A 58,631-nucleotide genomic window follows, 5' to 3' on the forward strand; every position below is an offset into this window, starting at 1 on the left:
AATTTAGGACGCAGAACACAATGCGCGTTCATACTGTACAGTACGCTGTAAAAAAAAAAGCATGCAAAATTACACTGAAAAAAATCCACGAAATAGCGAGTCCGAGAAAAGTGAACCGCGATATAGCGAGGGACGACTGTATTGTGATAATACATCTATGGAAGTAAGCACGGATTGGTTGCACTAAAATATTTTACTTTTCAAACCACCTAACAGAATGAAATTAAATAAATACATGTATTTGCTTTCTTTGTATATTTACGTTCTATGCGTGGATTTACTTCATCCATCGAGAACACCAACCAAGTAAATTTAAGTGTGCACAAGAAAAACGTACCATAGATGTGAGGCTGCAAGCTACAGGTTCCTCACAGATCTGCTTCAGAATTAAGGCTTCCTCAGTTTAGAAAAATCTCCCTCCCATCTGCAGCCAGGCACTTAAAATCTTAAGAACCTGAGTTGCATCCAGGACTTCAAAGAGAGCAGGTCTACAAGAGACACTATCTTACTGATACATGTGTTTGCGTGCATCAACTGAGACGGAAAGGGCTTCTTACAGCAGTGGAGAAAGAGTCTCAGGGTCAGGCTGCTTTATTGCTCTGCAAAAGCTCCCGACACTCCTTTGAGAAGATGAGCTACCTCAGTTGAAGATCAAGGACCATCACAGGGCTGGATAATGCCGCCACCCACAGAAGACAAGATAGACCAAACAAAGAAACTGACAGATGTTTCCGATCTCCACTGCAATTTAAGTTGAGCGACTGCACTTTATACAAGATGAGCTGCAGTGGTGTAATCCCAAAATTCAATTCTTGATGCTAGTGACTGTTCAGTGCAAAGCAAGTCTAGTGCATACACTAATAGGCTGTGCCAGGAAGGATAATGTTGCTGCATGGAACCAGTTGACACAAACATTGAGTTTTACTACGGCAGCAACTAAGATTTTTTTTCCTAATTGAATAATCTGTTGATCATTTTCTAAATTTACTGATTAGTTGTATGGTCCATAAATTGTAAGAAAAAGGTGAAAAATGTCGATCACGGTTTCCCAAAGCCCAACGTTGTGTGGCATCCTCAAATGTCTTGATTTGGCCACAGCCCAAAGATATTCAGGTTACTATCTTAGAGGACTAAAGAAATACACATCTGAGAAGCTGAAAACATATGGACATTAAAAAAAAAAAAAGAAACGCTAGACAACTAATCAATTAACGATTTTACTACTAGTTTTTAAGCATAGTGAAAGAAGCGGAACAATGTCTTAAGTCTTTTAAACTGGAGGGGGAAAAAAAAAATCATTAATACTATTATGAGAAAACTATTCGACAACTACTTCCACTAAACTGACTTAACGAAAGTGACACTATTCTCTGGTGTCAGTTTCTCTTAGGTCTATGTATTTTCATTTTCTTTTGTTCCAGGTTCTCTCAGTGTTATCTCTGGGTTTTGGACAAAACATCTGAAGACATCACTCAGGACATGGGGAAAACATAACGTACGTTATTTCTATTTTACAAATGAAACAATGAGTTAAAAAATAATAATGAATCAGCAGCATAATCAGCGATGAAAGTAATCATCAGTTGCAGCCCTATTCTTAAGACACAGTCCTGTCATTTTATCTTGCCTGTTAACATTACATTTAGATGGCTAGTGCTGAGACACATCCACTGAACAGCCCTCCTTTCTACGCTTCCTCTACGAGATACATCGAATGCTCTTGCTCATGTAAAACTTGTGTGATTGCAGACACCACTTTTCAAACCGCATCAGCAGTTTTCAAAGTTTGAGTCAACCCTCCAAGGAGTTCATACATGACAGGCTAGATCCCGGTTCTGCTCTGAGGAATGAACCGGTTAATAAATAAAGCTAAACTCATCACATCAAATAATCCCCCCAAATGCCCACATTTCAGTAGCAACTGCTACACAAATCAGAGCACGAGCAGGGTAGGAAATTATGCTGATAAAATATGAAAGTGGTTGGTAGATTTAAGACACAAAATAACAATTTATCCCTGAATGGTTTGATAATTTGAACATTTATCTGTCAGTGGCTGGAACAGGTTGACGTTTTTTTTAAAGTTAATTTCTTACCCTGGGTGTGTGCTGAAAACCTTAAATATGAGATGGTGGCATGCCATCAGCTGCTAATTTAAGAAAGAAAATAATGTGCTGGCCACAAAATATGTAAACTATTTATTTAAATAAAAGAAAAAAAGGGGGGGGTCACTTTATTTTAAAAAGTAAACAAACACTCTTGAGCAAAGTTGCTCTGCAGGTCTGACTGGAGAAGGTGCAGACCCTAGGGCTTGTTCATAATATTCAGTCTTATCATGGCAGAGGGATTATCTTGCTATCAGACAACACAGGTTCAAGTGCTGTCACAAAACTGCACTGTAAAGAGGGGGACGCAATAATTATTTTAATAAATGTACAGGTGACACTGTACTACTCATGACAGCAGACCCAGAAAGGTGCCACAAAAAGACTCCTGCAGATGTAACATTTCATCACCTGTATCTCAGAGATGTTAGGATGCCTCAGCCCTGTTATGCCATTCAACTTTTAACCCTTTAATGCTGAAAAGTTGGAAGCATACTCTTCATGATGAGCAATTCTCATGTGATGAAGAGGCAGTGAGTTTGCACTTTTTTTTTTACACTGATTTCAGACTTAATCTAACAATCCTACAGGAGCTTTCCTGTGATATTTGTACCACTGAAGATGGGTTTGCTTTCACCATAAGCTCTTTTGCTTAAAAAAAGGTGCAGTATGCAGGTTTAATAGACATATCTTACTGTTTATCCTCTTTGTCAGTAAGTTGCATGTGTAAAAAAACAAAAAAAACCATGTCCTGTTCTTACCTGGGCCATCTGATCCTGAGAGAGGTGAATTCAGCTTAGGTCGCTTTGCAGTAGGGGGTCCGGCATCCAGCAGATTGTCAGCCATCCTGCTCGGCAGATTTTATGAATGGATGATGATGCAGAAAAATAACAGTAGGATCAGTCCAAGTTGTCGGCCTCTGTCTCGTGATAACTGGTAACTTTTCCTATCGTTACGCGTAAAAGGAGCAATTTAACAGTTTTTTTTTTTTTTTTTTTTTTTTCTGGACTGGCAGACTGGCGAAATGCTGCCTGGAGAAAAAGGGCTTCAAAAGAAAGGCAACAGCGCCACGCTTCGCCACCAAAGATCACCCCATGATAATCCAACACCCAACACCCACATAATTATCCTCAATAATTACGTCCAAAAATTATTTCAGTTCGAGAAAAATAAATAAAAATCAATCATAAAATATTACAAAAGCCGTAGGCAAATCTCTTTCTCCGCAGATCGCCGGTTTCACGTCTGTACACAATCATTTTTTTCGCACTCGAAACGAGCAGCCATAAAATCTATCTCGGGCTTAAATAAAAAGAGCAAAATTCAAAAAATATTTTCTATGAAGTGGATTATTTTTCTCGTCGCTGTCTCCCGGTAAATACAGCGTCTCGGGACGGAGATACGGCGAGAAGCGGCGCTCTCTAAAAGGGAAATCAAATATACAGTGGGCTTTCGAGACGATAAAAACCCATTTAACCCTCACATGTTTGCATTAATTCTCATCGGAAGAACTAACACTTCGATTTTATGCACGAAAAAAGCCGTTTGAGCCCGGTCTAAGCAGCTCCGGTCGGTTTTTAAAATTAATGCTCCCCCCGAAATCCCGATTCTGAGCCGCGTCAAGATGGCGGCTGTTGATTCCTCCGATACAAAAAAAAAAAAAGTTTTTTTTTTTTCTTCCCAGCGAGACTGAGGGAGGGGGAGGCGGCGCTGTGACGCCCTGACGTAAACCTGTGTCCCACCGTGCGTCATATGGACGTACGTGAAGTTGCCTCTTTAAAAAGAAAAAAAAAGAAAGAAAGAAATTTACAGAAATGTGCTTCAGACTTTAAAAATACATGGCAGTTACCGTTATAATTATCAGAAATAATGCATGGTCGAGGTTAATATACAAACAGCAAAAAGTTCCGATATATTCACATACTACCACTGGGCCTATGATTTTATATTTGTAATTCATTATCACCATTTTATGCAACTTTATTAACACTTCATTCTGGATAATAACTATAAGCATCCCTTTATTGTAGTATTCACTTTAAGGGAAGAAATAATGCATGGTTGAGGTTAATATACAAACAGCAAAAAGTTCTGATATATTCACATACTATTTTATATTTTTAATTCATTATCACCATTTTATGCTACTTTAATAACTCTGTTAAGCACTTAATTTTGGATAATAACAACAATAACCATAAGCATTCCTTTATTGTATTATAACAGCACTGGGCAAGGGGTGTGTGCAACCAATGTAACTTAATAGGCCTATAATTTTATATTTGTAATTCATAAGTACCATTTTATGCAACTTTATTAACTCTGTTAAGCACTTAATTTGGGATAATAACTATAAGCATCCCTTTATTGTAGTATTCACTTTAAGGGAAGAAATAATGCATGGCCGAAGTTAATATACAAACAGCAAAAGTTCTGATATATTCACATACTATTTTATATTTGTAATTTATAAGTACCATTTTATGCAACTTTATTAACCCTGTTAAGCACTTAATTCTGGATAATAACTATAAGCATCCCTTTATTGTAGTATTCACTTTAAGGAAAGAAATAATGCATGGCCAAAGTTAATATACAAACAGCAAACGTTCTGATATATTCACATACTACCACTGGACCTATGATTTTATATTTGTAATTCATTATCACCATTTTATGCAACTTTATTAACTCTGTTAAGCACTTAATTTTGGATAATAACTATAAGCATCCCTTTATTGTAGTATTCACTTTAAGGGAAGAAATAATGCATGGCCGAAGTTAATATACAAACAACAAAAGTTCTGATATATTCACATACTATTTTATATTTTTACTTCATTATCACCATTTTATGCAACTTTATTAACCCTGTTAAGCACTTAATTTTGGATAATAACAACAATAACTATAAGCATCCCTTTATTGTAGTATAACAGCACTGGGCAAGGGTTGTGTGCAACCAATGTAACTTAATAGGCCTATAATTTTATATTTGTAATTCATTTTTACCATTTTATGCAACTTTATTAACTCTGTTAAGCACTTCATTCTGGATAATAACTATAAGCATCCCTTAATTGTAGTATTCACTTTAAGGGAAGACATAATGCATGGCCGAAGTTAATATACAAACAGCAAAAGTTCTGATATATTCACATACTACCACTGGACTTATGATTTTATATTTGTAATTCATTATCACCATTTTATGCAACTTTATTAACTCTGTTAAGCACTTCATTCTGAATAATAACTATAAGTATCCCTTTATTGTAGTATTCACTTTAAGGGAAGAAATAATGCATGGTTGAGGTTAATATACAAACAGAAAAAAGTTCTGATATATTCACATACTACCACTGGACCTATGATTTTATATTGTTAATTCATTATCACCATTTTATGCAACTTTATTAACCCTGTTAAGCACTTAATTTTGGATAATAACAACAATAACTATAAGCATCCCTTTATTGTAGTATAACAGCACTGGGCAAGGGTTGAGTGCAACCAATGTAACTTAATAGGCCTATATTTTCATATTTGTAATTCATAAGTACCATTTTATGAAACTTTATTAACTCTGTTAAGCACTTCATTCAGGATAATAACTATAAGCATCCCTTAATTGTAGTATTTACTTTAAGGGAAGAAATAATGCATGGCCGAAGTTAATATACAAACAGCAAAAAGTTCAGATATATTCACATACTATTTTATATTTTTAATTCATTATCACCATTTTATGCAACTTTATTAACTCTGTTAAGCACTTAATTCTAAGTAATAACAACAATAACTATAAGCATCCCTTTATTGTAGTATAACAGCACTGGGCAAGGGTTGTGTGCAACCAATTTAACTTAATAGGCCTATAATTTTAGATTTGTAATTGATTATCACTATTTTATGCAACTTTATTAACTCTGTTAAGCACTTAATTTTGGATAATAACTATAAGCATCCCTTTATTGTAGTATAAAAAAACACAAATTCAGCACTGGACAAGGGTTGTGTGCTACCAATGTAATTTTATATTTAAAATTGATTATCACCATTATGCAACTTTATGCGTATAAACCTACACATACTTTTTTGTCTGACCGCAATAGTTATTTTACAAATTACAAAAATGTGCATACAAACCACATGCTCAGCATGTGAAATGTGAGTCATTGCTATCTATTAAACTACCTATTAATTACCACAATAAAATGCTGCTTACAAGTTAATCAATAACAATAATGAAAATATATAAATAATAATATGATGTAAGATGTTTACAATTTGTTAATAGTACTGTTGTACTTTTACTCAAGAATAATTCTGAATGCAGGTCTTTCTATACTGTGGTACTGCTACTTTTACGGTTTACTAAAGCATTTCAGTACCTCTTTGTTAACTTCATATTATAGTGTCCAATGAAAGTCCCCAAACTAATACATTATATGAGGACAACTTTCTATTAAGTTAAGTATCCACTAAACTACCATAGCCACATATTTTGCACGAGTATTTAAGTATGAACAAATGTGTCTTTAAACAGCTTTACTGGTTCTATACAAATATAACTATGGCCACATTGTTAACTTTTCATGAAAAAGTTATTTTTCATTTTTCAACCACACTTAAATGATCCCAAGTAGTCAAATTATTTAAACAAATCAACCACAAAGATACCCTAGTGGGTACCAATACATACCAGTGGTAGAAGAAGTACTCACAGGAGTAAACATGTAAAAAATATCCCATTAGATGTAAGAATTCTGCATTCAAAAAAATACTAAACTAATATGAGCAAAATGTAGGCTTAAACTTAAATAACTGAAAGTAAAAGTACTCATTATGCAGAATAAATCTTTGTGTTATGTCGGGTAGTTTAATCGACAACAATGTTTCTTATGTTTCACATATAAACTGATCTAATGTTTTGTCTGTAAAGGGGTTAGGGTAAACCTTGCAAAAGTAACATTGTATGGTAATGGAGTAATATAGTAGTACTAATACATACAGTATAAAACAGCATAAAACAGAAATACTCTTACAATTAAAGTACAAATACCTCAGAGTTGTTGGCTATTAAAACAGAACACTTTAGAACCTGTTACAATTCACCACTGATAAATACAGAACCAGATGTAGTGTTCAGGCTATAAATTCAACTGGACAACATTTCCCAGCAACTGACTTTATTCAATGTTAACCTTCATTTGCATACCTATTAGCGTGCTATATACAAAACATTTCCAAAGAAAGTAACAATTCATGAAAACGTGGCTGTAGCAGAAATACTGCCAACCCACAGACATCTACAAATGTCTCGCCCTTTTTATTTGGCTAGTTTAACTTAAAGAAAGAAAAAATAAATCTAAATTAAATGAAGCCTTACTGTGCCAGCATGTCGATTTTTTTTTTTTTTTTTTTTTTTTTTTTTTTTTTTTGAGATGATAAATTTGACAAAAGTCCTGGTCACATTCCTGCTAAGATTAGAGCATCCCTTCAAACACAACCAAACAGTTTTACAAACACTCATACATTTTTTACAAACATGCAGGCGAACAGAACACATGAGTATTATTCCAAATTACCCAGTCTAATACTCTAGTACATGCGCTTATATAAATAATAGAAAATGCTCAGATACTTTACAATATAAAGGCATACTGTACATCAGAAGTGAGTGCCTTGTGCAATTGTGTTTTAACAGTGAATATATAAATGAACTGTTGAACATGCACAACACAAGCTGCAAAGGAGGAGATAGAAGATATAACACACACAGATGGCAATGACACTCTTTGGCATCAAAAAATTCTCAGTGTGCCATTCTGCTGATTCAGAATGTCACTTATATCTCGACAAATCAAACCAAATCAGCATTTGAGCTCATGTTTGCAGTGAAACAAATGTAAGTTGACACTCTCTCTATCTCAGTGCTCCTGTTTGTCCCACAATACTAATGAAGAAAAAATGTTCATAAAAAACACATTATTCAAAAGAGCTTATCAGAATTACCAAAGGGGAGGGGGGAAATGTAGCTTATATGCTATACCTGACACTCAAGTATCATGGCCTCTATTAAGCACTTAATTTTGGATAATAATAACAACAACAATAACTATTCTAAGCATCCCTTTATTGTAGTATAACAAACACAAATTCAGCTCTGGGCAAGGGTTGTGTGCTCATAAGCGTAAAGCAGGTAATTACAATTTCAAACCAATTTGGATCTTATTATTGCATTTGCAAATACAGAACACAATGAAAAGGCAAACAAAAAATGATTCCAAAAACTGCAATAAGGCCAATTAATGCTAATTGGTATGTTTACATTTAACTGTATCTACTAAGAAAAGGCACTGTTCAAATTTCATAACTTACTAACTAGAAAATGTCACCAAAATGAAATGTGATTTATGCACAAGAGTAAACATCCTCTCATCAGCTTTTGAAAAATATTCCATGTCTTAAGAAATTAAAGCAAGTTAAAGCAGACAGTAAAAAAAAAAAAAAAAAAAAGAGGAAAATCAAGTTCAGAGATAAAAGGCACAAGCTACCCTAGTTTTACACACAGAAAAAGCAAACATATTAAATATTAGGGTAATGTTTGATGTGGCAGTTGAAATAAATTGTTTGATGATTTAAGAAGGCAAACTGGTTCTTTGCTTTTCTGCAATATTTGTCTTGTTTGGTTTGGTTTACTTGAAAGTACTAACTATGTATTGGTAATTAAAAAAAATATGAGGTTAATGTGTAGGATATTTAAAATAAACACTGAAGTGGATATCATGGTAAAATGTTTTTGCCTTTGAGCACACAATCCTCTTGACTAAGAAACACATAGAGAAAAAGTAACAGCAAGAAAGATTTACAGTTTAATTAATTTGATTTCCTTAATAATCTGACATAATAATATGAACTCAATGAAGTAAAAAAAGAAAAGAAAAAACACCTATTGGGAGGGCACGTTTAGCTGAGTTGGTAGAGCGACCGCCCAAGGCTCAGTCTTCCCAGGGTTCAAATCCGACCTGTGGCTCTTTCCCGCATGTTATTCCCCGTCTCTCTTTCCCCACATTCCTGTCACTCTTCAAGCTGTTTCTGTCAAATAAAGCTGAAAAAGGCCAAAAAATATATTGGAAAAAAACAAACATATATCCTATAGGGATTAATATGAAATACATTTGGTTCACTGCCTTTGCATTTACAGTGCTTTTACATTAAGTTTCATGCCGTTGAAAGTATGAAGCAGCTAATGTGTCCAGCTGTTTCCATCCAGTAATGTCTTTCAAATCACAGAGATTAGAGAAGGGAGCTTCACATGAACATTTCAAGTTTTGTTTATCAATAAATACAATAAAAACACATTTAGTTTTGATTTGTGACATTCCACTTTGATTATCCACATCTTAAAAGCACTATCAGCTAACACACAGTGTAATCCACAGCAAACCTAAGCAGCTGTTTTCTCTAATCGATCTACAGTCACGGCTAAAAACACTCTACAGGTACAGCAGTGCCTTGTAGGATCCAATGAAATACTCATCAACACTAATCACAGCTGGAGTTCCCATACGAGCCTGGTTTTTGGGAGAGGACACAAAGACTACTTATAGTTATCGTCATCTACGTTGCTGTTGTTGCAAGCATGCATGATTAAGTGTAGCTGGGACCATCATGCCTCAGTACTGAGGCAATACAAATATCTTAACCAAGGCCAGAGAAAAATCTGCCACATCAGCAACCAAGACTTTTATTTTTTTCAGCTGCGTTCCTAAACTGTTTGTCATCCTGCAGTTTAATCAAGTCACTCGAGTAACTCATTGGCACCTCCCCTTATTAAACCCTGCATGTTCTTATTATTACACACACACACACACACGCACGCACACACCACGGTACGCATGCAAATACAGTCATACAACATGCAGCTCGGCCTTGTCTGCCCTTCACCTGTACTGATTAGTTTTCTGTTGCGCCTTCCATGAGGAGTTTCATGAAGAACATTGAAACAGGCTCTGCTGCATTGTAGTGCAGATTTTACTATCCCTTTATCCTATTTTATTATCTTGGAGTAACATATTTCCCTTCACTTGACACATGATTCTCCTGATGTTGTAGCACTTTCTGTATATAAGGTCAGCTCGCTGAGCTCTTCTTTGATAAAAGGCAAAATATCATAGCAAAACATAGTTCAGAAATTAAAATTGTAACAAAAGCAAAGCATTTTCCAAAAAAGTTTGCTTATGTACAGTTTTCCCTTTGTTATTCTTCCCTTACTCAAAAAAGCTTAGTCTACACATTATTCTATTCTAAAGGCACTTAAAAGACATATGAAAGAAATAATTAACATTAAAGGTGTACAGATATCAAGTAAGTTAATGGGAGATGATGGGATCTATAGCAGGCAAGAAAAGTTCAGAGTCAACCATCACATCTTCCCATTTTCTCTGTGTCCCTGCCTTTGTCTCTGTGTGTCCCACTTTGTGGTCCTGTCAGGACCCTCCACTGATAATATCAGCCAAAAATAAACCAAAAGACAACCTGCCGCTTGGCTGATGCAAAAAAGAGGCCTGTGGGTCTTTCTCCCTGATTCTATCTGGGGTAAGATCAAACATACAGCGATTCTACAAATCGGCAGGAACAAGAGCTTAAAGGGTAGAGGTTTATGATATCAGTGCCACTGTAACAAATTCTTAAAGTCTGGTTAACTCTCCAACATTACTGTCATAATCATCCTCACATTTGGCCTTCTTGAGGTCTTTCTGGGAACTTGTGGAATTCTGGTGAGTATTTTGCTGGACTGAGGATGAGATGACGAGCTGTTTGTTATTTGCAGATGGAGTAGGTCCTTCTCGGTTGGTGACAGGTATAGATGTCATGCCACTGTGAGGCGTGGATTGCCTAGCATGAGAGGTCTCTGTAGATGCATGTTTTTCATGGCTGTCCCCCTCTCTCTCATGGCCAAGCCCTGTGGTAGTAGAAGAACCAACGCTGGCACTGGGTACCGTAGAAGTGGTACTGCTTGCATTTATGCTGGTTGTGGGCACCATGCTTGCAATTTCATCAGTGGGCGAGCGCCCAATGCTACCATCCACCTGTGCCCGGATCTCTGGTGAGACCGAGAGTTGGTACTGAGGAACAGGGCCACTGTCACTGCTCTTAGGGTAAAGGAAGGTCTTCATCTGACCTTTGCCTTTGACATTAACTGTGCCACGATAATCAAACTCGTAATCCATACTACTGAGCACACAATAGCTCTCTTCGCTGACCTGGACACGACACTCCACACCTGTAGTATCCATGCGACTGGCGATGTTGACTGTGTCACCCCAGATATCGTAGAGAAGCTTAGTGGTGCCAATCACCCCCGCTGTTAGAGGCCCATGATTGAATCCAATGCGTAGCTTAAAGCCAAAGCCCAGCATGTTCTTGTTGAAGTCGTCTACCACGTGCATCATTTCCAGGGCAAATTCAAAAAGAGCGCGGAGGTGTGCATGAGGATGTGCTGCATCTGCACACTGCTGCGCATTGAGTCCTGCTGCTGCCATGTATGTCGCACCAATGGTCTTGATTTTTTCAATGTTTGAGAAGGCAGGCTTTCGTAATAGCTCATCGAAGTCTCCAATTAGCTCGTTGAGGACCCGATAGCACTCCTTACCTCCCTCGTAGCTTTCCTCATAAAACTCACTGAAGTTAACAATACTGGCAAATATTACACCCACATTGTCGTGGTTCTTGGAGTAGCTCTGGGTGACCTTCAGCTGCTCTGCCACATGGATGGGAATGATGTTGCGGAGCAGCCAGTCGGCCTGGTCTCTCATGTTCTGGATCTTGATGCGGTGTTGGTCAGCCTCCACGTTTCCATGGTAATGCAGACGATGACTGACCTCAAATTCACGGTTAAGAAACCAGACCAGGAGGAGGAGCAGGAAAAAGGCCACACAAGCCTCAGGGCCCAGCAGATCCTGTGGGTGGGGCTGTGGGTCTGCTGGGCTGTCAGACATGACGATGGAGCTGTTGCTGCTACTGTTATTGTTCTGGCTATCCGACCTTCAGGAGAGAGACAGAAAGGAATAAAAGTATAACAGGAGGGTAGAATAAATATTTTGATTCTCAAAATGAATTTGGAGCTTCTATAGCTTTAAGTACCTACCACAACTACAGAAGCTTTTAGTATAATTTGTTTGCACCTGACCAAAATTTCAACTTTGCATCATGCAGACAACACACAAGAGTGATCACTAGCAACTGTTTACCAAAAACAAGTAAACTGATTGGTTGATGAACAGATACAAACTATGACACTAATGCTAACAATAATCTTTGCACTTACCAAAAAAACAGACTCTTAGCAACACTGGAAGAGATGAAACACAATTGACAGCAATTAATGCATCAAGTGCATCTAGACGTCCAGGACATATCACATTACCTCTACACATCTATATATTATTGAACACACCATTGAATCATATCACATTTATCAAATCTTTGATTTCCTTTCATTATGTCATACCTGCAGGGGGAGCTGAAAAGCAAGGCAAGCAGTGCTAGTCCCACCAAAGTCGCTAGAGTAGAACGCATCCAGTAGCTGAGTTGGCAGAAGTTACAGTACTGAATGATAGCTATGATGACAGCACAGCAGATGAACATGGTGAACTGGGGAAAAAATGGGTCACAGAGTCATTAGTCAAAAGAGCCCGTAAAATTCAAATAAGTTACACTGACTGTAAGATAAATGAACATACTGCACAAGTAAAAGACAAATGCTGAATATAATGAAGTCAGAGATTGAAATTCTACAAGCATGGCAGCCCTACAGATGACAGCAATCAAATAACGATACTAGTTTTCAGCATCCATGTGATCTATTTCTAAGCACAGAATAAATATGAAACATCCACCTGGATGGAGAGATGCATATCACAGGTCATATGGGAGAAGACGGCTACAGTTGGCAGGGACACCAGGATTGCTCCTATAAAGTGACGTGCTATCCAGCCTGAAAACGCTCTCATCAGCACCCGAGTGCAATTCAGCACACTGTCCAGGTAGAAAGCCATACTGGAGGGGAAAGACAGTAAGCTCTGTTACATATATATATATAGTCAACTCAATTTTGAGTGACACATATTTGTCACTTAAAATAATCAGCATCTTTTTGCTTCAAGTACCGTTTATCTAATAATCCCTGCTTGAATTTCTCAAATAAGTATCTGTGCCAACATTGTCTCTCCTGTGTCTCCTCTTGTCCATCCTTGTCCTGCTTTCCAACTGTCTGAATATCTTTTAAATATACTTAGAGCTAATCACACCGAACACCAAGAAATCACATGCCATTGTGACTGTCATGTAAATTAATAGTCTTATCAAAGAAATGTAATTTCTTCACACATAAACACAAAAACTATTTTCCAATTGCTTCTGTCTTTGGCATGTAGGTTTATTGTTAATTGGTGACCCCATATAGCCCATAGGTGTGAATTGTTGGATGGTTATTGTAGCGTGAATGGTTGTTTGTTTTTCTAAATAATAAATTGTAGTTGTCTGATCATTTTTAGGTAGAGATAATCTAGTTAGCACACATGCATCCTTTCAGTTTCTAAAACCTGAATTGGAGGACACTGGACAGTTTGTTCTCACTAAGGGGGCTGTTTGAAGGTTGGAGAGAAACACTGCCAGTAAACTTTAACTATATACACTGCAAAGCTGAGCAATCTCACATACTGAATTGCGCTCCATGTCCACCTTGAGAACAACTCAGTATGCAAGAGAGTTGTGTGCCTTGAGCTTGTCTTCCTGGAGACACCTCATCCTTCCAGATGAGACAGGACATTCAACTTGCCAAAAGAACATAATAATTAATTGTCCACCTCTGTTGTTCAGACGATTCTACTCTAAACATCCATTCTCTTCTTGATTAAAGACAGACATTTTGGTGTGCCATAGTAAATCACAGTGCAGTTTGTCATAGCTAAAGTGTTAATACTGACAAGTTGTATGTTGGTAGTGAAAAACACAAGAATGTGAATAACTCTAACTAGAACCAGTATTTAGTGTCTTTATCCTGGGCTACTGTAGAAACATAGTGTTTCAACATGTTGGACAAAAACATGATGATTCTTTTTCAGATGATTATACACTAATGAAAACATAGTTATGCGTATTATACTCTCATTTCTGACATATTCTGTAACTAAGCACACTGGACCTGTAAATACAATGATCATTCTAAATTAAAAATACTAAAATAGGATGTAAGAATAAAATATAAACATGTGGGGGGGTTCAACTCTGTATTCAGTATCTCACCGTATAGCAAACAGCAGAGCCAGAGCCTCCAACAGGGTGGCTACAGCTGTCAGAATGAGCGCTGGTGTGGACAGACTCTGCTGAGTGACAAGCGGTCGAAGGAAACAGGCCAGTGAGAGAGCCAAAAACACCAAACAGCACAGCAGCATGTCCAGAAAAGAACTGAATTTTGGACTGGCAAAAGTCTGCACCACTGCTTGGGTTTCCACCTGAGAGGAAACGAGAGAGAAGGAGGGAGGGAAAAAATTGACAAAAGCATAGGAGGTATAAATAAACAATAAAAAATATATACATACACAGAGATATATATTAATAAACGTACAAGTAATCCTAAGTTAGTTACTTAAGAGTAAGGCGTTAAAAAAATCTACTCATAAAAATGTCTTTTAAATTAACCAATAAGTCACTGCACAAATACATAATCAAAAAGAGTCTATAACCAATCAGGATGAGTAAAATAAATTAATTATTAAGCAAACAACATCAATAATCAATAATTGAATGAAAATTATTCCAATTATCACGTCTATAACTACTTAACTCAACAAGGTAGTACTTAACAGTTGCAGCCATGAGAGTGAAAATGCACTTCTGAGGTTACACCAGCAGAGGGCATCACAACCTAATACAAAACTACTTCTAAGGTCCTGCAGTGATTTCTCTTTGCCGCAGTCTTGACCAGTCTGGTCATAACACAGTGCAAACATGCTTCCCAGATAAGACAGAGACAAACAACACACAAATACAAGTTGGTAGAATGACATGCACAAACACAGGTAGATTTTTATGCTCACAGGTGGAGACAGCAGGGATGAGATGTGATGAGATGTAGTTTTTTTTCTGGCAGTTGTAAAACTCTTAAATGTTAGATCAAAGACAGACCTGAGACAACTATGTTAAGCTCATAGCATTCGCAGATAAAGTTGGAAATAAACACACATATGCATGTACACTCAGCGCACACACACCTCCTCCTGGTAGCTTATCCGGTAAGCAGACTCCAGGCTTTTCTCTAGAAAGGTGAGGCTCAGCTTGTTTATGGGAGGTCTGTAGAAGTAGTCCTTCATAAGACTGTCAGAGGCACAGAAGAAAGCCAGGAGAAATTAGGTTCAATTGGGATTTTATATGTTACAATGAACTAACTTCAAATGCACTGCATTTTAAATGCACATTATGTTTAAATAGGTGTTATAAATGTGTTTGTCTTTATCCATTCTAACCTGTCTTCTTTGATAACATCCACAAAGTGAGCATCACTTCTTTCTCTGAAGTTCTTGGAGCGAAGAGGGATGAGCGCTGAGTGATCCATGCCCATGGTTCCTCCACTCCACGTCTTCTTCTCCTTCTCCTGCAGCATCTCACACAGAGATGTCTGGCTGTTGTTCAAAGCTTCCAGCTGAGGACTGAGCAGGCCGTTCAGAGCCTTGGGGCTGCGCCCTGCAGAAACCGCTGGGGAACATTTCAGATTTGACAAGTCCTAAGGTGGAGAGATGGGAGACAAGACCTGAATTTAAAAATAATGGATATTCGCTTTGGAAAAAGGTATAAATATAAAGCACCAATTTAAATGCATGCGTCTGTGGCACACTTTATCTGGGACTCATGGAGTTCTATTTCATTGAACTACTTTTGAGACCTTCTTTTTACTGCTGGTCCTAAGAAAATGTGAGCAGAGTTGATTCACAATGCCCCAATACTAAATGGAAAAATAGCTACATAAAATACACTGGACAGCAATAGTCACGCTCTCGTTCGAACTTAAAAAGTCAAAGGTTTAGATAAACAATTTAGGTCACATTTCTTTGGTTCAGGTAACAAAAACAGACTAACCTTGCTGCTGTTAGTCTTGTGGTCGTCATGGCAGCCACTGGGCACAGCTCCTTCTTCCAGAACCTGATCCTCCCCTGGCATCAGGACCACACTGCAGGATAGACAGGGAGACTGCAGGGAGGTAGAGGTTGGAGGGAGATGCAGCATATGGAGGCAGGAAAGAAGAAAGAGAATTAATAAATTGAGCGACAGAGACTAAGAAAAGCACACGAGGAGAGAAAAACAAACATGAAAAGAAAGCAGTGATCGAGATCAAGAGCCTTGGGGGACGACAAATTGAGGGTCAAGGGTCAATGTAAAACACCTGCAACGGTGTGGCAGCAAAAACACAAAACTTGTCACTTAAGCACAAACTAAGAATCCTGAGAGTCTTGCAAGTATCTTACACATTTTACTGGATTAATATTATTTATCTAAATGAGGACAATGTTAACAAGAGTGGCAGCAGTCACTCAGAATGAAGTGGAAAGGGAGATGCAGAGGAGGTCTACACACACCCTATAGCTACAGTAATGAAAACACACACTGTGTACCTATATGCTACATTAAACATGCAAACATTTATTACCACACCACACTATAAATCCTATCACACATTCAAATATCATTAAGTCTTTTGGCTTGTGTGACCCATATCTGTATTTGTATGAGAGCGTCGCAGAAGATAGAAAACTCTAAATACAGAGACCTGAGGAGGGCTTCTCGCCTTCATAGTTACTATACCAAAGACCCCCACTGATTCTCCTGCCTCCCATCATCTTCTCCTCTTTCCAAGTACTCTTCCCCTCTCTGACGAGCCTGGTGGAGAGCTGAAAGATCTGCGTTGGGATCATGGGGTGCACGTGTACAGAGAATGGAGGATTAATTGGGGTGAATAAAGAACACAGTGGTGCAGGGCTTTAAGGGGAAATTCTAAGGAAATAATGTGCTTGGTGAATCCATGATATGGTGCTACAGTTTGGAAGCAAATGAAAAAATTCCCCTGAAGGCAGAGCTAAGGAGGACAGAGTAGATGGACATGCTTTCTGGGTTACTGAGCAGAACATGATGATGGGTTGGTCATTATGTAGACTGTGAACAGCGATTCTCATTGCCTAATTAATATGATCTCACTGTTTTGGGTCTCAGATTCTTATTAAAATAAATTATTTAATGAGGACTGGGGTGCTAAACAAGTGGATGCAGGTATGGGAGGCACACCCAGTGAAGAGGGAAATCAACAGTTGCTTCAACTACGCAGGGTGCCCAAGGTTAAAATCATGTTTTTACATGAAGCAGATGGAAAAATTGAGACACTTTTTTTCTTCTCCACTTCTTCCACTTAAGACAAAAGGAAGCTCTTTAAATTTAAAAAAGACAAATCTGTATTAAAGGATCTAATACACCCACATAGTACTTGGAGAGGAAAAAGATGACCATCAAAGAGGCTGTAGCAGAGCATGCAGCTCAGTGTTCTTCCTCAGGCAAAATAGATGTGCAATGAAAAATGATCCCAAAATATACTCCCTCCGCAGCACGGCTCATGTTTCATATGATTTTCTTTGTGATAGATACATAGTTTGCGCTCACCTTAACGCTATCAGAAGGAATGGTGCAGGCTGACGGTGCACCATCAGGTGTGTGCACCCTGGAAGTAGTGCACCGAGGATCTGAATTCTCATGCCCAGCCAACCCCAACTGAGAGCAGCTACAGTGAGAGTGAGGTTCCACCTTCCTGCCAGAGATCAAGTAGGTCTTCAGGCCTGGAGAGACAGAAACAGACAGAGGGAAATATCACTAGCAAATGAAACTAGAATAGGCCTGAGTCGGATTTAGTCATCCCTGTGTGGATAAAGGTACTGCTGGTTGTTTTAGGATCCAGCTGAGGCTCAGTACCTGGCAGGATGGATTCCCTTAGTGAATTATATTAGTAGTTTCTGGCATGAAACTTGATTCAAAAGGAGAGAGAAACAGTGAATATCAATATCTACCACTTAAATAAGCCAAGGTCATGCATGAGTCATTCTTGTTTTCAACATATACTATACATAAATGTGATGTGTGATGCGTTTGTGTAGGATTTTTTTTTTCTCTTATATATATGATCAGACAGATGAGCCAGAGAGCAAGTGCTAAACACAATAAGGTAAATGGTCAACACTTCTCTCATGGTCCTCAGATCCATTTTGACCACTGTCATTTTTTTTTTGCACACTCTTCATCACGTCTATTTATCTGCATTTCCTCCATAGCCCAAGGAAGCATTTATTTCTATATAAAAGCTCTGAAATTAATCTATTTTCTCTGAAATAAGATATATATATTAATCCTACAGGTGCACGTGCATGGATTTCATGCATGTGAAGTCCTCCGTCACCATGAGACAGTAACAGTTTTACAGGCCAGGGCCAAATATTTGAACACCTGCGTCCTCCCACTTCTATCAACATGTTATCATTTCCATCACTCCTACAAGGTACACAAGTGTGCGTGTTTGTGCAATCTTCAGCCTTCTGAATGGACCAGTTTGTCCAAAACAATCACAAGACATAGCAGTGTGGGTAGTAAGGTAAGTGCTTTTAATTGTTTAAACACAGGATGTTTTACTCGCTTCACAACACACCTGCAACATGCATATTTTACACTCTCAGCAAGATTTCTCCCTTCTTTTCTACAACCATAGACCAAAATTTAATCATCAATGTTTGGGTGTTTGTTGCCAACTTTGTCACTTAGATAGACAACAAGATAGACAGTCAACACACACTTAGGAGCTTGGCACCCTAAAATATTGTTACCCCACTAAGACCAAGGAGATCAAATGTTTGTGACTGAACTCCTGTTCACTCCTGTGCACTATTTTGTGTAAAGCTACAACCACAGTAACAAGTGTGTGTGTGTATGTCAACAGCATAGGTAAGTACCTGTGACCGTGTGCTTAGCCACATAATTCAACTGTCACTGAAGCTGCAACCTTGGGCTCTGAGCATTGTCTGCCCTAAGTACTTCAGACAGGCCTGCTACTGCCTCGCCTGTGCTGAGCCACCCTGGGGCTCCACTCTCTGACACGCACACTCACGCAAAGCCCACACATACAGCACAAGGGTACACAGTCTCATCTGCAGTGATACACATGCACACATATAACATTTGGGGCAAATACTGAACTAAGTAGCTCAAGAGGTACACAAAACATAAGAAAACATGCGCACAAAGAGATCTATGCAAACACAAGTGCAATTACACAAAAAAAACTACCCCCTCCAACCACCTACACACCCAGTCAAATACATATACACGCAGCGAGTGGAGGTGTAGATGGACTGCTTCACTGTAGCTGGGTCGAGAGCCAGGTGGATGAGGAGTCAGGGATGGGAAATGAGGGCGGTAAACAGCAGTAACAAAGAACTAATTCCCCGCACCAGTGATGCAGAATGGCACAGCAGCCAGAAGAGGCAGCAGGAAAGTGACTGCCTCTCAAAATGTGACTGTGTCAAAGACAGGCCTGGAGACACAGACACACACAACGCACACAAACTGCATTGACTGATTTCATTAGTTTGCTAATCAAATTCTTCTCCCACCATGACATATAGTGACTTCTGCTTCTGCTCATGGGTCAACAGGGTTACTTTTTCCCCCTCTCTCTCTTTGTCTCTATTTCTGTCTTCCCCTCAATACACCAGTGTTTTACCAACCTGTGTCAGTACCACAGGTAAGGATATGTGGAAATAATGTATGTAGGGCAGAAAAGAAATGTCAAATGATGTCTCATTCTCCTCATGACTGTGGGTAGAGATTTTAATAGGTGTGACTTGTTCTTGTCTGTTCACTGAGATTTCTAGAAGCCAGATTGTAGCATTTGAGTCAAAGAGACAGTCACATCCGTTTTAGGCTGAAACACAAAACTACTGAAGCATCTGAGTCACACTGTATGACTTAATAATATATTTAGAGTCATGGTTAATGCAAATTCTGTATCTGCTATAAAAGTAATGCTGAATGCTGAGTAATAATAAAACTGTATGAAACTGGGACCAAGCCAAATCCACCTAAACAGAAATCACTGGACCATTCAGCCTCTATTCCCCAACACTCTAACAGCTTATTAAAGATAATGAAGTGGTTCAAGCTAGATAATATGTGCACCAACACATAACTATAGAGAAAGGGAGAATGGCAGAGAGAGCAGAAAAGATTTCATAGTGGATGAAATAATTAAAAACACACATAAAAGACAATTAAAAACAAGATGTCAGACATGAATAACAGAAACAACAGACAGAAAGAAAGTGGGTCAAAAATAAGACTCAAAACTGACGGAAACAAAGGAGATCAGCTGTGGTCTGTCCTCTCCACCACTTCACGTTAGGCTTGAAACTATATCAAAATAAATGTGTTGCTGGCTTGATTTCAGACACTTCATTGCTCCCCTTTTGTCAGACTGAAGAAGAGAAACAAGGGTCATGCTTAAAGACAAAAATCCATGGCCATCCCTTTCACAGGTTTATGAGGATCTATGTTAGATTGATTGCATCTTGTGGTCAGACAGATTGTTACAGGGAATCACTTCACATGGCCTGATAGCCAGAGAAGAGCAAGATAAATCAATTGCAGGGGCTTGCAAAGGCGCACAGTATGTTATCAGCGTGTGTTTATATGAAGGGTCACACAAGTTCAAGTGTCTGCAGATGTTTGTGTGCCTGGTCCTGGCCATTCTAGGATGATCACTCGTCTTTCACAAGCCAACCTTTTGGCAGCAGAGACTGCAGTGTTGTTGGCAGTAAATTGTAGCTCTGATAAACTGGCCAGACCAGCAGCTGGCTCCACTGTACACTTCAGTGGATGCAACATCAACAGAGTACAGCTGTGCTCTAAAGTCCTCGCTGCAGGGGAAAAGGTCAGGAAACTTCATGCTGTGTATTCCAATAGATATCTTGTTGTTCCTTTCCATTCAGGTCTCTGACTATGCATTTGTCAGTCTGTGCACATCTGCTTGAATGATCTGTGATACAGGTACGTGTGTGTTGGCCTCTCTCCATCTCTGGTGACCATGGGCTAATTGAAGAGCATCATTAGTGGAAGCTTCTGGGACTTGCAATGTCCTGTCCTGTGCTATCAGCAGGGAGGGAACAGTAGATAAACTTTCCCCATGAGAGCTCAGTCACATTATCTCCCTCTTCAAGCCCCCTTTGTAGAGTGTCATGAGAAAAGCACTTTGCAAACAAATAACATCATCACATCTACTCCTCCCTTACTCTCCCCTCCTTATAGCCCGATGAGCTCTTCTGGGACAATGGCTGCCCCTGAAATCCTCTTTGCATGATGCTAAGAGGTTCAGAGTTTGGGTGTATCAAAAAAACATACACAACAAAAGAGAATGCAACACATGTTTTGTTTCAGACACTGCCAATACAACTCTCCATTGGCCCTGAGCAAAGAGAATTAATTAGCTGGAATGCACAGTTACAAAAAGCCCGGCTGGTGCACAACCTTAAACTACCCTATATACACAAAGCACCCAAAAAGAGAGAATAAAGGATGGAAGGCCAAATTGTTATTGTAAAAAAATAAAATAAAATTTTGCCCTTGGCAAACAAAAGAAGCAAAAAAAAAAAAGATAGAAAAATAGATGAATTAAGCAAAAAGAAAAAAGTATAGTAGTCATAAATATGAAACTTTTTGGTCTTTTATCTCAAAGCAACACTTTTACTTTCAAATTCCATTTGAACCTAAGTGGGACTGAACAGCAAATGCTGCTGTCCCAGGGAGGTTTAATAAAAGCAGCAGGACAAAGAGGGCAACGGAGAGGGAAGGAGAGTTGGCAGATATGCTTGGTTCAGCACTTACACATACACACAACAAACAAACATATTCCAATAATGACAGGTTTGCCTTCCGGGGCCAGGTATCGGAGCAGGAGGGCAGTGGAGCAGGTGGCACAGAGAAACTTGCACTGCTGGGCTGGGCACCTCTCCATGCCAGTTGGCACTGCCAGCTAACAGCCCTCACCTTCTCTCTCCACTGGGATATACTGTACATCCTGTCCCTGTCTGGCGGGAAGAGGGCAGGAGGAACAGGAGGAAACCTGTCCAATATGACAGGCTGTTTAGGAGGACTTCATTATTGTGGCATGGTTCGCAGAGGAGAGGAGGGGGAGATATAAGGTAGAGATTGCAGAGATTTTGAGAACAATTCAAGTAGAGAAAGGCCGGACTAAGAAAGAAATTAAACATAGATTGAGTCAGTCAGTGACTAGGTTGGTAATGGTGTGTGTGCTGTCTGGTAGTGAACCCATTCAGTCAGAAAACATGAATGACACATATGCATTTTTCATAAGGAACTGTGGGACTTGCATTGTCATTTCTGACAGTAAAGGAGAGGCGGAGAGTTCTCCTGAGCTAAGAACAGGTGAGAGTGAGAGAGGGCACGCTCTTCCTTTTTGATACAGCTTTACGTTTTTTTAACGGCCCAGACCAGGTTACTTCTGAGGCATTAAAGGACATGTAAGAAGGTGGACAGAAGTATTCCCAATATCAGATTTGGGCAGACTATCTCCTCTGTCAGAGAATGTCAAGCAAGGACATTTCAACAGGCTTTTTTAATAACAGACAGTCTTCTGAATACCATAGAGAAGATGTTTCAAACAATAAGATTATATGTATTATATGTCTCTCTGCATGTTAAACATGTGAAGCACACAACAATTCTAAAACACTTATTAAACCATATTATGCTCATGCCTAGTCATGCCTACTATATACATGTCAAACTCACTGCAGCGCAGCTAAACCAATATAGTTTTTCACAAACACCGAAAGACTCCTGATAACCCACAGTGACCTTCGTGGTAGAAGTTATACAAGCTTGAGTACAGCATATCTTACACACCACCTGGGCTTTCTCTCAGGTTTTGGACAAAAACACATCTCTCAACCGTGAATTGTGTCAGAGTGCACATAAACACATAAACACTGTCCCAGCACAAGAAGCCACACTAAGGTCTCTCTTCCCGTTGCAATTAAACAAATCTGTCAATATCCTTCCCCTTTCTGTCCCTCGGTGCTGTAAACAGGGATGGCACAAAAACAAAAGTTCCATATTTGGCCGGTGTGTTTTTTTTCCTGGCTTTAATCCTGCCCCATCGCGGCTCACTCAACACTACAATAGAAACACTTGACATCTCTCCAAAGTCTTTAACTCTTGCTTGGCTGTGTCTTTCTCGTATATACTCTGCACTTGTTTTGTATTCTGTGCCTCCTTTCTGCCACGGTCTGCTGGCAGGAAGTTGACGTCCCTCTACAAATCTTTAATCCCTACCTCCCTTCACCTTTTGCTCATCGGCCTGTATTTTCTCCCTGTTTTGCCAGTCACTGTAACTCACTGTCTGTCTCTCTCGGCATCCAAAATCCAACTATCCTCCCTATTCTTTTGTATCTAATCCGATACCAGTTTGTCTCAACATCACATAGGCTTTAAGGGCTCCTTTCTGCAAGAATTGCCATGGCTGACATCATCCCAAAAGCTCACTTTCTATCTCATCTTTTTTACACCATCTTCCTTCTCTGTCAAACCTGTCACCCATACATGCTCCTCTGAATGAAACCCTCTTTTAATCTCTGCTTTAAAGGTAAACATATGGCCCCTTATGCAATTCAACACACCTGACCAGTTCATTTGTTTCCTGCTCAGTCTGTTTTGGATTGTACTGAATCAGTTTTTCCTTTTTTTTTGGTGGTGATCTGTGTTGCATAGTCGTGGTTTAAAATAGAAACAAAGTCATCCTCATTCAAAATTTTACTTGTTTTAATAAAAGATTTTTAAGATAGGACAAGCCCTTAGGAGTTAAAGCACAGCTTGAAATTCTGAGACAGTACTTCCCAAACTCCAGGATAAGAATTATTGTCGCTACTCTCATCATCATTTATCTCAACTATTCAACTCAACTTTTTATGAGCTGTGCAAAACTGCCATGTTTTAGTTTTGTGCTAATGCATTTTTCATATAATATTGTGTTTTTTTAATGGTTTTTAAGGAGACTTTTCTCTACCCACAAAGGAAGACTTCCTGTCCAAGTCATTAAAAATTATGGGTAAAATCGCTCTTCATTACTTTTAAAAGCACACATTTGTGAGATGTCCTATTTAGTTCTTATTTTATCTCTTCATCTTATACATCCCTCCTACTTTTATTTTTGACCTTGTGATCCTCTTTCATCTCCTTCAGTACTTGAATTTTTAAGACAGTAACAAATTTTAATGCATTCACTTTATATCCTTTCAATAATTCTGTAAACCTTTAAAAGGTGTACCGTTAAAAGGTGTTTCATGAGGAAATGTATGATTATAAGATACTGATGGTGACCCTTAACCTTTCTCAGGCTGTTCAGACTGCTGTCTACATCTAAAAAAAGTAAATTGTTATTAATAAAAAGGACCAATTTCTATTTAAGTTCTTGTCAGGAAACAAAGCAGAAAAACATATTTTCATATGTCATATTCTAGCCTCTGACCAGAATTTAATTTCATCCCATGCTGAATTATCTCAACCTCGACATGCTATTGACCCGCAGCTATGGGCAGCGCTCCCTACATCGATTCAACAGTGTCCAAGTTTGTGGCTCCGGGTAAATTATCAAAGCAAACAGCCAACACAGACAAATATCTCCCTCCCTCTCTTACTCCACCTCTCATTCTCTCAATACAACAGAGTTTGCTTACTCATCATTTTGAGTAATAACATCTTCACTGATGATGTGGGCTGATGATGAAAACGTATTGAATCTTCTGCTGAGCACTGTGCCAGTCCCTGAGGACTCTTTATCTAAAGCGGGCCAATGATACATCAGGAGCAAATGAGGATTGCTAACTATAAGCTCAGCATCCACCACAGGAACCCCTGAATCATATACTGCGTATGTCGATGGTTGTTTGCACAGTTGACTTGCATCTGCTTAAAAAAAGCATAATTGACAGGTTCATTAAATCTCACGGTCAAGCATAGAAAGAAGGGCTGGAAACAATTTTATGTTAAGATAAGCAATTACTGTAATGTTTGTTGATGAAGGTGTCATTTCAAAAACAGCGGAGGCAGCACTCCTACCCAACAGTTACAGAATGAGACAGCAGCAAGATGGAGGGTAAAAAAAAAGAAAAGAAAAAAAACACACACACACAGACATAGAGGCAGAAAGGAGAGGTGACAAGAAGGGAGAGTGAAAGTGATAAAAGGATGGGGAATGACCTCTGTCAGGAATATATCAGGTACCTAGAAACACACACACACATACACACACATAAATACACGCAGTAAGTCAGCAATGGCCTTTAGGAGTGACAGCATGGGGCATTCCTGGGGCTGTAAAGTATGTGGATGGAGGACAAGCTGACAGCTGGAGGGGACACAGGAGGGATGTCCTCAAGCCCATTGAGGGAGCTGAGCCTAAGGCAGGGGGCTAAGTTGACACGGGAGAGGAACCCACATACACTAAATCCAGATATACCCCTGTGGCAGATGTATGTCAGCTGTTGAGTACTTTTTTATTTATTTTTTAACCTAGCAAAAATCTTTTTTGAGTCAGTTTAATCATTTGGTTACAAAAAAAATGCAAAACTACTACTTCTTGATGAATTAATTGGTCAATCAATTAGCAAATCTATTGTAAATTTGCAGCTTCCCCATGCATTAATTGGATCATTCAGGGACAGATTATATTATACAATAGTAACAATGATAAGAAATAGCAGGGAGATTAAAATGATAAACAATAAATGATTAATAGAGGGTGTGAGAGACAAGAATTTTAAAATAGAGGCTTCCTCATTCTCGAGCAGGAGAAAGTTAATGTTTTTACATACTTTAATGTACATTATACACAAATACGCACAGGCAATCTGTAGAGGCTGAGTGCAGCAGCAGGCTTCAGGGTAAATTGGCTCCCCGTCATCTCCCCTCATTCATAATTCACACAATCATTTATCACACACATACTTCTGCTGTGCACACTAACAAGTCACTACAGCCAAGACAGGGTGTGGCTGCATGTGTGAGTGTTTGTATTTAGTGTACTTGAATGTAAATGTGCAAAAAAAGTGAGTTTGTGTAAGAGATTCTGTGCTTGGAGGAGGGGGCTATTGTGTGTGTCACCTTAAGAATGGACTCCATTTGTCAGTGTAAGAAAAGGCTAGAGTGCTGGCATCTTCTGTACCCTTGATCACACAGAAGAAAAGCTTAGGATGCATCAATGACTCATGATGGCAATTTATCACCCGAGCATCTGCACGGCTGTGAGGAGAACAAGAGTAGCCCCATGTGAGCTCAACTCACATTGCGCCTAGAGATCCAAGTACTAAAAATACAGTGAGAAAGAGCAAGTTACACAGAGATGTTTTCACATTTACTTTAAAGGTTTACAAATCTTTGAGAGTCAGAATGTGTGCAATTTATATCTGTGTAGGTGGTCTTTAAAAGCATCGCTGTATGTGTTCAGTTTACCCTTGCTGGGCTCACACAAACATAAGCCTTCGCTTGGCTTTTACCACAATGTGACAGCCAGAACTTCAGCTGAATAAAAGTCGATTTGGCCCCTTTCTCCTGGTCAGAGCACCAGTCCTTCCATCTAAAAAGAACCTCCAGTTTCAAGCTGACCCTCACCCCTTTCAATAGCCTGTTGCCATGGCAATTAGCCTTGGTGGGCCAAGGGAGCAATGCTGGAGTAAGTGTGGCGTGTGTGTGTGTGTGTGTGTATTGCTGCAGAAGGGAAATATCCTTTCCCATATGTTGTGCTAAGGCCGGTGTCATAACTGTAAGCCAGGTGAAACCTTGAACGGGATGAATCTGAAGGCCCAACTCTATCTTTCTGTCTCTGTATTCATCTATTTTTTTTTCTCTCTCTTTATGAACCCTTTCTTGTAAGCTCTTTAATCTTTCCTGATTTTGTTATTAGGTTTTCATTTTTGTCTCAGACTACAGGAGGGGAAATTATGTTTGCAGGAAGCTACAAGCTGATCTTCTCAGCACATTTGCATATGTGAAAACTCCTACAGTGTTTGAGAACAGATTGGGTTTCTGTATGCAATGAAGGAGAGAGCAGCAATAAAATGACTTTACAAACTCTGGCTGCATCTGTTGATATTAAACTAAAGCATATCAAGATGGCATGAGATTACTCAGTGAAAGAAGTTTAATTCCACTGGTAAGTATGTTTACATGGCTCTTATATTCGGGAGCCTGATTATAAATTATATTACACTGAAACTATAAATTAAAAACTAAATATACTATAAACTAAATATAAGTAGTACCTATAACGAAGATATTATGGACACTATCTTGCTGATTTCCTCCATCCTCCACTGTTCATAACATCCATGAATTATGTGATAATCATACAGAAAAGTAAATATCTGTCATGTGACCACATCCACACAAAGGAGAAATACATGGCTGCGACCACATTAGCTCACCTGCACCAATTTAATGGTAGCTAATGGAGCAGCTGATACGTGGAGTCAAAGCACATTACTTTCTCATTTTACCATAACAGAAGCCCCGGGGGATATAAATATCAGCATAACATATCATATCAGCAAGATATTTAATTTACAGTGCTATAAAAACAGAAAAGTAGCAACTCCTCCCGTTCGAGAAGCTGAAACATAAAATATGATGTTGTTGTTGTTGTTGTTTTTAAATGACTGAAACAACTAAACAATATTAAATCAGTTGGTAATTAATTTTCTGTTTCAGCTCTGACTCCAACTCAATAATGTGATAGTATGATGATTAGAATGGTTAAATAAGTTTATTAAAATGTAGCACTTTATGGCACTATTTTTTGTCACATTAAAAAAATAAAAACTGAAAAAGCATATCCATAGCATATCTGCAGCATATCCACCATATCCATATCATAACAATAACAATTGTTACTACAACATTGCAATCAGACAGTGTTACATATCTAGTCACAATATTATCAGCCGATGCCAACTAGGCCATCATAAATATCATAAAATTCATCTTTAGCTTTTATTGTGTCTTTTGTCTCTTTTTTGGCAGGTTAATTACACTTAACTGTAAGGCTGGCAACCAGCATCAAAGTAGTTTACCGTCACTCAATATGTTGGAGTGTGAATCACAAAGCAAGAACAGAAGAAGGTGTAAATGACTGGAGGCACTGGATTATTTACATTCTATTATGATATGTGTATGTGCAACAACAACTGAATAAACCTTTTAAACATTACAATTATCATCAATATTTGTATATCGCAGCACTCCTAACATCAACTCTACTACAGTGCCGTGGCTGTGTAAAACACTGTTTTGTAAGCAGCATCAAAATCCATAGAGAATACCTTCACCCTACACCTGCTAAGAGGTCACCTGAACATTATTACCCTGCAGAGCCATTGATATTGATTTGCTGTGTGTGCTTAACTTAAACTGAACTAAAAAGGCAAGACGGTTCTGGGTAAAGTAAGTGTACTAGACAGCATGTTGTACTCCACATGCTACATGTGCTTGCTGCATGTTCTACTGACTCAGCTGTGTCAGCTGCTCGCATGTGTAGCTCCTTATCAGACAGACAGTAGTGGCACGGATATCAGGCCCTCTCATCCACCTCGCCCTAGGTCATATCTGTCAGAGTAGATAGAGGCAGGACACCTCTCCACTGAGCCAATAGGACAGCTGTCCCCTATAGGGGAACTGGGAGGTCTGCAGGGTCCACTGACACTTGTCAGGATTAAATGGAGCACAACAGGATACATAGATGTTTAGAGGAAAATCTCCAAGAGTATCGTTTCAATACAAAGCTCACTGACCCGTGCAGATACCATTATTAGCCGTCCTCTGGAATAACATGCTTTGTTTTTCTGCTCTTAATCGAGAAACTCATTACACCTGCTGAGTACAAATCTTTTATCGCTTGCTGGATCGAAGCAGCAAGCCATAAAAGATTTGTACTCATACCTTTTCTGTACAGTCCTCGTGAACGAGTACAGGTAGTCAAATCCTGCTGAGTAACAGTGTGACACAGCAGATAATCTCAATGACTGCAGCTATAAAATCCAGCTAATCACCCCATTGAAGACCTTCAATAACCTTGCAACAATGGCCCCATGTTTGTAGAACATGACAAGGGAAGAAGCTCTCCAGACTAGTTTGGTACGATAAGGCCAAAGATGATTAATGGTGAGATTGTGTTGCTGCAGGCTACAATGCCATGCCATGCTGAACCATAATAAGCAGTACAGGCTGATACTGTAAAATGCGGTGTGATGTATTACGCCATTACTCTCTTGGAAGAGCTATAATCTACCACACATAGTCAAGGTGTTTTAGGCAGAGGTCGGTCACTGCATCTTAGAGACCCCTCTGTCTCTGCAGCGTCTGAAGAGTCACATACCCCTGAATGCAGTATGCTGAGAAATCCTGGGATCTGTTTACCACTGGCTTTATAAACCATCCAGCTCTACATCTGTCCCACCTTGCCCCTGCCTAGTAGTAAGCCACTCAGCGCACTTCACTTTACCATTGCCCCCCTGCTCCCCTCAGCTTTCTACAGCAGGCCTGAATGCTGTGTGTGCATACTGATTTGGACTCTAGAGTCTAGACGAAAATTATGCCAGGTATTTTGATTGCTGGCAGGGGGAGAAGACAGCTGTGTATATATTAGGGTGAAGAGGCCAATCCATTTAACTTTTTGTCAAGTACAGCAGTGTGTAGACTGACAGCATACAAATACACACACATAGACACACAGCACTCTAGGTGTGAAATCTGGAGGCTTAAATGTGCACAGCCTCCTTTTTCTCTGCTTGTGATTCACACTAGAGCTCAATGCTGAGGTCCAGTTACATGGTGGCTAAAAGTAGTGGTGGTTAGGCTATACAGCTGCAGTTCTGCTCTTTAGTACCACCATCTATTGGACCATCTATTGGAGTCCCAGATGGCACACTACATTCCCTGTCTAGTTCTCTCTCACCTTAATTTCTCAATCCCTCCCTTCAAGTACCACCTCAAAACCAACCTCATCTATCGTGGTCAAGGTCACAGGTAACAGCCATTATATGTAATTCTCTACTTAGCCTTAGGCAAATACTGTACACTACACTGACTGACAGTGAATCCCTATGGAACAGCATTTACAGAGTAAGCGAAAGGACGTGCATGTGTGTGCATGTGAGCACAAACTGCTCTCCTGATAACTAATACCTGCTGCAGAGTATGAAGTAATAGGGCCAGAGTGGAGAGACACAGAACATTCATCACCAGAACTATTTGCCACTAAGTTCTGCTCTGGGATCGAATCAATTCCAGTGTAGCTAATCAATTATTGTTCTGAAGGCTTAAAGGTGGACATGGAATTGAAACAAATTAATATTGTGGACCAGAATACATATTATCTCCTGTTTAATAGCTAGCACAATCCCTGGCCTTGGTTGTTTCTCTTTGATATCCATATAATGTGAAAACTTCTCTCTTTGCCTCATCATAAATAAACACAGCCATGACAGCCTCATTATAGGCAATCAATATTGCTCGCAGCGATAAAAATGACTAGCTGGCAGGCGGCTGATGTGTTTGGGGTTGGGATAACACTGGGCCAGTGTGGGACAATATGATGGAGAATCACTAACATTAATCACTTTAACAAAGGAGATTACACAGTCTTGTTTTATTAGAAATTTCCCGCAGGGCAAAGAGAGGGAGAGCAGGTCGGTAAGGAATATACTGCACGTAGCTGCCCAGCACAGGTTTGCTCTGCAGTTAAGTTAGAAAAAGGTCAAACTGAATCCGAGAACATCCTTTACACCTTAAGGCTAAGAACCATGTACATAATGAGTATTAGTGGAAAGGGGCTGTGCAATTATACAAAAGAGCTGTCAGACACTCAAATGAATGAAAGCGTTCTTTAGATGATCAAGGTCGAGCAGCTACTATTCATTTGGGTTATTTATCTTATTTTCACAGCAGGAGAGAGGAGAGAGGATATATATACCAAACAGGAAGACTCCCATAGGCTAAAGTCTTTTAAACAATGCAATAACTGACTTTTTTTCTGTCCACTTAAGGTCAGTGAAAACTAGTTGTGATAAACTGAGCATCATTCTTTAAGTTTGTATGAAAAACCTTTTAGTAAACATTTGCTTCTGCTGCTGCGTTTGGCGAATGGAAGTCTACTACTATCTTTTAGCTTGTGTATGTATATATATGTGTGTGCCTGCCTCGTGTTTGGTGCTGTAAAAGTTGCATGCCAGACAGCTAAACAATCTGAAACTTCCTATAAAGCTATTTAAAGACGAAGTGAGCTGCAGATTCAAGTGAAAAATTTCTGTATGTTCCCTTTCACGTTGTCACATTATTTTCACATCGTCATATGTCACATATTTATTATAAAACTACTGAAGCAGTTCTTAATTTTTAATGCTACGCGTACAAATAATTTAATTTTGTTTCCCCTGGAGACAAATGCTGTTTGAGAGAAGAATTATCACTAAGGTCATCAGCAGAAAGATAATAGGACCATACTGACACTCTCGCAGGTGCCATTATTCTACATTGAGTACAAAAGGAAGGACATAGACAGGTATTTTCCAAGGAAACAGAGCCCAATATAGCTCCCATTTCCAGTAAGCATACAACACAACAGGGTCTGACCTCATACGCAGCCCCTTATAGAGACAAAGACACACAAAAAACCTTGTGCAGACAGTCTTATGAGCTGCACTGTTCAGATCATCTCAGTATATCCTTTAAAAGGGCTGCATTGTGATTTAAGATTTTTTAATTTTTATTTTAAGTATTGTTATTTGCTCAGTTAATTCATTAATCCTTTATTTATTATTAATCTATAAAATGTCAAATTAATCAAAAAATGTCAAATGTCAAAAAATCAATCAATTAAAAATAATAATAATCAATTTTTGTTTAAGTAATTTTTTCAGCATATCAAATCTCTCTCTTTTTTTAAATTTACTTTTTTGAATTTATGTTAACTGAACATTTTTTATTTTAAACCTTTTACTTGAAGACACTATCTTGGGCCATCCAGCATTTTTCAGTATATTCTGACATTTTATAGAATAGATTCAATAATAATAAAAATGAATTTTATTTTTGTCTATGCTAACTAGTGCTTAACTAATCAATTAGTTCATCAGAGCAATTTGTGAACAAATTTTAAATTGATTCAATTTTTAACACAACAGGTTCAACAGGTTTTGTGAATGCTGAAGTCTAGACAATAAATAAATGAATGAGAAATGATGAAGAGGCAATGAAAATAATTACTAGTTAGACATTCAAAGTGAATTGAAATGCTGTCTAACTGTCTTACTTAACTTGATGTTGATGTTACTTACTTAACATCAGCTATCACACAATTGAAGCCTCGGGTCAGTGCAGAGGAGCCAACAGGATGCGTCTGTAACACTCAGCTGACCACATGTGGCTGCATCCTATGCGAACCTCTGCTACAATGAGCCACAAATAGCTTATAATTACGGTGGGAAGCTCTAATTATGGACTTTTGAATGTGCGTACCTACAGGATGAGACACCAAAAGTCTATAGCCTCAGCCTTGAGTTATAGTGGAACTGTAAAAACACACCAAAAACTATTTGTGAGAAAGTGAAACATCATACCAACTGAAAAAGACATCAAAAATACATAGAATACAGCTTCACAGCAATCAGTGCCTAGGTCAGAACAATTTACTCCTGAGTTAGGCAACAGGGACAAGACCCAGCCAAGATCCATGCCTGGCTGCAATGTTACCCAAGTTATTAACAGAGACTGAGCCAGACAGTGGAGGGAATTTTACAGCACTGGAGAGCAACTCTCTCTTGACAGCCAGCTCTCTCACTGGCACAGCAGATCTAGCTAGAGAGGCGATAAATCTCAGGAGGAATACTGAATACATGATGGAGGCAAGTAATACGTGGAGGAGAAAGAGGAGAAGGAGGACGAGGTGGTGATAACACTGTCGGTAACACATCTATTCTCACAATAAAAAAAAAGGAGAAAGAGCAAGAGTGGTAGTCACTCATTAATCGGACAGATGATGGAAAATGCAGACCAATAAATCACTCTTGCAGGCTGGTAAACAAGAAGCACTTTCACTCGACCTTGTTTCTTGACTGGTAAGAGCACTGATTTCCAGGCCAATATAATGTGCGCACAAGTCCCAGAGGTATAAAATCTTTTGATAGTTTCTGTGCACAAATTATTAATGCATGCACCTGAATTGTTCATTTCTGTGAAATACCAGTTCATGCCTGCAACGCACTGTGCAAAATCAGATGTACAGGCTCCAAGGAAGCACATTCAGCATCTATTGAAACAAAAATAAACCTGAAATGCTAATTCAAAAGGGCAGATGAACACCATCTGCAATATCTTAGTCAGACACTGTCACTTCACATGGTGATAATGGATCAGCATGCCTTAAATGATGAAAAGAGCCATTAAGCCAATATTTAGTTCTACTGGGGTGATTTGCATAAATGTATCAAATAAAAACTGCAGTAAAGTAGTTTAGAAGCAAGAAAGGGACAGGACAAGATAGAAAGGTGAAGATAAAGCTGCAGGCAAATCACTATTAGAGAAGACGACAGTTGTATTAAGTTGTAAAGCAATCCCTAGGGTTCAGTGCGAGGTTAAGAGAATAGGACACATTGAGGACGTCTGGAAGACAATGTAATTGAACAAGAGAACAAAGACTGGGTAGAGACAGGGTGGAGGGGAGGATGGAAAAGAAGATGGCTTCTGTCTGTGATGCAGTCACATAATACTAACGCCACAAAGGACACTTAGAACTGACTCAAAACTTGCAGCCCATCTGTGCTGGATGAAATTCATGATGCTAAAAACCAGTGTTGACCTTGACCAATGCAAATGCTCCCCTGCCACTGGGGTAAAACTGCAGGCATAAGTAGACATCTCCTCTAGGGAGGGGAGAGAGGCATTATGGGACATAAACTTGAGAACTTAAAAATGCCTAAAACGTCTGTGTGTTCATGGGGGAGTAATTGCAGCAATAAATCTCACCGTTGCAGCCAGGTTGTAGAACTGCTGCTGACCTTGGAGTTATATTATTCTTGTACAAACAAACTCTACCTTTTTTATACTGCAAGCCAAATTAAAAAAAAGAGCTGTTGACATTAAGTAAGACTGGGAAATGCAGCAACATTTATATCTCTACTTGGCATGGTCATTTATGCTATATTTTTACAGAGCACTTACCTTTGAGCTGGTCAGCCACCACACTCTGTCCTATTCTCTCAATGACTTGTCCGCCTTCATGCTGGTAGCGGTCATCTAGGAAGTTAGCGGTAGCCTGTGACAGGTGGACCTTCCCAGCCACTCCCAGCTGCTCCATTAGGTTGGCCAGGTTGACATCATTAGACCAAACATCAAACTTGAAGCGTTTCATGCCCAAGATACCACACAGTACAGTGCCTGTGTGGACCCCCACCCTCATGTTTACCATCTCCCTCTTCTCCTGGCAGAACTGTTCAATAGCCTGAATCATGCCCAGGCCCATCTCCACGCAGCAATAAGCATGGTCAGGTCTGGGTTCAGGACAACCAGCCACGCAGTAGTAACAGTCTCCTAAAGTACTGATCTTTTCACAGCCAGTGAGCTCACAAAGTCGATCGAAACGGCCAAATAAATCATTTAGAAGCCCAACAAGAGCATGAGCAGACTTGTTGGCAGACATTTTTGTGAAGCCCACAATGTCTGCAAAGAGGATGCTAACAGGCTCCATCCGTTTCATGTTGAAGGGTCTGAAGATGATCTGGCCTCGAGGGATGGAGGTTTTCTTGCGTTTATGGTTTTTAGGACTGGAGATGGCAGCCGCTGCACCACTGGTGGAGTATCGTTTAACAGAATTATCACCTATCTCCTCATCACCCTGCTTCATCAGTTCATCAGCCACGATTCTGGGCATGACAGAGTGTATCATTCGCTCCTTCAAGGCTTTCTCAACCTCCAGATCTTTGCCATGCATGATAGCTTGACCCACCTTAAGAAAGGTGCTGCGTGACCGCACCTCAGACATGATGAATAGGTGGATGCCAATGACGTGGGCACATAGGTGGAGCAGAGCTTTCGCTGGGCCCAGCCAACTTAACGTATCCCAGTCTGACTGAGTAGCTAAAGTCCAGTTATCCCCTGCCTGTGTTAGGTGCAGCCAGCCCAAACTCTCAAAAAAGACAGAGTAGAGAAACCCGAGCAGGACAGAAGCATAGAGGCGAACATGGAGAACACTGTATAGCAACAGAAGAACCTCGATGCAGAGGGAGAAGGTGCCGACAGGAGAAAGACAGGGGGACCAGGTGCTACCTGCCACAAGCTTGTCATAGGACAGGTTGTATGTTGGCCCCATGCCACTGAACTCTTCCACATCAATTACAGGTGTGGGAGCCTCTGGGTCCCTGAAGCTTGATGTCTGGATTTGAGGGGCCAGGGTCAGTATGAAGGTTACAAGGATGAGCAGCAGAGATGCTTGGTTGTAGCAGCGAGAGTAGAGCTTAGTAAAAGTTAAGAGGAAGAGGAGGAGGCAGAAAAGGAGGAAGGATGCTGTGGGAAGGAGAAAGGCAGTCCTGTCACAGCGAGAAGGGTTGGCAGCAAAGTACAATCCCCAGAGGAGGCCAACAGCAACCAGGTAAAAGAGCACGTAGCGGAAGCGCCGCTGGGTCTGTGGGAAACAACGTTCTCTACAGGCCTCCTCCAGGATCGAAGAGTCAAACTTTGGGTCCCAGAAATGACCAGCAGATCTCTCAAATAGCTGAGGCATCTTCTTATGTGCGCGAAAGCTCTTGACCACCGGTCTCCTGACTCCGGACTCTCCAGAGCTGCAGCTGGAGGAGATACTGTACTTGCAGTGCTTGGATCCCCCAATGAAGCCTCCCCCGATTGAACCGAGCGGCCTGCCTCCATGCCTTTGTTTGACACTACTGCCAATCTTCACTGAGACGCCTCCATCTCCACTTGAGTCACAGCTCACTTCTGTGTTGTGAGGCAGCAGTTGTTGATGTTGGGGGGACGCCATGTTGCTTTTTAATTTATCCAAAATCAAAGACGAGGACAGAAGGGACAGTTACTTTAAAGACAAAGTAGATCAGTAGAAGTATTAGACGAAGAAGAAGTAAGGCAAAGTATGAGGCCACAGTGTCACAACTGAAGCAATTATGTTTAACTATTAAAAATGAAAAAGGAGAGCACAAACAAAAACCTTTTCGGAGAAAAGTCCACTCAGTTAGCAGTGTAGTAGTGGCTGTAGAAACACCAGCAGACCTTTCAAAGATTTTGAATAGTTCATTATTGCCCCTCTTGACGTCAATCCCTGCATTCCTCTACATTCCCGTCTGTTTTGACGCACTTGAGACTACAAGGTTCACTCGCTGTCTGCTCTGTTCCAGTCCAAGTCCAGTTTGCTGCTTACACACCGTTTCACTCATTGGAAAAATATTTGCGGAAACTCTTAACTTTGGAAATTAAATGTTCTTGAGTTGTGATGACCTTAAATATGAGTGTTGAATATCAAACGTGTTGTTACGTGCGCTGCAGCCAGTTTGGGGGCATGTCCCGCTTATTCATTCAGTTTTTTGGTTCCACTCAGTTCCACTGAGAATACACAGCAATGCCTCCGAAACCTCACCACATTTTGTTTACAGGTCTGAGGAAAAACTTCACCCAAAACACATCCTCCGCAGCGTTTGCTTTGACTCGAGATCTGCTGTTTGCCGTCTTGATTGAAAAGGCCAGCTTTTAATTTTAAGGCGCAGATCGACTCCAGATAACGGGAACATGAGCGCAAAAACTGCCATCAGAGCTTTTATTTATACCCACATGCTTCTTGCTGCAGGGCCTAATCGTGACTATTTCCGTGGACAGAGCCCCGTCCTTTCCTGACTTTCTACTCCGGAGTCTCCAAACCCAGAGGGGATCGTTTGCACGGAGGTCTGCAAGGAGACACATGCATGAGAAGCGGAGCGCAGAAAATATCCGATAAACTGCTGGGGGTTTTTTTATATTGCGAGAGCTTAGCTGTCAGTGACTCGTGTGTAAACACACTCCTCCGGGGCTATGCACCAACCAGTCTTGGTTCAGAGTTAATCGGTGTAGCTTTTTGGTATCCACAGTCACACCAAATGTCGCCAAGTCACAGTGCGCCCAAGAGACTGTCCAGATATCCTGAGCATGCCGGCTCCGGGCTGTATAGTGTGTCAGCTGAGAAAAAGCCTTGAGCAGACTACGTGAAGTGTGGTCCAGTCCGTCCTTTTCTCTGAAGTAAAGTTTGCCCAGGGCAGCTCGGTCCCCCCTCCTCTAAAGGGCAGACCACGAAAGCCCGAAGAGAGTAGGGCTAATTAAAAGGTCTCCACCTCCACGCTGCACGTCCCCCACACCAACAGTCCCACAGGTCAAAGCAGAGTGCTGCCCTGATCCGGACACTTTTCATTGAATTGCACGGGACACACAAGAGAATATCTTCACAATGCCAAACAATTCCCCTTTAATCCCGGACAAATATGATGAATTAAAGGCTGCTGCGTCGTCCAACCTTTCCAATCCCTGCATCGTCCACAGAGAGAGATCAGATTGTCTTATCTCCGTTATCTGACCATTACCTTTGCGCGATAGCAGCGTCGACACCTGCATGCAATGTTGTTATGTTGTGCTATCCAGGCGCGGTGGGTAACGCAGTGGCCGCAGCCGCCACCATCTTCTGTGCGCTGACAACCGTCCAGCCGCGAGAGATGTGCGTGTGTGTGTGTGTGTGTGTGTGTGTGTGTGTGTGTGTTGAGAGAGAGAGAGAGAGAGAGAGAGAGAGAGAGAGAGAGAACAGAATAAAGATGATTTCCGTTTTTTTTCTTTCAAAATAAAACCCACCCCATGCGCGTTTAAGGTCTAATAAAACTACTTCAGTGACACCATTTACCGAGCAACGTAAGGCACAGCTAAATTAAGAAGCCATGATCATCTATGTATTGTTATTTTTATTGTAAATTACATCATTCAAATCCAACCTACTGACTGCATGCAAATCTCATGCAACATCTAAGAAGACTACATGGCTCTAACTAACCCTTGCCCTCAGTTGAGCCTTTTATAAAATCATAATTTCAAAAACATTTAAAGGTCCAGTGTGTAAAATGTAGGGGGCTCTAAGAGTATGACAGAAATTGAATATGATATGCATACATGTACATGATTTATTTCTTTATATTTCTTAATATGTGTGTATAATCACCTGGAAATGAGCATTGTTATGTTTTTGTTACGTTAGAATGGACATTTTATTTTCACAGATGCTGCAGGTTCCCTTCCACAAAGTCCACCATGTTGCTTTAGGCTGTAAACACATTTATTTCTGCTGTGAAGTTGGGCATTTTAATATAAGCGCTCATGGAGGTTGACTCAGTTTTGCAGCCTGTCTCAAGCGGCTGCTCAAGGAATTACAGTTTTTAGCACTTGGCTGCATCTCCCAGCACTGGAGGTTGATACCACAAATCCTGCACACTAGTCCGTTAAGGTTTAGTTGTTTTGATGTTTACACAGTTGATCCCTGCAAGTTGTTTGGCAGCACTTGCAACTGTTGTGAAATAATTTCCAGATTCTTTAAAAAAATTTCTTGGCTCTAACCATCATTGTAAGAGTGAAAATCATTAATTGGGATTCCACACTCACAAATAAAACCTAAACTGTCTGTGGACCTTTCAGACATTTGATTTTCTAAGGAGTTTCCTTACTGTGTGGCATATTTTAGCCCCAACCCAGAAAGTGATTTAAAACGAAATTGTCGTTTATTTCGAAAATAATTTCCATGTGCTTCCGTTTTGGTGTTTGAAGTTGACTTGACGCTGCTGTCTGTGTTTGGCGAGCAGAGGGGAGGAAAAGATGAGAGTGATGGGAGGGGTACAGTCGAGGTACGTGCACGCACCCGGTGAAGAAAGAGACTGAAAGGTAACGAGCACGTGTCTGGGGAAGGGTGGGGACGTCTTTTTTTTTTTTGGACCGCAATGAGCCCACCCCCCTCCTTCAGTTCAGCGAGGAAGCCCCTCCACCTTTTTATCTTTAACAGTACTGTACCTTTAGAATAAACTCTGCTTTATTCTGTGTGGTTGTAAACATCTGCCTTGGGATGATAGTAAAAGAAAAACGAGTGTTCGTCGAAGAAATATAATTATGGGGGATATAATTAAATTTCAGAGAAGAGAAATATAATTATGGGGGATATAATTAAATTTCAGAGAAGCCGAAGTGCCCTAAAAATACAAGGTCATTGTAAATGTAATAGACATATCGGGTTGTATTAACGTAATTATGAATTATGGAAATATTCAATTAACAAAGTCAGCACATAAAAACAGAATTCTGTTTTGCACACTGAAATGTTTCAGGACCAGCGAGATTTGTTTTTTTGTTTTGTTTTTTTAAAGTGCCTTTGCAGAGATGCGACATTAATCCACAGTCTGCACAGCACAGCCTGGTAGAACCTGGAGAAACCATTTATTCTCACTTCAACAGCCTGAGAAAAATATTAATCAGCAGCCTTCTGTAGTCAGTGCAGTGGTTTCACAGTTGAATATTATACTGGGAGGGATTGTGCACATGCAGCTGCACCTGCATGTAGGGATCAACAGGAGCTCATTATTTATGAGAGGAAAGCAAAAAATTCCTTCAACATTCGCATCAATGTGTGATTTACAGTGCCGAGGTTTGGTGTCTCGGCATACAGAGCTTTCAAGTTTATAGCAAGTTTCAAAGCATGATATTATCTTATATATTATATATAAGTTTAAAAAATGAATAAATAAATGAATCATTTACTCTGAATAATGTATTTAATGTGTAGTTGTGCACTGTATTGTTATGATTAGGCTTTTGCCTCTTCCCTTCCCAGTGTTTCTGCCTTTACATGTCTGGTCTGTCTGTTTGTGTGCTAATTGATTTTAATAAACATTGGCAATGTGTTTGAATAATTATGAACTTTACATTTTACATTTGTAAGTTAGTCTCTTCACAGTCTATGCAAAACAATGTTTATGGAAGAGTAAATGTATGTGTGTTCATAGAGAGTCTTAGTGCACAACTACCAAAACTAGTCCATTTCCAACATACAGACTAGCAGCCCAAAATATATACACATATACATATACAGTACACATGCCTCTCCACATTCACAACAAATTGTTGGTTCATTGCTGCTACAAAAGCATCCTGTCAAACCCAAAAGCAAGAGATTGAACCATCAGATTGTTATCCAGTGAAATGGTTTGTGTTGTCTGATGGTTGAGTTGTGATAGGGAGTTGTATACACAAGAGGAAGAGAGATAGAAAGAGAAAAATAAGGAAAACTCAGGCTGGTACAAATTTTGATCTCTCCAGTTTCTTGTTTGAGTGTACTTGATTAAGGATTGATCATTTCATCAAAATAAACACAAAATTTCACTACCTAGTGAATCAGAAATCTTTATTCTTGATGACCAAGCTTCCAAAATTCCAAAATTGGGCCAAGATTAATTTAAATTTTATACCAAAACAAAAATAGTGAATCAAAACCTACTTTAAATAGGACATACATCCATTCCAGATCTACTTCACAGGTAAATTAAGATAACTGATACCGAAATATACCAAAAGCACAACCACACAACGTCATAAGCCTAAACTCTAACCCCTCTATAAACTGTTGCCATGATGAGTGTTAGTCAGTGGTCTGTATAACTTTTTACACTTTTACACAGCACTCTCTAGTGGGCATGTTCTGGATCTGCAGTGTAAACATACTAAACACATCCAGTGGAGCACTCACACTCAAAGAAAAAACAGGCAGTTAAGCAAATGTGAGATTAATTTTGTAAGCTTTCTTTTCCTTTTCATTATGCTTCGTTTTAGTTGGGAAAAACACTCTTCATTCACTATGGGGTTAGTGAGGGAGGACAGAAAGGGAACTGGAAGTGCATTTGTCCTTGAGTTAAATTGGTGCTTTTTTCTGGAGGTGTAGTTATTACCACTTACCTTCTTTGATGATCGATTATATTTAAAGGAATAGTTTGACATTTTGGTAGACTGATACCACTTTTGTATCTGTATGTAGCTGGAGCCATCAGCTGGTTAGCTTGGAAACATGGGGAAAACAGTTGCATGAGTTTGCCCAAAGTCTGTCTACCTGCACTTATAAAGCTCTCTAATTAATATATTATATTTTGTTAACTTAATCTCTACAAAAATTCCAGTGTAATAGCAACAAGTTGCAGTTTGAGTAGGAGTTATGTTCTGGACTATTTCTTGGCCAGGCAGAGTGGCTTCCTGGAGTCTCTGCTTCCTGGAGTCCAGGAAGTTACTGTGTCCTTCCAAGATATTGTCCAGTGTCAAATAAGTGTATTCCAAAATGTCAAACTATTTTAAGCAATTTACCATGCCATACTTCTAGGAAGTTCACTGAGGTAGGCTTACATAAGAACTTGCAGCTATGACATGTATCACTGCAAAACTATTGTGGGTCTAACAGTTAGTAGTCAGGGCTTCCTTTTTCCACAGAGGTCAGGGATCAACTCCACTTCACTTTTACTTCAAGCCCACTTTTTGCAAGCTAAGAAATCCACCTACATAATCTTGCTTTGTAAAATTGTATAGCAGGATGGTTCAGTACACACACACAGCGTACTTCAATGCCCATTTGGAAAGTTTACACAGAAAATCAATAAATTCCTTTCTAACCTGCAGAAGAAATGGCAGAAGAAATGGCTAACAACAGCTATAATCCAAACACATCCTTCTTGTGTTATTTCTTTTTAATGGTCATTCAGCTTAAAAAGCTGGGAAGCTTATCGTTCAAAGAAAAAAATCATAACACAGTATTGTATTTCTGCCAAAGACCGGCAAATTTATAGACACAAACAGAAACAGTAAGATCACTTAAGAAGTGAAGCAGAATAACAGTACCCTCCCTGCTCTGAAGACTCTGACCTTTGAACCCTGACCTCTGCTTCCATCACAGTGCTCATTGCACAGGTTGTCAACAACCAGGACTGATGAGCGTATAAAACTAAGAAAAAGAGACCTTATCTGTTGCATGGCAAGGTGGGTCCAGGTTTTAGTTACATGAGGAAATATTACTTAAACTTTATGTTAGAAGGAATTTCATGCATCTGTTAAATATGATGTGATGCCTAACATGCAATGTTAATGTTTATCTATCTCAAAATCAAAGGTTTGGATGGATATCCAAACACAATGGCTTTGTATAGCACCCACAAAAAAAGCTACTTCAAAAACAGCTTCTGAGCTATGGAATTGACTTTCTGCAATGCAATTCTACATGTTTTTACAAGACAAATTTGCAACTCCTGTTTCCACTTTTCCCATTTTATTCACATACAAGGGAGCTGGTATTTGACTGTTTTCAGTGTCAGGATTTTCAATTTCTGTTAGATCATACTTTTTTTCCCATTTCAGTGTTTCTTCACATCATTACTTCCCCAACCCTCGAATCCCAGACAGTCCACTGTGATTGTACAAGGGAGAGAGGAGGGCGTGTATTTTAACAAAACTCAGTGATCAGTGACATGTTCTCATTTCTTCAGCACTTGTGTCCTTAAGCTGCCTTATCAAACAATGACCCTTCCCTCCCTCTATCTACTTCATTCCCACAGTCCCTAAATGTACATCCGCATATTTTCCTGAGGACAAAAACAAACACTAATCCCTGCTCCTCTGTCTCCTCAACAATACAGGCGTTCTGACAAAAGCAGGGTTGGCTTCCACCAGACCCCTTCTCTTCTTACTTCCCCCACTCAAGTTATTTTGTTTTCCTCAGTTCTTCCGGTAGCGATTCTTTGGCTTTTCACCACAGCCAGTAGCCTCGCAGGAGGACAGGCCAGGCTGCTTGCCAGAGTTAATGCTGCTCAGAAGGGCAGGCAGCTCATTGGTTATTGCCTTCTCAATCTTATCCAGCAGACAGCCTCCCATGTAGGAGCACTGTGCCGCCAAGGGCTTGAAGTTGGTGACTGGGTTGATGCCAAAGAAGTCACGGTAAGCATCGCGGTTGGGCAGGTCAAACTTGCTGACGTTGGTCTTGGCTAGGATAGACTTGAAAATGTAGAATTTGTCTGGGTCATCCACAATCTCCTTGAAGACTAGTTCAGGGTCACTGAAGAAGCTCATCTTCTCTTTAAAGGTCTGGACATAGCGGTCTACCAGCAGGCCATGAATGCGCACACGGATGCCATGCTGACGGATGAAGGCAATTTTGTTCTCCATGCGGTTTTCAATCACCTGGTTCAGATCTTCCAGGAGGGAGATCTCCTCTCGCTTGAAGAGCTCACGGCTGGTGTCAGGTGCGTAGTCATATGGCCAGAAGGAGCTGACATAGACACGGGGAGGTTCTGTCACATTGATGAGAGGAGCCAAACTCCAAAAGAGGGCTCCGTAGACTCTCATCAAGTCCTGGGTGGCCAAGTTGTCAGCCTTGTTTAGGATGATGCGGATCTGGGATTCGCGACCCTTCAACTGCCGGAAGAGCATCTCCAGCTCCAGGCCAACGTCCAGCTTGGTGGGGTCAAACACCACAAAGATCAGGTCAGCGCGGTCAATGAACCACTGGCAAACATCATTGAAAGGATAGCCTAAACGGAAAAGGAGAATTAGTAAACCAATAAATACAGCACAGGGCTGCAGCCAGCTGCTTTGTATTGTATTGAAACTGAAGGTCAAACTCTCTGTTGTACCTCTCTCTTGCTGTTTCCGGTTCTCAATTATTCCTGGTGTGTCCACAAAAGTCACACGTTCCAGCAGCTTGTGGGGCATCTCAATACCAATCAGCTTTTCCAGGAAGTTCTGGCCAAACTTCTCCAGTGGAGAGAAGGACCGAGAGCTGTCTGCAGCCATAACAATACCCTCAACAGAGCGGATCTTCTCACCATGCATAATAACAGTGAACTCAGAGGTAGTAGGCTCGGCTCCTGAAGACAAAAAAAAAAAAAAAAGAGTGAGAGAGAGAGAGAGAGGTAAACAAGGATTGTATCAAAAAGAGAAAATGATTGAGAAACACATTATGATGAGAAAGAAGTGTATACACTGGTAAATAAAACACTACAAGAACAGTGATAGTGAACTAACACAGTGAAGTTGTAAATGAGCTATCAACTCACTATATAGGTATGTAAAGCTGCAAATTCAGGCAGTAACTCTCTATTGGTACATCACTCCATACTTTTGCATGGTCACATTGTCACATCACTCACGGATCGAATTCAACAAAATCTCTGTGGTACTACCTGCCAATTGGTTATGCACAATGAAATTCTTGCACTTACATACAGCTGCCTCTCTAAAAGTCCTGTAGATTTATGATTAAAAAGAAGTCTATGTGGGGCGGTGTTTAGCTCAGTTGGTAGAGCAGCCGAAAGCTCAGTCCTTGCCACGGCAGCCCAGGGTTTGAATCCGACCTGTGGTTCATTCCTGTATGTCATTCCCCATCTCTCTCCCAATATTCCTGCCACTCTTCAGCTGTCTCTATCAAAATAAAGCTTGAAAAAGCCTATGTAACATACCTGTGTAGAGCTGATAGGGACTGTCATGCATGCCCAGGAGGTAATTGATCATGGAGGACTTTCCTACACTCCAGGGTCCCAGGAACAGCACCATGGGCTTGGAGGTGATCTCTCCATCTGTGGACAAGGAGAGAAAACAGTGATTAAAATCTCAGCTCGGTGATTAAATGAGGAAAATAAATCTCTCTAGTTCATCCCAAATTTGGAAAAAAAAAACAATGTGAGAATTGACACATTGTCAAAAGAAGCCAATATTTTCTACAGTGTCTATTTGCATTTGTACCTCATAAAAGCTACAACAATTCATCCAAAATATATCCTGAGTTTGGTTTTGGGATGAACTACTTCAAGTCTGAGAGACACCAAGAAGCAGTCACTGTCAATCTCAATCCATAGCACAGGGAAATATTTTGTAAGACTGAGAAAGGATCAAGATCAAGGTCACAATGTGTTGAAGCTGTTAGACTTGTTTAATAGCACTGGGACATTTTCAGCCACATCGAGAAACACGACAAAGTAGTGCCATTACACTGACGTAAGACTGAACAGGACAAGGCTTTCAGCGCAAGCTGCCATGTGTGTTGTGAGCGGACACGGTGTCTGGGTGGTAGGATGCAGGAATGTTCTGTCATAGTTTGGTATACTTCACAAATGTGAATTCAAAAGAAGATGAGGGTCTTAATGACAGATAAAAAAATAAAAAAATGTAAAAAAAGATAAAGTGTCATTGCAAAATAAAATAAAAAATGAAAGGAATAAATGTAAATTACCACTCCTGATTCTGATTAAAGCAACATTATGTAACTTTTCAAGAATGCTCATGGAGGGTTGAGCCTCTACCAGATATAATGGCAGAGGCAAAGAGACTGAAGAGAACAATGACGAGATATGCTAAGAGAAAAAAAGGAGACAGTTTCTAATCAAGAGGCTGTCGGACAAAAGTATGTCTTGGACTAGATTTTAGTTGTTGGCGAGAACTTGCTGCAAGACAGATGCCGAGCTGAGCTTCTTGCCATGAGGCTAGTACATAATGCTACTAGTATAAGTTAGTAATACTAATCCTGGCTGATACTTGATGTTTGTTGACTCACTGGTTTTTGATCAAAAGTAATATAATCATAACTAATGCATGTGTACAGTGGTAGACAGCGGTGTGTAAGAGAGTTGCACTCACAAAAATAATGAATCTTACATAATGTTGCTTTAAAGTGTGACAAAAGTCAGTCAGTTAATTCCTGGCTGAACACTGACCACCCTTTTATACCAATGCCCCCCTCTCAAACCTGTGTGTCCTTTGCTAAAGCAGAACTGCACATGCAACCCCTCATATTCTCTCTGTAAATACTGGTCACATGTGCTCATTTTTGTTTGTTTTTTATTTTTACATTTCTTCCCTTTTAATTCATTAATGTGGAATTGGAGTTTTGGTTGAAATTTTGAGCAAGTCAAGAAATACAGTTTGATTCACATATGAATCTGCTGCTGCCATGCTCTCTATAGGTTCAAACCTTTCACCTATGGATCACTTTGACCACACCCCAATCAGTGATGTTATGTCAGGTGTCAGCCAAAGTGAAACATGTTTGAAACTTAACCAAAGAGAGCAATCAGTATTTATATTGATCGAACTGACTCACAAAGGTGTGAGGACAAATGAAGGGGCTGAGCACTTCAGGCAGTGCCATGCACAGGTAAGCCCCACCCACACCCACCTGTGGCTGAGTCCCCCAGGGTTCGTCCGGGGTAGGCTGTTAGATGAGGGGAGCGGAGGGGGTAGGGATGGACAGGAGAGGGTGGAGTACAGAGAAGTGAAGGGAAGAGGAGGTGGAGGAGAGTGAGGAGTGAGGGTGTGAGGTTTCTAGAAGAAACAGGGAGGGGTAGAGTAACAATGTGCAGGAATGGGTGGGAGATCTAGTCCCATATTTGACATGATGTGTCAAACATGGTCTTCTACAAACAGATGGTGTGCCTTTGTGGTCAGATGAATCTCTGTCTGTATTCTTTTTTATATTTTTTTTTGTCCTTTCTACAAAAAATAATGTAGGAAATGTTCATTTAGAGGCATGAAACAAGTTGTATTTGACAAGTTTGCATGCATGCCAAGCCTGAAAGGCCACAAGAGGGCGAGATTTATTTTACTGTGGGAAAGTAGAGTTTGCTCTTGGCAGTTCAGTGTGACGCTTAAAGCACAACACTCACTGTGGAGAAACAGCGCACAGTGCAGCGTCATTCAAAAAACAAACAGGACAGGGACATTACAAAAAGTCTTGGGGGAAAGGTGTAGAATAGAAGAAAAGGGGAAGAAATATTTTAAAGTAGCATGAATGGTGTGATTTAGACTATAGTTATATAGTTATATTTAGACTAGAATTATATTATACCTTTTTGCTGACAAAAGCAGGGATGGCTTTCATCAGACCCCTTCAGACCTGACAGTGTTTTAGAAAAATGTTCCAGACTGGGCTTAGAACTAGATGCTAGTTAGATGCTAGATGCTAAAACTAGTGAATGCATATATTGTCAGTATTTAACAATTAAAAATATTACACAGCCCATCATATAACAGTGAGCCTGAGAGCCCAAATTAATTAATAACATACTATAAATTCTCCAAAAATGTAAATAATAAATAAGATCTTTCTGCTATGTGTTGGTTGCTGGTGTGTTGATGATGTGTGTGTACAAACAAGTTGACAGTCACCAAAAGCAACCCAGACAGAAAAACCCACACATCGGAACAAAGTGCAGATGTAACCAAGGCTTCTGCAATACCTGAGATCTCGTGCTGCCTCAGCTCATTGTACTTGTAGGCCTGCTCCATCGGCTTGATGGATGTGTGGTAGATCTTCCGCAACCTCTCCAAAGCCGCTGGACAACAAGAATAAAGAGAGAAAAGGATAATAAGATGTTTAAAAAGTGGCAGGGGGGACAATTTGAGGAGAAAAAGGACAGGAAATAAAAGTCAGAGAATTTTGTAAATTTCTTTTGAGCACAAATTGCACTACCAGCTCTTGTGGAGTCTAGCACAACACTTTTGACCTTAAAATGAAACAATATATACATGGGAACCTTTGTCACATATAAATGATCTGCAAACAGTTCAGATTTTCACAATTAAATAAACTTTAGAGGCCTGAAATGATAAAACTCTCCAGTACTTCACAGGGACAAGCACATTAAAAAAACATTAAGATAGTTAGGAGAAAAACTATTAAAACAAATTATTGCTATCATTAATCATATCATGACCCCTTTGATTTATTTTGTGACTTCCTCCCAGGTTCACCATCACCAGGTTCACCTAGAACATGTTTCTATTGAACACACACCCTAATAATCAACCAACTACCTTGAGTGTCTGTAGCATAATAATCAAATATTATGAACAATTTGCAAAAAAAATACATCTTTTATCCTCACCTGCATAGTCTCCCGCTTTTTCCTCAGTTGCAAGCCGCAGCGTCTCATCAATGTGAGATCTATCTCTGAGGACAGAGGGGATTTCTTCTCCTTCTTCTTCTTCTGTAAAAACATCAACAAATTTTAACTCGGTTCAAGTCCTCAGTGTATATATTTAACAGTCCAATAAGGGGGTAATGGGAGTGGACCCAGGTGGCCAGATTTGGTGCAAACAAATCCAGGGACAATTTCATTATGAAGCTCACACTGAGGCTGATGACAGCCGGTCATACATGTTCAGGGAAGTTAATCTGCAGAGACCAATGGTGCTGCTATTTCTGGATGCACATCAATCAATACATCCTATGTCTCAATATGCATCACCAGTGTTGGGAATTTAAGTGTGACACAGAGGTGATTGATAACAAACGCTGGAGGACAATTTTGCAGTGGATGTCAATATCAGTTTAGACATAGCAGATATTTGAGCTGTCACACAATCAAATGTTCCCATCCTGAGCCTTGATTTCTGCAGTCACCAGACCAAATGCCTCTTCGCCATTATCTCATCTGCTGTCTTCACTTCCATCTATCTTTCTGTGTTACCGTTCTCTTTGTAAAAACAAAACCTTCAGTGACACTGCATGACAAGTGTCTGACAAGAATGACACATAGTAACGCATGAATAACTGATAGTTGTTGATGATTACAGTGCGGCAGACTTGACTGAACATACACAGATACCACATGGAAATCCTATCATCTCCTCAATTATTTTCTCAATAATAATAATAATTATTATTCTCTGATCTTCATTTCTGCAGTCTGAAGATGGCAACACTGGGACAAACGAGACCTAAATTCACTCTGTGTGCAACAAATCCATTAGTTTTAATTATATATTTTGTAGAAATTAGTTTTTCCTAAAACACACAAAACAAATTTATAAAAAGGATGAGAAAATCTTGTGGTTTTCATCTAAATGTGTTTTCATGAGTAAAATAAAGTCTAGGGTTGTCTGTGTCTGTGGGTGGCTTTCCTTCAGTGTACATGCATTACATATGGTGCTCTTGTATGTGGCTTATATTTTTGCACCCCACAACGTACATATGTGTGGTATTTCAATAACTTACTCCCCTTACTGGCTGTGTGTGTGTGTGTGTGTGTGAAAGAGAGAGAGAGAGAGAGAGAGAGAGAGAGAGAGAGAGAGAGAGAGAGAACATCCAAAAGAACATATCCGCTCACCAGTGTGTCATGTCCACTTTTGAACATATCGGATTGCTTAGATCACAGCTGTTAGTACAATCAGCTCTTAATTTAGAAAGTAAATGCTGAAAATAAACAGACAAAGACTCTTGTTTGGCATCACCATGGGCTTCATAACAACAGCAAAGATAAGAGAGACAGAGAGAGAGAGAGAGACGGGGACTTCCCCGGTTTCATAACGGACTAGGAGGAGAGCTGGTCTCAGTGTTCCCATGAGTGATATAGATGATGAGACAATGATGTGCAATCCTGTCTATTCTCTTCTATATTTACCCACCTATCACAAACTTATCGCACTGTGATGCCTGTCCTTGTGTGCCCAGGCCTCAAACCAGACCCCCCTATAACGCCTCCCACACAGTCCTGCTTCAGACAAACCTGCTACGGCTATGAGCTATATATAGAGAGTAGTTGGGAAGTCTTCCTGGTTCACACTTCCATGCCCTGGAGGCTTATGGGTCTTAGTATCCAAGCAACCAGACATTCCCTTAATAGAGTTGTTAGGGAATTTTAAAGGTATTTACAGCGTGTTAGTGGAATATTAAAGCTGATAGCAGCTGTAGGGATGATTACATAGCAGTCATTCAATTGTAATCAGACTCTGCAAAACACATAGCATAATCTGAATATTGATCTTGCTATATAATCTGCATAATTCCTGTCAGCACACCCCAGTTAAATTCACTTTATTGGCACAGGAAACATACTAACATAGATCAAAATTAATTATTGTTCTTAAAACAAGACAGAAAGTTTCCTCAGCTGCATATCTCATGACCTCCTTGTCTAAAAAAGTGTTTAGATGAAGACACCTACACGGAGGATCAGAAAGCATAAGAGCTGGTGCCATTGCCCAAGGTATGACCCTCTGATCTCAGCTGGTGACTGGCAAGAAACTACATCATTGTGCAAATCAAACACCGATTGGAGACTGACAAGCACAAGCACTGAATGTGTTTATACAAGGTTACAAAAATCTATGTACACCACTGTCAGACAAAGATACTTCCTTCAGTCACTTGCACATTGATCTGCACTTGATGTGACAGTTTCTCAACACAACATCCAACACTAAGACATATCACTATTCAGCTGTTATCATAACAACTTTTTTTTTTAGAAAATTTTAAACATTCCTTACAAGAAGATTCTGTCTGGATTAACCTCAGAATCTGGTTAGAAGCACTAAAGTCATATAAACGCTCAACCACACTCTCCATGACCCAACTCTGAGCATATTCACTAATGTCTCTTTCAAAACTATTTCTTTTTAGTTTAACAAAAAAAGAAAAATTGCAGTTTTTACATGTTCACAAACATTCATAGCTGTCGTTTCTAACTGTGCAAACCATCATGACAGAGTAATGATGTATGATGACAAAGTTTTCTTCAATTCAACTGATCCTTATGCTTCTGCATAATCACCATTTTGCCAAATATTTGCTTGCCATATGCCATCTATTACAGTGTGTGCATGTGTCTTACATTCAAAAGGATTATGCAATAAGAAGGTAACCTCTCCTGTTACAATCTGCACACTTTAGCCATGGTGCTAAATTGCTCCTAAGACTAGATGTATAGTTGTTTGTCTGGACAAAAACATATATTGTAAGTAAATGTGAGAAAACTCCACCATCTCAGAGAGCAACACTGTCACGCATTCTGCACCCTTCTTCTGGAGTACAGCCACTGGCCATGTGGCCGATGACTTCTAGTGTTTCTGGCCAAGAGTCAGAATGGTACGTTGCTTTGGCCAAAACTGAAGGTGCATCAAATGACAAGTAAAATGATCCAAAGGCCTGTTTGTTTACAAGCCTGAAGCAAACGTGTTTATATTTATAAGTATAAATAGATTCATATTCAATTAAACAAAGTGATGGTCAATAACAGTGTTGGCCAAATGAGGTAGAGATAGATAATGTCTTTTCTTATTCTCCATTCATGAAAAATGCACAGATCAAATTACACCAAAGAAAGCCTAAAGTTGTATTTCGGTATGTGCACAGATAAACAATGTAATGACCATAAAAGACCACAATGATATATCATATGGCTCACACTAATTGAGACCCCAATAGTGAAGGCACTACTGGTTAAGGAACAACACAACACTGCTGATTCTCCCCGAGTCAACTTGCTAAAAATAAGCCTGTGTAATGTTGCTCCCAGCACGGTGCAAGAACAAGAGAAGCTAAAAGGTTAGGAGCCAGAATAAAAGGAGGGTATGAGTAATCCTGCAATCCCTGAAAAGTTTCAGTAACTAATCTATATATGTCACTACGTAATTAAATGTGTAAGATGCTATATGTTTTTATTCTCAATGGGTATTCTCAAATAGGTACAGTAGGATGTCCTGATGAGAAAAGAAGATGTACAGCAACTATTGCCAAAAACATGCAAGACAAAATAGGTTCATCCTCTTATGTGCTCAATGAAGGAAGTAGTTGAATGAAAGAAAAATACAACTTAAAAATTGCCAATAATCTTTAATTACAGGCACTAAAAATCAGCCAGTATGGATCTAGCGACATTGACGTCATCTTGTAGCAACCTCTATGACATGGCAGCCATTTTGCCATCCCCTACACTAGTCATGGTATTCAAATTGAGTCAGAGGGAGAAAGACTTTAAGTCATCTCAACAAATACTGGGTAAAGATGTGATGTTTTGTCAGTGTGTGTGAAGTTAGCTTATAGACGACACTGAGGATGATTCAATTTAGAAACTAAAGTGGCTTTTGAGGAACTGATCCCATCTCTTCAATGTGCCAGGCTTGTCCCTATAGCACACAAAGCTTACTCAAGCTTCTGCAACTTGACTCATCATTTAAAAGAGTTATGTCTTTTAACACTAGCCTCTTGAGTGGGCCTTAACTGCTGTGAATGTGTTAACACCTCCCAATCTAGTCAGTCCCTGATGGAACAAAAGTCTGCAAAGATCAGAGAGGTAGTGTTGCCCACAGAGGGCGGCCCTTGAATCAGCACTCAAAATTAACCCTGCAAGCGCCAGGGGAGTTGAACACCGGACATTTGCACCCAGGACCATGTGTCCTCAGTGAGCCCGTTGCCACACAACCCTCCCTGAGTTTAGAGAAACATTTCAGCGGCATCAGCACATCCAGCAGGAATGCTTGTGATTTAAGCCTACCACGGCCTCAGTGGCCTAAGTCATGCCTCAACTATAGATCCTTGTGTGGAGCTATTCAATCATCAGAAAGAATGCCAATCAACAACTGGAAGTGTGAAACATCTGCGCAAATATGTTGCTCAAAGTTCACCTTTACTTTCACCAGATGTCAGACCTTCACTATAAATATAGATTTACTGTATGATTAAACACATTTTCATTCAAAAGTTGTGTTGCTTATGTGCATGTAACAGCATGGTTTGAAGCCAATCACTATCCAATATCCAAATACATAGCTAGAAAGAGTTCAAATGAAATGGAGACAAATTAAAAAAGAGTATAGCTTGAGAGCTGACAACCAGAAAGTGGTAGAAATTACATACTGTTTAATGTAGTCACAGCATAAAGCCAAGGATTACCCTAATGTGCTGAGCTGTATCAGCAGTCATGTGTATTTACACTGTATATATTAGGTATCTGTGTATGTGTGAAACCCCAGGATCAGATTCTGCTTGCAGCACAGTGGAGGTAAATTGAATTAAAATGAACATGATGAGGGTGGCAGGCCTGGAACCCCCAGTCAGAGGATTTATCCTGAGTGTGGGGGCATTCAGGCAACCCTTAACCGGAGACCAAGGGGTTTCACTGAAAAGATCCATGTAGAGGCATCAATTTCATTCAAATTCAAAAAGCATGGCCAATTTTTCAATAACCACATCAGCATTTAAATAGCTACATTCCAATTGTATAGTTTAGCATATACATTTAACTGAAAACAAAGGACAATTAATACTAATTTATTATGAAATGCACATGATTCCTCCTCTTATAAGTGTTAGAGGTGTGACAGTAGTCAGCAGAGCTTGTGCAAGGCGTGGTGCGAAGAGGCCACGGATGGCAACAGGTGGTACAGCTTGTGAAGCTAGTACTCCCCCATAGTCAAAAATAGACCCACAATGGGTCAGAAGATGGACAGAGAAGGGGCCAGAATGGCTGCCTCCTATTTTAAGGTTTTGACTGTTAGTCAGTGTGGAGACTCAGAGACATTCACATCCCTTAGAGCTGATTCTGTAATGTACAAGATAACCAGGTGAGAGCTTATTTACCAAGAACACACATGTAAGTTTCAAATCCATGTAAACACAAGTATTATTCAGTCTTCATTATTTCTACATTACTTTCACACTATATGTATTTTAAGTAAGTACATTAAAAAACAGGCTACTTTCTAGGTCCAAATGCTGGTGTATTATGTGTTACAGCCAAACTAACAAAACAAAATGCAGACTTTAGGGTTGTCAAACCCCTTACAGAACATCTTATGTGTGTTATGTCCTAAGGAGTCACTGACAACTAGATATGCACTTGAGTGACATGCTCAAAGGAAGGCCCAGAGGCAAAGGCACCTTAGGCTGAGGTGTTGATCTGGTACCTCTTATCCCTGCTCTCCTGTTCGAAAGCCAGGAAAAGACGTCAGGTGCCCTTGGCACTGAGGGGCTTGTCATAAGGAGGGGTGTGTATTAAGGCAGTCAAGTGTGACTGGTGTGTCCCTTCTACTACTCCCAGTGGAGGGATGTCCCAGACATGCCACATGCCATCGGAGGGGATTACGCAAAGACAGTGCAGCTTTAAACCTCCAAGTCTCCCCTCTGCAGAGTGAAGAGGCCAAAGATGTTTTTAGTGCATCAAGGATGGATAATATTACTACGCCAGTATAAACACACTGGTGTGAAGACCTAATTGATACCCCAAGGGGAGGCAATATATTTGTATATAAAAAGTAAGCTGTTGAACTGATGACATATTGTATTAACAACATTTTAAAACTCTTTTCATACTCAAACCCCACATATGACATTGTACACTGAACATGCCTTCAATACTCATTTGGTCAGTCACCCCCATTCTCACAAGACCTGGTTAGTGTAGAGTTTCTTGCAACCTTATAATAACCCAACAGTAACTATAGCAACCCATGTTTACTCCTATCTGTGGAGCAGTGACAAAGCCAGGTCAGTCATGTAACACATGTCAAACAGGAAATGCAGGTTTCTTTTATTTCTATGTAACAGTAATGATGTAATGGAAATATTATGGCAGATATTCCAGAGCACTGCAGTCCTGCAGGAAGATGGAACAGGCCTGACTACACCTGAAGGTGTGTTCGCACTGTAACTGTGTTACACCAGAGCCTGATAATGCCATGCACTGAGAAATGCAAAGTGTTATTATACCAAAACGATTCCTTCTATGATGTGATATCATCAATTAATTCAGTGCGCACAGTCAATTTAATCAAATGGCTTGAGTCTTCAAATTTGTTTAAAATGGAGACATGTCACCAAAATGAGGGTAAAATTTCATAACATCAAGATCACCATGACAAGTGCTGCTGATTTTTGTTGTATCTCAAAATCGACAATATTACAGTACTAGGATATGATATTAATGTCTTTGCTTTCTGGAGAAGAAAATTAGCACAGCCCTGGGCCCATAATAAGATGATAGCAAATCAATTTCATTTTTCTTTGGAAAGAGATTACCCTTTCGGCATCTCTGTGGAGTTATAACAACTTCAACAGCATTCTTGACAGCGAATGAACCAATCGATAACACAAATAATTACACTCTGAGCAGCAGAGAGTCCACGGTTCTTATAATTGTCCATAACTTGCAGGTACTGGAATCAAAGCTTATGTGTGCTCTGTAGCAAAGAAAAAAAATAATATCACTAATATTGTCACATGCAGTAGATTTATAGACAGAAGCTACCAAAAGACACCTGCATGCCTGCAGAAGGGGTCCATGAAGGCATCAGTTGCAGCCAAAGCCCAGCCCCTCCTGCCTGGAGAATGCATGTCCCTATAAGGCCAACTGCTGGGAATAAATTGCGATTGTGACAGTGCAGAGTGACAGCAGCTGTGCAGCGTATCTAAAGGGAAGCATGGGGCTGGGAGGGGTGAGGAGTCAGGAGGGAAGGGGAGTCAAGCAGAGGGAGGGAGGGAGGAACTGTAGTGAACAGTGTTGGGTTTCAGGAGGCCTTCCAATCTTAGACACCTGACAGCAGCCTCCAATATGGAGGCCTGGGTCCGGGCTGTGGAGCTGAACGCCACCCAAGGGCGGACAAGGGTGACAGACAAGGGTAATGCCAGCCTCTTCAGTCCAGACCCAGAGACCAGTACACGTTTTTATAATGGGAAATCTGGGAGAAGGTGTTGTCACTATGACATTAAATTTACATATGATGACCCCATATGATCATATTTATTGTGGAATTGTCCTTATCCCTGTGGTTTATGATGCTATGGATTATAATCAAAGGAAATGTTGCCCCCTATAGGCTTTCAAGTACCTGAGTTACTCATCCAAACCAAGTTGTTGTAAATATAATTCAAGAATGAAGTGAAGGAGATCACATCTATGAATGTAGAACTATACGTGACATAAAGCTTAGTGTCCATTCAAGCTCCCACATGGCTGTTCTCTTCTTGGTTAGACTAAGACTTTCCATCAGCTGGTGCCATGCGTTAGGACAGCTGACATGCTGTCAGTCCACAGGAGAGGCTGAACTTTAGTTTGAATAATCCTCAACCAGCCTTTGGAATGTTACTGAAATGTATGCTACGGCTTTTGTTCATTTATATAAAGTATGTTAGACATTAGAGGTGTGTTTTTGGGAGTATTTTACAAATAAAAACACAAGAAAGATCTATATAAATATGTCATTTAGTACTGGGTACCAACAGTTTAATTATAAACAGACAGATTTTAAATAGTCCCACTTGGTGGCAAAGAAAGGCCGGGGTAACATTTCTGTCTGTCTATCCTCGGCTGGAGTTCACATGACTGTCACTGTCTCCACATTCAACTAGTGCCATTCCTGACTAAACTGCCCCCACAACAGACACAAGAACCTACCTATACTACCTACTTTTGAATGCACGACAGCTTATTCCTGACTATTAAAATAATGTGAATCTCTGAACAGTCACAATCAAGCTTACAGACCAAACAAGAATTCATTAAACAAATCTCTAAATTTACTAACACCACATCACTATTTCATTCACAAAAAGCAGCATATCTCATGCCCACAGTGCACCACCATACATTAAACAGAATGAATCCACCAGATGATTGACCAAAATTCTTACCAAAAGTCTTACCTGCTGTGGCCTGCAAAATCAGCAGGGAGAGGAAACAGCAGATCAAGACTGTACCCTTCATGATGGCTGCCAGGAGAACTGTGATAGTCACACAGATTATATATACCAAGGCAGGAAGGTTAAAGGGCATGCAGAGAGAAGAGGCGGGCACAGAGAGGGCCAGCTGGTGGGGGGCTGAAATCTGTGTGTTCGAGTTGTTGCAGGCATGCCACAGGGACTCTACATGTACAAGCAGCTGACTCTCCTTTTTAGAGAGGTCTTAGCTTGGGCTTTGGCATCAGTGCACTAAAACTTGGCTCTATGTTTCACTGCTGAATCATTCAGCTTCTCGCTGATGAAAGTTTTACAAAATGTGTATTTTAGAGACTGGAAATTTGTTTTCTTGGCAAGAATTATAAGAGAAGATTGATATCATTCAGTGCATGTATAATAAAACAAGAGCCTGTTTGTGTATCAATTGAACCAAGATCTCTTACTTAAATACTTAAAGGGTCAGGCTAGTTATGATAATAGCTCTATATTACTTTGCATCAATTAATAAGCAAATTACAGACTGTTGAACTATTCCTGTAACATGCAAAAACTAATTTAAGCGTAGACAGGTTCAAAAATTAACATTGACTACAGGTACAATAACTATGAGAGCTGGATCCACTTCACTTTAAGAAAACACCTGCAAAGAGGCAAAACAAGTGGAAATGAAGACTGAGTTTCAGCATCTGTATTTTCATGAGGTTTCTGTCTTTGTTGCAGCATGTTTACATGTTTGATTGTGTTTTCTCACCTTGCAGCATTTTTCTAAACACTGTGCGTATGCTTGGTTAGGATGAAGAGGGAGGCAATGTGCAAATGAACAGTGCCTTCCTCTGAATGGATGATGAAAAAATAAATTGCATCCTTCAAAATTAGCTTCGCTGGTTGCATTGCCTAAGAAAAAAATGATGATCAGATGACTGTAACCTTATCAACTTTCATTCCACTTCACAGACTGTAGTGCAGTAAATGTATTTGAAGTAAACGTGCCTCAAATAAATGAGAGCCTGGCATTGGAGGGAACTGTCAACCCTTTATTCTAGTAAGGAAGACACAATGCTCACTTGGCAGCCATGTCGGGGAATAATCGTGAGGCTGTATATGAGAGAGACGAAAGGATGAGAGCTGAGGAGAGGGTATGTCTGGAACATAAAGACCCCAGAGTCAACCCAGAATCGCTAACACAGCTAAACGCTAGGCGGATTACTGCTTTATCACACTCTAGCAGACACACTGTGCTGAACATAATCTCATGATTCCTTGGGAATCAAAATCTCAACTGTAAATTAATCCCCAAATATGGCAGGAGTTTCTTATTCGAGCATGTCCATCCCAACTGACTTGGGAAGCGTGTCCAAACAATACAGCATGTTCATTTTGGTGTGTAAAACTGCCTTAATCCTGAGGAACCTCACTGATGGTGGGATGCAGCTGTGAGGCATGATGATTTGTGTGCTTTTGATGAGCTTTTATGAATTCCAGTGAACATTAATTCTTTGTTAATTAAAGACGACAAGCACTGGCATCAGTCACTGTTATTTTCCAAGCGTGCCTTTAAAATGTGAGCTGCAGCTTTGATAAAGCTATCACAGACAATAGAAAATAACAGCATATAAACAACTATCAGTCATGAAAAAAAGCCTCAGACCAGTTGAGTAAGACGAGCCATGGATATGGACATGGATCTTTCTTCTTAACAAGGAATTATGATGGCATATTTGAATAAATTCAGCAAATGTTGAGCCACCTCTGCCTGACTTTCTGTCATGTCTGATATTTGTTTATTTAGTTTTCTGTTCAATTATATTTTCTGTCCTTAAATGAGGTCTGAAAGGTGT

General features: G+C 39.9%; 3 protein-coding genes across 9 annotated transcripts in view; all 3 read right to left on the reverse strand.

The window, feature by feature from the left end:
• The window catches only part of crebbpb (CREB binding lysine acetyltransferase b), a 30,885-nt gene extending 27,043 nt beyond the window's left edge, over window positions 1-3,842 (reverse strand). For all 3 annotated transcript variants that reach the window (XM_019258037.2, XM_019258038.2, XM_019258036.2), the window contains exon 1: window positions 2,867-3,842. In XM_019258037.2, coding sequence (XP_019113582.1) covers window positions 2,867-2,951 — 85 coding nt within the window. In that variant the 5' untranslated portion in view covers window positions 2,952-3,842. The remainder of the gene's footprint in view (window positions 1-2,866) is intronic.
• A 3,438-nt stretch (window positions 3,843-7,280) lies between these two features.
• adcy9 (adenylate cyclase 9) lies at window positions 7,281-38,019 on the reverse strand. Its single transcript, XM_019258043.2, has 10 exons — window positions 34,482-38,019; window positions 17,820-17,992; window positions 16,251-16,361; window positions 15,641-15,897; window positions 15,389-15,491; window positions 14,421-14,629; window positions 13,013-13,172; window positions 12,625-12,767; window positions 12,442-12,465; window positions 7,281-12,158 (listed from the first exon to the last, which is right to left on the reverse strand). Exons 1-10 carry the CDS (start codon window positions 36,292-36,294, stop codon window positions 10,802-10,804), a joined length of 4,350 nt encoding a protein of 1,449 aa, XP_019113588.2. The 5' UTR covers window positions 36,295-38,019; the 3' UTR covers window positions 7,281-10,801.
• Window positions 38,020-40,947: 2,928 nt separating this feature from the next.
• Window positions 40,948-56,848, reverse strand: srl (sarcalumenin). Of its 5 annotated transcripts, none has more exons than XM_019258009.2 (7): window positions 56,761-56,848; window positions 48,224-48,322; window positions 47,576-47,671; window positions 46,516-46,551; window positions 44,804-44,920; window positions 43,979-44,212; window positions 40,948-43,876 (listed from the first exon to the last, which is right to left on the reverse strand). In XM_019258009.2, exons 1-7 carry the CDS (start codon window positions 56,819-56,821, stop codon window positions 43,065-43,067), a joined length of 1,455 nt encoding a protein of 484 aa, XP_019113554.1. In that variant the 5' UTR covers window positions 56,822-56,848; the 3' UTR covers window positions 40,948-43,064. The 5 variants fall into 5 exon arrangements, with proteins under 5 accessions (XP_019113554.1, XP_010737695.1, XP_019113553.1 ...); XM_010739393.3 differs by having other exon boundaries at window positions 48,224-48,325; XM_019258008.2 differs by having other exon boundaries at window positions 56,749-56,848.
• Window positions 56,849-58,631: the final 1,783 nt, after the last annotated feature.

The sequence above is a fragment of the Larimichthys crocea genome, chromosome XII (assembly GCF_000972845.2).
Source record: "Larimichthys crocea isolate SSNF chromosome XII, L_crocea_2.0, whole genome shotgun sequence".
NCBI classification, from domain to species: Eukaryota; Metazoa; Chordata; class Actinopteri; family Sciaenidae; genus Larimichthys; species Larimichthys crocea.

Excerpts from the sequence above, each read along its gene's own strand:
- adcy9 (XM_019258043.2), bottom strand. The coding sequence starts at position 36,294 with ATGGCGTCCCCCCAACATCAACAACTGCTGCCTCACAACACAGAAGTG. Across the intron at positions 15,898-16,250 it reads ACAAGACTAACAGCAGCAAG|GACTTGTCAAATCTGAAATG; the intron begins GTTAGTCTGTTT and ends TCTCCACCTTAG. Across the intron at positions 15,492-15,640 it reads GATGTTATCAAAGAAGACAG|TCTTATGAAGGACTACTTCT; the intron begins GTTAGAATGGAT and ends TGCCTCTGACAG.
- srl (XM_010739391.3), bottom strand. The coding sequence starts at position 56,821 with ATGAAGGGTACAGTCTTGATCTGCTGTTTCCTCTCCCTGCTGATTTTG. Across the intron at positions 46,552-47,575 it reads GAGGCAGCACGAGATCTCAG|CCTACCCCGGACGAACCCTG; the intron begins GTATTGCAGAAG and ends CTCATCTAACAG. Across the intron at positions 44,921-46,515 it reads CCTGGGGGACTCAGCCACAG|ATGGAGAGATCACCTCCAAG; the intron begins GTGGGTGTGGGT and ends CCTTGTCCACAG.